We start from the raw sequence: 65319 nt of genomic DNA, 5'->3' as shown, positions 1-65319 counted from the left end.
GTAAAAGAAGTAACTGATACCTTTATGAAGGTCGAAGGAGAATCTGCTAAAGTGGGTCTGGCGGTAAACGTTGAGAAGACCAAGTTGATGGTGTCGACGCGCAATGCGTCCATTGAGCTCGGGCCGACTGTGGAAGTTGGTTCCTATAATATTGAGGTAGTAAAAGACTTCGTCTACCTCGGCACCTCCGTAAACACAACAAACGACATCAGTTGTGTGTTTGAGAGAAAAATTCTTCGAAAGATCTACGGACCAATCTGCGTTGACGGTGAATATCGACGTCGCATGAACCACGAGCTGTATCTGCTGTACAACGACATCAATATTGTTAAACGTATCGAGATGCAGCGATTGCGTTGGCTAGGCCATATCATAAGAATGAGCGATGATGACCCCGCTAAAAAGGTGTATAAACACGGACCGCTTGGCGGTGCACGCAGAATTGGCAGGCCAAGGAATAGATGGCGCAAACAAGTGGATGATGAGATGAAAAGGCGCGGTACTCCAGAAAGCGAAGCAACAAATAGAGAGAATTGGAGATCTTTTCTTAGTTCGGCCTATAAAACAAATGTTCTGTAATGGGCCACCTAAGTAAGTAAGTAAAAGAGTGCGTCAAATACACTGTGCAACACGAAAATTGTTAACCATATTCTGACACCGCAGTGTGATAGAACACCAAAAATGAGAAGACACGTGTCGGCCTCCAAAGGTTTGAGGCTTTGATGTAGAAAGGGTCATTTAGTCAGGACTGTATCTTCCAAACCGTTAGTAAATTTGAATTTATCTCGCATTAAAGAACAAAAATTGTGAACACATATAATCCATCAAACTTCATCTGCAAGGTCAAAATCGCCATGGTCAAATTTATTTTAAAATTGTTTCTCAAGTTTTGTTATACAGCTTTCAAACCGATCAAATTTGAGAACCGTTCATAGACATTTTGCATATTCCAGAAAGTTGTTTATTGAAGCCTTTGCTAAACTATTGTGGTTGATTGTTTTCTTGAATTTTGAACGGTTTAATAGCTATGGAGCAGAAGCCGAGAAAAGAGGATAAAAATCGCAATTGTTTTGCTATTTTGACCATTAAGACCTATTCCTTCAGGGTTCGTATATTCTAGAAAGATATTTATTGAGATCTGAGGTACATTTTTGAAGTTGGTTGTTTGCTTCAAATTTGATAGGTTTGATAGCTGTATAACAAAACTTGAGAAAAATTTTAAAAGAAATTTGACCATGGAGATTTTGACCTTGCAGGTGATGTTTGATGGGTTGTATGTGTTCACAATTTTTGTTCTTTAAGACAAGAGCTACAACTTTGCCTCTGAGATAAATTCGAATTTCCTAACGGTTTGGAAGATATAGTCCTGACTAAATGACCCTTTTAACGTCAAAGCACCAAACCTTTGGAGGCCTATAACCACGAAAGTGGATGAGATAGGGAAAAACGGTGAGACACGTGTCTTTTCATTTTTGGTGTTCTATCACACTGTGGAGTCAAATATGGTTAATAAAACATGACTCAAAAAATTACATACAGTGTTACATTCGCCAACCTCAAAAAGTGTCATCTGTGTTAGTAAGTTTTTTGTCGGACCAAATGAAATGTTGCTTTGTCTTTACGTCTCTCTACAGTGTATAATCTGCATTATACTTTAACTGCGACGATATTGAGCATAAAAGTGAGGTCACGCGGCAGTAAGTTTACTAATTTTTTCACATTCATAAATGTGTGATCTTTTATAAAACGGTCTTTGACAAATAACATTATTTAAAAAAAGTGCCCAATTTTGGCTTGGTGGTATTGTATGTACAGAAAGAACAACTGAATAAAAGGGGAGAAAACAAAAAGAAAAAAAATGTGTGAGAAAAAATATACATACATAATTTAATGCTTCAAGCATTTTAACGCTTAAATTACAACTGTGCAACGAAATTTCCATGTGTTACGACGACAGTTAGTTCAATAGTATTCACTTGGCAATGCCAAAGACTAGGTACACCATCAGCTACACTCCAGTTGTGTATTCATGATTATATTCGTGTATGTCATCACCACTACCGGGCAAACTTGCCCAACAATTTTTTTGTGTAGACAAACTTTGAAATAAAATTTCTACTGAAAGTTCTACTTTCTCACAATTTATTCTAACCCCATTTGTATTTGTGCGTAGAAGTGTGAAAGGCTTATCAGAATTTCAGTTTGTTACAATTTTTCACATGTTGGCAGGCACCTACGAGTACATACATACTCGTACACATATATAGGGTATGTGCTGTAGTTTTTAAGAAAACGGGGTAACAAGTATTGAAACAAAATTTTTGTGTGTAGAGGGGTAAAGTTGTTACGCCAGGTAGTTTGTGTAGCTTTTAGAGTTAGGGGCAAACTTTTGTAGGCTTAATGAAAGTTAGTCTTGCATGTTTTAATATTTATGACTTAAGATTTTAAAATTGTTAATTTGTCTATTTTAAGAAGAAATAAAGTGCTAAGTATTGCTACACATGTTGCATTGGGTGGTAGAGGTTATAAGTAAATCAGTTCGTCTAACCTCCTGGAATCCAAGAATTAAGGATTTTCGTAGACGATTGTTTTGGGGCTTCGATTCTAATTTTACTTTGAGTTAGGAGCTCAACTTTTTATGTCAAAATCGAAGCTCACATGACACACACATAATTCTGTAAGAAGTGGCTATGGTCATCGCATAGGACAGACTATTTGATATCGTTCGCCTTTATACCTACATACATAAATACCCAAGCCTTGGGAGAAAATAATATATTGCCACTTGTTTGTTTTTAGCTCTGCTAAATCAAAAAAGGAACTAGAAAAATATCAGTCGTTTAATACGGACACAAACCCCTATCTTTTAGAAGAACTGGAAATTTTGTTCAGTTTATTTACTCATAGGAAATGTAGTTTTCTAAAATGGTGCCTTTTCGTGGCTTGTAATAAAAACTCTATCAGGAATAGTGCCAACAAACTTCAAATCGTATCATGTAAATCCCACAAGCATAAAAATTGCTAATCTTTAACGTTTTATTAAAAAAAGCACCTGTCACCCTGGTCTGCCATAACAGACTCTTGAACAAAAATTCGTTTCCCCCTCGAAAATCCGAAGGTGTTGTCTTCTTTTACATTACCTTCAACACTTACCTTTGCCACACTTTTTATCAGGTTGCTTAATACCTACACTTCTTAAGGGTACTTCAAAGCTCACAGCAATAGCAATATAAGGACGATGATGATGATGATGGCCTGACTGGATGGGTAAAGGCTCTAATGAATGTAAAACTTTAACGCGAAACTGAAACAAGGAAGAACGTGGAAAACTTATGAATTTCTCAACAAGCACGTCCCATACTAAAGTTTAAGTGGCTGCTTAAACTTTGCATGTCAAAGTCATAAAGATTATCAAAGTTGTTTATTGTACAACAGCAAGGATAACAACAACGCCAACGCCAAACCCGAAACAAGGACACCTGACCATCATAGAAAAAGAAAACAGACAACTACACCGAAACAATAGAATACTTTAATGAGGATAGAAGGAAGGAAAAATGAAACATAATTTCTAAATAAACTCCATTGTGCTGTAGAAAATAATAAAGACAAAAGATTCTTCTTTATAGATTTTTTTAATTATTACCCCTATTATTAAAGGATATCACTTGAGTGTAATAAGTATGTCACAACTGCTCTTGCCTACGAACATGTAGAACAACATAAAATATCCAAAGAAGATCTTTGTTTATTAAAGAAATTTCACAATGTAAAAATTAAGGGGAAGTAATTTTCAAAGAAAATAATTATGTTAATGTTTTTAAATTGCATTCGCTTTCAAACCTCTGAGGTTTACCAAATAAAAAAAAATAATATTATAGAAAAGAGAAGCAAGAATTAGGATAGGGTTTTAATAATATTAATTTTCTTTCATTTTAAAGTTTAAACAATTTAAATGCTGCATTTATCTGTCTTTCGGGAAATGGCAGCTGAATGTGGAATATGTAGAAAATATGTTTATGTAGCTACAAATTAACTAAATAATAATGTTCAGATCAAGTGATCAGGAGAAGGAGAATCACCCCAAGTGCCCGGCTCCCTTAATCCAAGACGTAAGGCGCCAATATAATAACCCATATCGCTTTCATCAAAGAAAAAGGAATAAGTTGAACATGGGTAATTCCAGACCTTCCGATTTGATAACCTCCGACCACCGTACTTTTCGGAACCAAAGAAAAGCTGATTGGAAGAATTTGCCAATCCCATCACATAACACCCGTGTTCAGGCCAGAGGCTACCACCTTAATGAAGCCATGATTGTATTTTTATATCGTTTTCCTGTGTTGGGAACAGCATATTCCGGAATGCCTGCTCCAGATTTTTTGGTCCATGCCGGGACTGAGGAATACCCATGCTCAGCTTGTCACATCCGCATCATCACACTAAACCTTCAGGGGTTGTTCTGGAGCCGTCCATTCAATGATTACGACATTGAATATCTTGCTGCATGCTGCGTAAAAATCGGAATACGCTACTCCCCCGCAGTCCCCCAAACAGTAACCGAACACGCAACACTTAACATCAGCCATTGTTGTTCCAATCCCTGGAAATGCATCTATTTTGCAATTTAATTGCAAAGGACTCCGAGGTAAGATGTATTTCCTCGGATGTATGAGTCGGAAAAATATCATGATCGCGGCGGTGCAGGAAACCAAGCTAACGCTTACAGCGTTATGATGGTCACAACGTACTGAGGAAGGATCGCACCAGAAGTGGAGTTGGGGATTATCTTTCTAATTGCACCAGTATGTTTAATACAGAAATATATCGCTTAAGCCTGGCTCTAATGTATGGAATGTATGGGGTAGTAGTCAAGTGTGGAACTGCCGAGGTAGTCAAGTGTGAAAGTACCAGGTTATAGGTTCAACATTAGCCTAATATTGGAAGGTCATAACCGTGTGGTATTGGGGGACTTAATACACATAATGAGTTGTGGCATTCGGTCTTCGGAGAAGACTATAGGGGTATAGTTCGGGCTGAACAAATTGATAGCTCTTTGTTTTACAAGGTCAATGGGGACGCCCCTGCCACAATTAGCGGAGAGTGTTACACCATCGTGTCACCTGGTCTAACAAATGACGTTATCTGGCAATAGTCGTTTTCTTGGTTAGACCATCTCCCTATAACTATCTCCATTAGCAGACCGCTCGATTTCAACACCTTTGAATGCCGCACTTTCTTCAGTCATGAGAAAGGTAATTGGCCCTGATTCAGAAAATTTACTAATTACCGCTTCAGAGATCTGCTCGACCCTTCTGATGCACAGGTAGCAAAAATTACGTTTCGCGAAATCGTCAATGCTGCAACCGCTCGCCATATACCTGCTGGTCGTATACCCCAAGTGAGGTCTAATTTTCCAACAGGGGCTACGGGATTAGCAAATGAGACCCCAGAGCCAGGGAGGTGACACTGGAAGTTAAAAGGTTGGTCGGTGAATATAAGCGGAACAAGTGGTTAAATCATCTGGAGAGTTGTATTGGTGCCGGAATAAGTGAATTATGTAACCGAAGTGTGGAAAAATGGGAGGATGGTTCTAATAATGAAGCCAGGCAAAGTCAAATTCAACAGCATGTTCACGTGATTCACGCAAGCGGAAGCTATCTGCGACAAGCTGAGATGTAGGTACATGGTCCTTCGCTATTTCAGGACATCAAGCAGACCACCCTCCGGACAAGTTTGAAACGTTGGATAATCAATTATATGTGTGGACGCTTGTCGTGTGTAGAATTCAGGAACAAGAAGTGCAAGCCACGTAGTGTGAAACAGGGAGTTCGCCAAGATGGGGTGATATTTCCGGAACTATTTAAAATCGACCTCTCCTGCATTCCACACCCTCTTACTTATGCGGATGATTGTACGATTTTGGAGTCAGGTACCTTCACTGATGTCATTTGTCAAAGGCTGAACTCCGTCAGAATGCCGCGCTGAGAACGGCATCTGATGTCTTCAATGGACCTTCTCCATGAGGAAACAAAGATTCTTCCAGAACAGCAACATAATGCCATGCTTTCTTTGCCGAACTTGCTCGGGTGGTTGGATCTTCATTATCTAAAAAGAGAGGTCAAACGTTACAAGAGAGAACCCCTAGATCAAGAAGCCTATCAAGCAGGTTTAAATATCACTCACACAGATGCAGTCACAGATGCCATAGACAAATATCGTGTGAATGCGGTCCTCGAAGAACTTGTAACTTAGAAGCGTCAGCTGCCACGACAAACCATAGTAGGTTTGCCTCAACTACGCTCGAGATGATGCAGCCGTCTAAATTCCTATATGGCAAAATATCTGCATGCGACATATGCTCGCACGACACACTGCACCGTTTCAATTGGCCTGTGTGGCTACAACTCATCGAAGTAGACAAATTTCTAGACCCAGATTAGGCAGAAAACCGAACTTTCTAATAACCGCTTGCCTCAGATCCTCTGGTAACTAATATAATTTTTCGGGACATTATCACTTCAGCAGCAGTTCGCTACATACCATGCTTGTCGAATAACCTAAATTAGACCAAATCTCTTTCTCAAAAGACTATTAGGTGAGCAAATGCGGGGAAAGTGGCTAGACCACCTAAAGCAATGCAACATTTGTACAAGTTTTAGTAAATTTTGGGCCATGGTTAAATTACTGTCGAATTATAGAACGGCTGTTATTTTCAACTGTGTGACTGTGAGAGATCCGAAGAGGTGCGTGTGTCATTTTAGCAGGAAACTTATAGAACATCTCGAGAGTGATAGGGCGAAGAGAATTGTGATACGCCCTATAAAAGCCCTCTTAGCAGATAAGTTACCACCCCACTCTATAATGGGCGGTGTTGCAGATGACATCCGAAACGCAAATTCATACAAAGCGTTGGGCCCACACTGAACGTCAATGGCAATGCTTAAGCAACTGAATAAACCCGGATTTGAGTATTTGACAAGTGTACCGAATTTGTCGTTAGCTACACGTATTGTACTTGAAGTCTGGAAAGTTTTTATGGTGGTCCCGCTAGTGAAGCCATGCCGATTTCCCTCCTGTTGCCGGTAATAAAGATCCTAGAAGCACTACTCCTACCCATGATGAAAAACAGCTACCCAGTTGTCCATCATCAGCATGAATTCCGGAAAATACACAGTACCAAAACAGCATTACATGCCATATGTGCGGACTAAAGTCGCCTAGGATCCGTAGAGTGGAACACGGAGTTCTCCCAGAAGGGGTGATATCTCAGCAACTGATAAATCTCAGCCTTTCTGATATTCCACACCCTCCAGATGTCATAGGGATCGTAATATCGCCATTGCGACCTCTTACTACACCAATATATTGTGTACCGCGTTTCAGTCCTCCGTGGAGGCCAGAGAGGTATTAATAAGGTTTTCAAGTGACTGGCCGGTGGCACTTGAGGTCCTGGCGGAGAAACCTAGTTGACTTCTTTCAAAGCAATAGGTCTGTGGTAGGCTATGCGGAGCCACTGTGTTATGCAAATGTTAGCGCTATACAATGGACGGATATTTATTAAAAACTGCCAGAATGCCGCTGTTACCTCACGATACCAATGGACCGACCACATTCATGAGGAGACGAATATTTTATTGGCGCATCAGCACAACAAGTTGTCGTCGATGTACTCGTAGTACATGCGTTGGTGTTATCGTCGTGAGCATCCTTGCACAATCTAGTGAACAGGCTTTCTCCACTCTTGCAGTCAGTAAAGATCTTCCTATCTTTCTATAGAGGTCCAAAGGTACAAACGAGAACTTCTAGTTCAAGGAGCCTATCAGGCATGCTTGAGTAGTGTTTACACTGATGCAGTTGAGGCAGCAGCATAAACATACAGTATGAATGAGGCGTTCAGAGACCACCCCCAATCCATTGGTGCACAAATATGCCAGCTACCAAGCGAATTCGGTTTTAGCCCTATTAACATGTTATTGAGCCCGGATAGAAAGCACGATACCCAACACATACACAATGTGTGTCTCCTAATTCTTTATGGATGCATCCAGTCCAGGATATAAGTTCCTTCCACAATCATACAAATTACACATCTTTTAGTTTCTCAAAGATTTTCTTCAATTGTGTGAATCATAAGAAGTTATCAACAGAACATTGGTGGAGTTTTTTTTGGGATAACTGTTGTAATTTTGTTTATTCAAAATAGTCTGGCTTAATGCCATTTTTGTTGTTTTAATTTTTTAAAACAACTAATTTATTAGTGGAGAAAGTTTGGCATTGTTCGCCAAGGGGTAAGGCAAGGAAGACTAGTTTCGATTCTCGCCACGGAATCTGATAACTTCCCTTGTATCTTGTTTTTGGATATTCTTAACCGAAGTTATCTTTCAATAACTTCTTCAAAAAACAAAAAAGTGTTATACCCAAACATCAATCGTCGACTAGTAATACAAAATCTCAATGAAAAGTTTTTCCAATGCAACGAAGGCAGAATAATAATTTTTTTTGGTCTGCTTATTATAGCAAAAGCCACGGCTGTATGTCGTGCCAGTGTTTCCAAATCAGGGATAATCTTCCTTGCAAAGGCAGAATTCTGAGCGAGCCTACTGATTTTTATACCCTTCACAATAGTATGGAGGGTATATTAAGTTTGTTTTTCTGTTTGTATATGCATTTAGGTTTGTCACTTGCGGCACATAAAGTATATATACATACATATATTCTCAAGTAGGATAAAATTTTGAGTCGATATAACCATGTCCGTCTGTATGTTGTAATGACTCTAGCGTCCGCAATAAGTGAGCTAGAACACTATATTTTTGCAGCCGATTGTCTTTTTTCCATAGTCAGGTCAATTTTGAAGATGGGCTATATCGGGTCACGTCTTCGTATAGCTCCCATATAACGGTACCTACCGATTGTCAATACTTGGAGGATTTAAGCTATATTTTTGGATCAAACTACCTCTAATTTAACATGTGAGGTTCCCAGTGGTCACAAAACATCTGCACCAAAAATCATCAAAATAGGTTCATGTTTTGGTATAGCCCCCATATAACGGTACTCCCCGATTTTCGGTATTATGAGTATTTAGCTAACATTTTTTACAGAACTAGCTCATTTTTGACATTTGAGGTTCTCAGTGGTCCCAAAACTTATCCACCAAAAATTGTCCACATAGTTCAAGTTTTTGGTATAGTGGTACCTCGCAAATTTCGGTATCTTCTGGATTTCAGTTACAACAGATTGAAGAACTTTTTAGATATTTTTTTACCTAATTTAGGCATTTGGGATAACCGTGGTCGAACAATTTTTGCATCTAACAGGAAACTACTTTCCATTTTAGTTCACATTTTTTTTCTGGTGGAGGGTATAACAAGTTCGGCCTGACCGAACTTAATGCTTTGAACTTGTTTTTTGCATTTACCTCTCTCTCACGTACACTGTGCTTGAACAAAAACGAACAAAAACATCATTTGGTTGTTGCTTTGTTCACTCATGCTTTCGTGTTGATTGTATATCTAAATCAGAACATTGCACAGTGTATGGGAAGGTGCGACAAAAATATTTATAAACGTCGGATCAATCTGATTTTTTCAGTATATGCTAAAAATAATTAAAAAATACTTTAGCCAAAAATCATCAATATGGGTCCAGTTTTTCCTATAGCCCCCATGTAGCAGTACCACCCGATTTCAATATTTTGAAGCCGAAAATGTTTACGTCAATGTAAATAAAAGAAAAGAAGAGAAAAATAAAAGGCAGTATTTTCGTTTATGATTTGTTTGACTATAAGTCAAATGGTTTATTGAATAAATAAAAGTGGAGGATGGTAACGATATTACCTTGAATAATTGCAACGATCTTGCAGATGCTTACAATAAAGCTTCGATAGCGTTCAACGATCCGATGGAAATTTCGGCCCTAATTGGCTGTACTTTGGTAGTTGGAGTTCCCAGTGGTCAAAAACCTTCTGCGCCAAAAATTGTGGTATTAGGTTAAGGTTTCGGTATAGCCCTCATACTAAGGTACCTCCCTATTTCAGTTATTTTGAGGTTTTTATCTACATTTTCGGCTCGGATTCGATGTAATTTGCTATTTGGAGTTCTTAGTGGTCAAAAAAGTCCTCCGACTGGTGTCGTGGAAAGGAAAAGGAAACAAATTATTTCATTTGAGGTGAGTATTTCATGGTAAGGGATATAATAAAGTTCGGTGCGACCGAACTTTACATTTTTACTTGTTTTTCACTACGATAAAATATAATGGAATGCCATAATTATATTAACGTTTTTAATATTTTAACGAATAAATATAGGAGATATCAAGGAGTTATATACCTATTTAGGGTTGTTATGTAGTTACTATGGTATTTTTTAAGTTTCAGGAGGTAACACTCCTTCGAAAGCCTTTCCGCCTATAAGTATTCCTAATGATTTAGATATATCATAATAAAACATAAATCTTAAGAAGTCTCTGAAAGATATGATACTTAACAGCCTTGGTCCATTCCTTCCCAACTATAAGTACTTCTGTAAATAATGATGACTTTTACTGACTGCTAAGTCTTCAAAATTTCATTGAAATTGAACATACGTAACAAAAACATTAAATCGACCGAAAATATATATGGGTAGCTATATTCCTATATGAACCGCTCTCGATATAATTTGTCATATTTATTTTTAGACCAAATCCCGTCTTACATTCACATTTTGTGCATAAAATACGGAAAATCAGCCGAAAATATATATGGGAGCTATATTCTAATCTGAACCGATTTCGGTATAATTTGTCCCATTTATTTCTAGAACGAATTGCGTCACACTTTCCAAATTTCAGTGAAATTGGACATATGCAGAGTGTCCAAATCTGAACCGGTCTCGATAGAATTTGTCACATTTATATTTAGAACAAATTCCGTCAGACATCCAAAATTTCAGCGACATTGGACACATATAGCGTGTTTAGAGCATCAAATACAGAAAATCGGCCTAAAATATAGATAGGAGCAATATCCAAATCTGAACCGATTTACCAAATCCCGTTACGCATTCCAAATTTCACAGAAATTGGACATAAATAGCGAGTTTGGTTCATAAAATACAGGAAATCGGCCGAAAATATATACAGGAGCTATATCCAAATCTGAACCGATTTCGATATAATTTGGCACATTTATTTCTAGACCAAGTTCTGTAACACATTCCAAATTTCAGCGAAATTGGACATATATAGCGTGCTTGGTGCATAAACTACAGAAAATCGGCCGAAAATATATATGGGAGCTATATTCAAATCTGAACCGATCTCTATATAAGTTAGCACATTTATTTCTCAAACAAATTCCGTCAGACCCTCAAAATTTCAGCGAAATTGAACATATACAGCGTGTTTGGTGCATAAAAAGTGGAAAATCGGCCGAAAATATATATTGGAGCTATATCCAAATTTGAACCGATTTCGATAAAATTCTGCACATTTATGTCTAGACCAAATTCCGTTACACATTTCAAATTTCAGCGAAATTGGACATATATAGCGTGCTTGGTGCATAAAATACAGGAAATCGGCGAAAATATATATGGGAGCTATATTCAAATCTGAACCGATATCTATATAATTTAGCACGTTTATTTCTAGAACAAATTCCGTCAGACCCTCCAAATTTCAGCGAAATTGGACATATATAGCGTGTTTGGTACATAAAATAAGGAACTCGGCCGAAAATATATGTGTATGGGAGCTATATCCAAATCTGAATCAATCTCAATATAATCTGGCACATTTATTTCTAGAACAAATTCCGTGAGAAATTCAAAATTTCAGCGTAATTGGACATATATAGCGTGTTTGGTGCATAAAATAAGGAAGTCGGCCGAAAATATATGTGTATGGGAGCTATATCCAAATCTGAACCGATTTTGATATAAATTAGCACGTTTATTTCCAGACAAAGTTCCGTCATACATTCCAAATTTCATCGAAATTGGACATAAATAGCATGTTTGGTACATAAAATAAGGAAATCGGCCGAAAATATATGTATGTGGGAGCTATATCCAAATCTGAACCGATTTAAATATAATTTGGTAAATTTATTTCTACATCAAATTCCGTCACACATACAAAATTTGGAGATTGTATCTGTAATACTTCTAAAGATATTTGCATACAAAATCTAAATTTTTTGGAGGTACCTCCGGTTTTGATGCTATATCTCCAGATCAACGCGAAATTTCAAAAAATGATATAGCCTATTTTCATTCCAGGCCATGTAGCAATGTACCCTAAACATTTCAGTAAGATCTGTTCAGCGGTTTTAGAGTCTATAAGGCACAAACAAACAAACAGACAGACAAACAAATTTCAATTTTATATATATAGATGTAGCATCATACGTATATCAAAAATATACAAATTTAAAAAAATACACTCATAAGTAGATCCCAAAACAAGTAAAAAAGTATCAGTCGGCTTTGCCGACAGAGATATACCCTCAGCCTGTGTGGATTGAAATACTTTTTTCAAAATTTTGGACGTATGAACCGACAAAAGTACCCAGCAAAATGTTCGATGCCAAAGATGACATTCAATCATGGGTGCAAGTGATCTAGCATGTCATCTTTTTAGCATCTTCATCGATGAATTTTATATGAGCGTGGACCCCAAAAAATTACGTTCTTTTCTGGATCCTAAGCATGTCATTTTAACCAATGCGTTGACATGTCATTTCCACCAATGCTTTGGCATGTCATTTCCACCAATGATTTGACATGTCATTTTCACCAATGCTTTGACACGTCATTTTCACCCATGCTTTGACATGTCATTTTAACCAATGCTTTGGCATGTCATTTTCACCAACCCCTTGGCATGAAATTTTCATATTGTTTGGAAAATGGAAATGCTGTATTGAAATATGGTTTTCATGAAAAACCAAACTATTTATTAATTCAAACGAATTCAAGAAATAACTTCAATTAATTTATCAGTTTAGTTTTTCAAAAGTTTACATCCAAAATTGCAATGTAATCACCACCGCTGCAACGCAAAAGATTACTTCCTCCGTTCTCCGCAACTGATATTCTTTTATCTTACAAAAGGTTTTTTCAATTATCTTCCCATCACCAGTTCAGATTTCGACATGGACTCCAAATGCACTCCTTTAAGTATTTTTATTTCGTAAATTACTTTTATTTTATAATTTTGTTATTTTATAACAACATTTTGGTAATTTATACTCTTTTGTTTAGTGACAGAAATATGTAGGGATTTACAACCCGGCTTGCTTTAGGGATCTCTAAGAACAAAATGTAACGAACGGGGAGGAGAGACTTTTTATGGAAAATACCATTTATGCTTAATTAATTTATTTTTAATTGTTTCTTTCCAAAAGTAGTTTCTTCTTTATTTTCAGAGTCATGTTCCTTTTCGTTTCGGACTTTTTTTTCAAATTCCAAGAAGCGAGATTTGATTGATTTCATTCTATGTCAGATTTAGAACAGACAAGGGAACTTTTAAAATAGCAATGTGTGCAGTCCGATTCTATTTTTAGCTCGATGGTTGGGACTTCATATAATACCAATTGTTTAGAAGTTTTAGTTGTTTGATATGCAGGACATGTAAGACAACATCACGACGACAGTTCTAACAACTTTGGTCTGTTCCAGAAACTGCAAGAATCTACTTATTTTTACTACGATAACAATTTTTCCTTTATGTTATCGGAAAAAATACTAAAAATTAGTAGATTTTTACAGCACTGGAACATACCAAAATGAAAATAAACAGGTGTGTAAATAAAAACACAAATATCATCTCTATTGGATCGATGGAATGGGTACAAATGCTGATGAAAAGATCGGATCTTTCACGACTTCCTTTGCATTGGTTCAAATCCTAATGAAAAGATCGGATCTTCCACGACATCCTTTGAACCAATGCAAAAGATGACATGAAATCACGTCATCGCAAAGAACCCCTTCCGTCAAATTTTGCTGGGTATGGATAGAACAAAGAATAAAAATTTGCGGGGATATCGATATATGGAGCTTTTTCATCCCATAAACGAAACACGAAAAACATAATATCGCTTTAAACAGGGCCACTAGAAAAACCTTCGGTAAAAATATCCAAAGGATACTCAAACAGACCCTTAACCAAACAAAAATGTTGAACATTTGTGTGGGTGGTACCACAAGGATTGCAAAGATAGGGCCCAATTTTGAACATAAACTAAATTTCGACAATATTTAGAAATCCAAAGTTTGGACCAAATCGGTTGCTACGTCTATGAGAAATCGCGCGTATCATTTTAGCGAGTATTTTCGAACTTTTGTGGGGGAGGTACCGGAAGGAGTGGACATATAAGCAACACCTTCGAATTTCATCTAATATTCGAAGAAATATTACAATATCCAAACTGTAAACGAACGCAGTATATTGCTAACTCAGAAAACGCATTTTTTAAGTTATGCCACTCTTTGAGTAAATGAGCGATATGGTGCCATAGGGTTTTTTACAACTTTCGGGCTGTTTTCTCAAGAAGTATGGACTTGCCCCTGAAGAAACTTTTACTGTCGTAATTGAGTCAGCGAATGCAAGTTGCTTCAACAAAAATCAAAGTGATTCCAGAGCAGGTCTTAAAGTGAATTTATCCAAAATTTTGTGTGGGAGGTACCCGAAGGTGTGGACAATTCTAGTCCATATTCGAACCTGATCTATATTTGGTAGATATATTAGGATGTGTGAAGTATGGACCAAATCGGTCTCTCCCATCAAGAGTTATCCTGCGCACATATGGCTTATCTTCGAACTTGAACTAAGTTTGCACAAAATATTACAAAGGCCACATTTTAGACCGTATCGGCAGATCCGTTCGAGAGTTATCTTGCGCTCCAACCACTACACACGGTGTCATATGGTTTTTTTTACCTTTAAGGCTATTTTCTCACGAAGTATGGACTTGCCCCTGATTGAACTTATACCGTCGTTTGGGGGGCAGTGAATACAAGTTGCTACAACAAATCAAATCAAATCAAAGCGATTCGAGAGCAGGTCCTAAACTGAACTTTTCCGAAATTTTGTGTGGGAAGTACTCGATGGTGTAAACCGATTGAGTCCAAATTGGAACATCATCTAAGTCTGGCAGACTTGACGATGTGCAAAGTATGGACCAAATCAGTTAATTCCTTCAAGAGTTATCGTGCGCACAAATTTTCCGAACTTTTGTGGGGTAGGTACAGGAAGGAGTGGACCGATATAACTCATCTTCGAACTTAAACTTGGTTGATCCGTTCGAGAGTTATCGTGCGCTCCAACCAGACAGACAGACGGACGGACATGGCTAAATCAACTCCAAATTGTCTAAAACACATTTCGTCCAAACATACTTGGGGCCTAAAACCATTATTTCGATGAGGCACATTTTGCCCGTATGAAAGTGTGAATACCCTCGTTAATATAAATGTTGAGGGTATAACAAAAATGTCTATATCTTTAAAGAAAAAAACCAAAACAAACAATTAAAACACAAAACAAAGAAGAAACTGAGCATACAGTAATACGGCATATTCACTGAAACGGCCAGAGGCCTCGTCAGTATTTTTAATGTCACACACGGAAATGCAAATATATGCAGCTGGAATCAAATTTTTTGTAAACTTGACACTATTTCGAACATTCTTCAAAAAATTTGTAGAGTGGCGAAGGATGGCGAAGTTAGTAAAACTCAACTTCAATTTTTAGGACTTTAGGAAAAAAATCCACAAAAAATATTATAAAAAATGTGATTTCCAGCAAACTTTATGCGAATAATGTGAACAATTTTTTATGTAAAAGTAATTAGAAAACCTTGTACTAAAACTTCCATTTCGAAAAAAAAAAATAATTTTATCCTTTAAATTTTGAGTAACTTGCCTTGTAGGAAGTCACAACATTGCTGATGTTTTTAAAGTTTTTAAGAGATCATACGTAAATGTCAACTTCTGTGCTGGAATATTAAAATATAATATGTTAAGAGACAATTTGCTGAATTGTCGCAGAGATTCGCTGATATTGATTTGTCGATTTTTGTCGCAGGTTGGGACCAGTGTGCATTGGTGGCGTTTTTCACCCTAATGTCGGCATTGAGGATTTTAGCTATATTTTTAGACTGAACTACTTGTAATTTGAGGTTCCCAGTGTTCACAAAATATTTTCAACACAAATCGTCAACATAGGTCCATGTTTTGGTACACCTCCATATAACGTACCTCCCGATTTTCATAGGATTTTAGCTTCACTTTCTTTAATCGAACTACCTGTAATATGACGTTTCAAGTTACCAGAGGTCACAAAATATCTTCACAAAAAATTGTCGAAATAGTCTGGCTTAATCCCATTGTTGTTGTATCAATATTTTAAATGAGTAAATTTAAAATGATATAGATTCACTTAATTTTAAATAACCAGTAAGGAACGACCAAAGTCGGCCTGGCCCGACTATATGATATGTTTGTCCAATTTCGTATTTGGTTTGTGAAATACATGAAATCGCTCGAAAATATCTAAATCTGAACCGATTTTAATATAATATGGCAAACTTATTTTTAGTCCGAATGCGGTGACATTTTCCAAATTGCCACAAAGTTGTACATAATTTTCGTATTTGGTGCACCAAATACCTGTAATCGGCCGAAATTATGTATGGGAGCTATAGCCAAAGTTTACCGTCTCTAATAATTCATGCATTACTTACTATTACAGATTACAAGGTTCTTCAACATTTTTCCTGTAGACATGCGTTGGTATCATAGAATTGTTGGTGGAAGTCTTTAGTGCCCAAGTATAGGTTGTACAGGGCTTTCACCCTTTTTTCTAACGTCGAACCACTATAGGTCGTCATGACAGTTAAAAGTGAATTTTTTTCTTTGAAGTTTAGTAGCAGCGGATACATATTCCCACGATTACCCCAATCAATCCCCATTAGAGATGTATTCCATGTATATCTCTATGTAAGAAATCCATGCATTACTGTGGAGACAAGATAAAGTGGAGATGAAATTTCACGCTTGAAAAAGTATCAGACAAACGACAGTTACAAGCGCCAATTGTGTGCACATGCAAATGTTTATTTCATGTTATTTCAATCAGCTTGAAATGTTTCGCCTTACTTTGAAGTACTTTTTTTCAAACTCATTCAAAGCCAAATGAATAGCACAAATGACAGAATTGCAAAACAAAGAAAAGGACGCAAAAGCAAAAAAAAAAACAAACTTAATAAAGAAGACAGTAAAAGATAACAAGGACAATGATGTTTGTTAACTGTCACTGGAGAATGGAGATGGAGAATCAATGCAATTTGTCGTAGACTTCCTTTTAAAGTTCATGGTAATGTCACATTTACAGCCATTTCATTTTTATATCCGTTTTTATTTTCTTTCTGTTCATGTACAAAAGAAAAAGAGGCACAACAGTGTCTTCTTGTTTACCTTTTGGAAGTTGTTAGCATGGTTTTCTTCTACTAAGATAAGATATTTATGCTAATTTATGGTTTTCATGTTCATTCTTGTCAACTAGGTTATTAAGTGTAATTGAGAAAGTCTCATTGCTATCGCAAACGCTATCACAATCTACATCAGTCAGTCTTAATATGTTTGAGGTTTTCTCTTTGACTCTATTCGTATTGTGTTTGTTTTTAAGACAAGTAAGGTTCGATTTACTATTTACTTTGAGAATATAAATAACTATGTAATTCGTTTAAACAAATATTGATGTTTATTACGAAGCGCTACAGCCGATTCGGACGCTATGTATTCTAAGAGAACGCTTACTTACCGGGCCCCTATACAGGACATTTGTCCTATAGGCCGAACTAAGAAAAGATTTCCATTCCTCTCTACTTGTTGCTTTATTTCTCCAATTTGGAATACCGTGCTTTTCGTTATCAACTTATACTTGTTTACTCCATTGAAGACTGGGCCTTCCAGTTCTGCATGTACCGCCATGCGGTCCGTATTTATACATATTTATAGAGGGTTCATCATCGCTCATTTTTATGACATGGCCTACCCAACGCAATTGTTGTATCTCGATACGTTTAACTATACTGATGTCGTTATATAGCAGATACAGCTCGTGGCTCATACGACGTTAATATTCAACGCTGCTTGCGCAAGTACCCTCGCTTCGGAACCATACATAAGTACGTGTAGTATCAGTGATTTGTAAAGTGTTATTTTTGTTTTACGAGATGTGGCTTTGTTCTAAAATTACTTACTTATGAGGTTAGCCACTTATTGGACTGTTGTACGAAAAATGCAATTTTTCATGCATTTTTTACAAGGAATCTACCAAATTTTTTCAGAAGATTTTGTTTTCATCTGATAGATAAAAAATTGAGCTACTTTCGGAATTTTTTGATGAAAAATATTGCACCGTAAGCCATTTGCCTACGAAACATTGTGTTAAAAAAGGTGCCATGACATAGGAGCTATGTCCAACCCCCCCTAGCGGACATAACTCCCATTGGGAGTATATATTTTTAAGAAAATAAAAACTTTTTTTAAAACTGAAAGCGACGCAGGCGAAAATGTTTTTGGAAAAAATCGCGCGATTTTTTACAAAAATATTTTCACTATTTAAGAAAATGAAAAGTTTTTGTAAAAATATAAAAAAAACCGCCGCAGCCGAAAATATTTCTGAAATAAATCTGGCGATTTTTTACAAAAATATTTTAAATTTTTAAGAAAATAAACAAATTTAAAAGTGTGCATACGATTTTTTACAAAAATATTTTTACTATTTTAAGTAAAAAAATATTTTCACAATTTAAGAAAATAAATTTTTTTGTAAAAATATGCAAATACTATAAAAATCGCTCAATTAAAAAAGAGCGATTTTTTCTTATTACTACAAATTAAGCCAAATGAATAGTACAAATGACAGAATTGCAAGACAAAGAAAAGGACGCAAAAGCAAAAAACAAACTTAATAAAGAAGACAGTAAAAGATAACAAGGACAATGATGTTTGTTAACTGTCAGCTGGAGAATCAATGCAATTTGTCGTAGACTTCCTTAAATAAATAAATCTGGCGATTTTTTACAAAAATATTTTAAATTTTTAAGAAAATAAAAAAATTTAAAAGTATGCATACGATTTTTTACAAAAATATTTTTACAATTTTAAGTAAAAAAATATTTTCACAATTTAAGAAAATAAATTTTTTTGTAAAAATATGCAAATACTATAAAAATCGCTCAATTAAAAAAGAGCGATTTTTTCTTATTACTACAAATTAAGAAAAAACTATATTTAGTCTATATTAAAAACAAGTAAAAAAGTAGCAGTCGGCTTTACCGATCAGCCTGTGTGAATTAAAATACCTTTTTCTCGAAAAAACTTATGTATTTAGGGGGGCTTCAAATTTTTGGGCGTGTGAACTTGCCTACAAAAATATGGATTAGGATAAAAGTTGAAAGCTTCGAGAGTTGCCATGCGCTTCAGCCACTACGAGTACATATGGGGCCGTAGCGATTTCGGGCTGTTTTCTCAAGAAGTATGGACTTGCCCCTGATAATGATTTCACCGCCGTAATGGAGACAGCGAATGCAAGTTGCTTCAACAAAAATCAAAGTGATTCGAGAGCAGGTATTAAAGTGAATTTATCCGAAATTTTGTGTGGGAGGCATCCAAAGGAGTGGGCACATACAGTCCATATTCGGACATGATCTATATCTGGTAGATATATTACGATGTGTAAAGTATGGACCAAATCGGTCACTCCCTTCGAGGGTTATAGTGCGCAAAATTTTCCGAACATTTTTGAACTTTTGTGGGATAGGTACCTGAATGAGTGGACCGATATGGCTTATCTTTGAACTTAAACTATATTTGCACAAAATATAACGAAGGTCAAATTATGGACCGAATCGGCAGATCCTTTCGAGAGTTATCTTGAGCTTCAAAAACTACACACGGCGTCAGGCTATTTTCTCAGGAAGTATGGATTTGCCCCTGATAAAACATGTACCGTCGTATGGGGGAAGTGAATACAAGTTGCTACAACAAAAAACGAAGCGATTCAAGAACAGGTCCTAAACTGAACTTCTCCGAAATTTTACGTGGGAGCTTCACGAAGGAGTGAACCAATTGAGTCCTTATTGGAACCTCATCTAAGTCTAGTATACATTTCACGATGTGCAAAGTATGGACCAAATCAATTACTCCTTTCAAGAGTAATCGGGCGGACAAATTTTCCGAACATTTTCAAACTTTTGTGGGGGAGGTACCGAAAGGAGTGGACCGATATAACCATCTGTTCACACAATGTGAACACATATAGGGTTTAGTGCCCCAGTGTGAATGTGCGTTAAGAAGTCATAAGTGAACGCCGTTGAAATTGTGGGTGGTGGCGGTGTGGTGTTAAGTTTGCCATTTGTTCTTTCCACCCACACACTCACACATTGCAACGGTTTTGCATGTAAAAACATAGTAAATATATAAACATTTCCAACAGCAAACCGGCAAACAGGTATGCTGTTGAAATAAACTTCAAGAAGTTTTCAATCATTGTTACAAATTTGAAAGCGCCGGAACATTTTCTCCCCCCAGTGAATATTAAAACAGGAAAAAATAAATAAGTTGACATATTAAAAACTTAAAACTAAATACTTACCTAAGTGTTAAAATACTTACCTGCTAAAGTTAAATTACTTACCTGCTAAAGTTAAATTACTTACCTGCTAAAGTTAAATCATCTACGTGCTAAAACAAATACTTACCTTGTACATAGTTTACCCAGTGAACATACTTACATCATTTTATCTCCAAACCTCAAAAAAAGAACTTAAAGTGAATTACCGATATTTCTATTGTTAAATCTTGTTTAAATAATCTAAAAACTAAACCTAAAATCTGCATTGTATAAACCTAATGAATTTAACTACTTAAAACTAGAAAATTGTGCTAAGTTAAAAATACCAAAAATTTGCATAAAACTGAATTAAACTAAAATTGTTCTACCTAAAAATCTATACTTAAAAGCTAACCTAGAATTAAAACCTACAAGAAGAGAAAACCTGAATAAAACCATACAAACACAGAAATAAATAAAAGTGTTTTAACTAATAACTAAAGGAGAAAGGGAAAAAGGTTAAGTATAAAGATAAAAAAACATAACCCCGCAAACATTTGGTCCTCCGGAACCGGATTAAAAAAAGTGATGTTTTTTAAGTAATTAAAAACAAAAAACAATACAGAACAAACACACAGTGATTTTAAAACACAAAGTTAAGTGGACAAAACAGTGGGTAAAATACAAATACACAAATAAAGTTTTTACAAATTCAAACAAACAAAAAGTGAGGTTACTCAAAATACAAAGACAACGTGAGTGCAGACAAGATCGTTTTGAACAACATATTACAAAAAATACAAAGTGACAAACAAGACACAGTGGGTACAATACAAAAATACAAAGTGAACAAAAAAGTTTTTACAAATTTAAAAACACAAATATTCACAAAAACAAAACATAATATATTCAAAGACAACGTGAGTGCAGACAAGTACAAGATCGTTTTGAACAAAGTGAACATTTTACAAAACACAAAAAGTTTTAAACAAAAAGAACAATTAATTTTTTACAAATACAACAACAAATCGGTTCGGCACGCGTAAACTAAACATATTACAAAACAACAAGGCGTCACATCACAACAACAACAAGGAGCAGCAGGAAAACAACAAGGACAGACCCCAAAACCCCCACACGTAACTAAACCCAGCCTACAAAGTGAGTACTTGTTGGATTTTTTCATTACGACCAAAGGAGAATGTTGGGAGCAGGCAAATCCTCAATATTTGCTTTGACCCATATCCTCACTGTGACCCAAAAACAATTTTGACCCTTGTAACACTGCCTATTGCCACAAGACTCAAAAATTGTTGAAACTGACTCGATAAAACCGTTGGTTAAACCGTTATTTTGGACGGACATTTTTAACGGGTTATATATACCTTGCTAGAAAAAACACATTTTCGTGGAAAAAATATTGGAAACCAAACTGAACGTGCAGTTCAAAGCCAAGTACATAAGCGCCATATTGACACATATATATATACAAACACATACGATAGTTAATGGAAAGTTTGCATACCCAGCATACATAAACGCCATATTGATTTTGGGAAAGAAAAAACAATTTTTTTAATTCTCTGCGTACATACAAATTGGGAAATACATAAAAGCGGTTATATACATTATGTAGTAAATGACTGGCGGACAGACATATTATTTAATCGTAGATAACGTTGAAAAAACTAACCTAGAATATTTTTTTTTGGCAAAAATATTTTACGTCTGTGAACAGACACATCAATCCTTAACGTAGAAAGTTTTTTTTGAAAATTTTTGGAAAAAATAATACGTCTGTGGACAGACACATCGATTATCTTACTATACATAACCTAATAATTATTTTTGTGGAAATTTCTGGAAAAAACATTGCCGTCTGGTGGACAGACACAGCGATGTAACACTCATACATCACTTATAAGCATATTTTTGGATTTTTGATGAAAACACGTAGTCTGTTGGAATGATACAGACCTGAAAACATTTTTGGAAATTTTTTGAGAAAAGCTTAAACGTCTGGTGCACAGACCTAAAAACAAACAAAACATACTCAACCTAAAAGCAATATAAATTTCATGCGAAATATAACAAGCGGCCGTTGGACAGACGGCTAGTAACCCAGCACACAATTACAACGAAATATTTTGAAAATAAATTTTTTGCCAAAGTAGTTAGTCTAACCCTTTATTACATTATTATTTTGCTTCATAAACTTCTATAAATTTTCAGCAACTTTCTGTGACCCAAAATATTTCTGTGATTTATTGCAGAAATATTTTGCTGGTAAATTTTTTCTTGAATAACCACTTTGTGGTAACCCAAATTTTTTAATACTTATTGCTTTTTATCATTCTGGAGACCCTATTGAATTTCTCCTATGTGATTACGACCCTACATATACACATTTTGAGCGTTCTTTTTAAATATTTGTCGATTTAGATAAATATTTGACACACATCAAATTTAAAAGGAAAATTGATTATAAAAATCCTCCTCCTATAGGACTTCAAGAGATTTTATACATTGTCGGCGGTTAAAGGAGGTGAAAACATATTTTCTCTTCGTTTTGATACGTGCAACCCAGCACACATTTTTGATTACGTCTCCGGTTAAATTTTTTTGTGATATTTTTTGCTCGTTTGCTTCATTAACATTTTCTAAATTTGAAATAATTTTGGGAATTATACAACTTTTTGAAATTGTTGATCACTTATGTTGTTTAGACCCAATATTTTTTAAATTTTTTAAATATTTTTTAAATTTTTTCATTTTCGAAAAACTTTTTGGAAACAATAGCTGATTTATTTGACCCAAAATTGTATCTACTGCGATTTTTTATTGCCTTTTGTGGATTTCCTTTGTTGGAGTTTGGTTCAGACATTCAGATTCCTTTGGAAATAAGTCTTATTTTGAAGAAGATTTTTTATCAAAAGGCCATAAAATCCTCCTTGCCAAGGATATGTAAGAGATTTTATGCACATTTGGATTATTCATTCGTAAAACTCATTGATATTCGACCTTTGGAAGTTTGACATCCCAGCAAACAATTTTGCGACGTTCGTTTGGTGGATAGAAAAATTATTATACAATTTTTTTTTATTCGTGTTTTCGGATAAATTCATTGATTCTTCTTGATGCGGCGATTCGTTGGATGATTATTTCAAGGTTTTGTTTGTTTTTTCTTCATTAGTTTTTTCACGTAATATATGCTTTCATCTTTCTCTCAAAAATAAATTTTCTCAATTGACTTTTCGCTTTACCAAATTATTCGCATACGTTTTTGAGAAAGCATTTTAACGAAAATTAAAGATTTTCTCCACGTATTGGATCGAAAACCTGTGAAAAGGTCTACCAGGGTTGAAAATTTTGAAGATATTTTAATATTTTCAAAGCTTTTGTTCGTTTTTTGGAAAATTTGACCCAATTATTCGTTGTCAACTATTAAAAAGGAAACACTTTCTTACTTTTGATCATCAAAAGAAAGAGAAAAGTTGAACTCCTAGACAAAGAGTCCTTCTCGTTGGGCTTCTTTCGGATTTTGGAAAATAAACAAAATTTGTGGAAAGTTAAACGCACAAAAGGAAGATGGATAAGACATTATGCGATAGATACGCGAACAGCGTCAACGACCTGTTGGATTATATCTCAATTTTTTCAATCACCAACCCAGAAGACACGGCGGACACTTTGGAGACAACGCGTATGGAGTTAGATTCACATTGGAGTTTAGTCAAGAGAGCGTATGTGGAATGTAGAGAACATAAGGCAGAGGAAGGAGGAAAAGATATTGACAAAAATAAATTAAGGAAGAACTATATGGAGGCAATGGACTCTTACAAAAAGGCATTAAGTGCCATCAATATTCAATTGCAAAATGTTCGTGATAAAAGGATGATGGAACAAACTAAAAGAGAATCATCAATGACCCAAGAAGGAAAAGAAAAGGAATTTACTTCCGTATCTCGATTACCACCATGCGACACAAATATATTTAAAGGAGGATATCAAGAATGGCCAACATTTCGAGACTTATTTACGGCGATTTACATAACAGGATCAAAATTAAGCAATGTCGAAAAATTATTCCATTTAAAACAAAAAACCACTGGGGAAGCAAAGGAAATTATCAGCCACGTTCCATTAACGAATGATGGATTCGAATTAGCTTGGAAAAATCTTACGGATAGATATGAAAATAAGATAATGCAAGTAAATGAGGAGATAAAAATTCTTTTTAATCTGCCAGGAGTTTCGGCCGACTCAAGTCATTCACTACAAAAGTTACAAAGAACCGTCAATAGTTGCATTCAGACCTTGGAATTATTGGAAGTAGATGTCAAAGGATGGGACCCTCTTCTAATATACATTTGCTCTTCAAAGTTACCGAGGAATTTTTTGGAAGAATTCGAGAACTCACTCAACAATTGTAAACTACTACCAACATGGGAACAATTCAACACATTTTTAACAAACAAATTCAAAACCATGGAATCAGTGGGAAATATCAAGCCTTCAACTTCAAAATTTGCTCAGCTGAAACAAACCACTTACAACAAACCTAGATTTTTGAACACATTTCAAACAAATGTCACAAAACCTACAAATAAATTTGGAGATAGACCCAAAACGAACCAACCTCAACAAAACAAAGCATCAAATCTTCAAAATTGTCAACTATGCAAATCGAACCACTTTGTCAGAGATTGCTCAGAGTTTTTAAAGAAGAGTATCAACGATCGGATTCACTTAGTAAAAACTTCGCATTTATGTTACAACTGTTTGTCATCAAATCATGGAGTGAAAGATTGCAAAAGTCGCTTTGGGTGTCGAAATTGTTCAATGAGACACCACACCTTGCTGCATAAGGGAACGGAAACCCAGTCAACAAATACATACCTAGCTCGAGTGGAGACACAACCTAGAAACAGTGCCGCCACTCATACACAACAAATACAGTCCACAACAAACTTAGCACCAGAAACTGTTACAACTTTGACCCTCCAAGATAAACACATAAATGAGAAACAATTTGGAGGTACATTACTGTTCACTGCCATGGTACAAATTGAAAACAGAGGACAAATTTATGATGCCAGAGCTCTGATAGATTCTGGATCACAATCAACATTCATTTCTGAGAAACTGAAAAATCTTTTGAAATTACCAACAAGAAGCAACCTGGTTCATGTCACTGGCTTAAGTCAATTTGTCTCGGAGACATCTACAAAATCTTGTTTATTTACAATGCGATCCAAATTTGACCCAGATTTTAAACTGGATGTGTGGGCACCAGTTTTAAAGACCCTACCTTCGAATTTACCGCCACAAAACTTAGACAAATCTCAACTACAAGATATTACATCGTTGGAATTAGCCGATCCGAAATTTTATATCAGTCAGCCTATCGATTTACTCATAGGTATGGACATAGGACCCTTGATATTTGCACTTGGAACTCCGATGAAAACATTTGGATCAATTTTAACCCAAAAAACTAAATTTGGATGGATTGTGGGAGGACCCATTCCTGGGAATACAATTCAACGAAAACAAATTGCTTTGCTCAACACAACATCGATAGAAAAGATACTTACACGTTTTTGGGAGGTGGAAGAGACCCCTAAAAAAGTTTTACGGTCAGAAGAAGACCAATTCTGCGAAAGAAATTACATTGATACAACTGTACGTAACAAGGAAGGAAGATATGTTGTGACTCTCCCATTCAAAAAGTGCGAGGAATTGGGGAATTCTAGAAATATTGCCTTAGCCCAATTCTTTCGAATGGAGAAAAAACTAATGAGAACACCCGAAATAAAAGAGGAATATGATAAATCAATTATCGAGTATTTGGAACTCGGTCATATGAGAAAGATTAATCCTGAGGAAATTAATGACACACCCAACTATTATTTACCACATCACGCAGTGATTAAACCTGATAGGCTCACAACGAAATTAAGAGTTGTGTTTAACGCCTCATGCCCATCCTCAAACAAAACTAGTCTCAATGACACATTGTTTCCTGGACCCATTCTACAACAGGATTTGGTGATACAAATTTTAAAATGGAGATTTTTTAAGTATGCCTTCAATGCTGACATCACAAAGATGTATAGGCAGATACTTTTGGACTCGAGACAAACCAAATTTCAACGAATTCTCTTCAGAAAATCACCACAAGACCCAATTGAGGATTATGAATTGTTAACCGTGACATTTGGAGTAAATTGTGCGCCTTTCCTAGCTTTGAGGACTCTTATTAAATTGGCAGAGGATGTAAAAGATACCTATCCAAAAGCAGCCAATATTATTTTGCAAAATCTATATGTTGATGATGTTCTTGCTGGCGGACACACGGTTGAAGAAACAATTCAGGCCCGGAAGGAACTGGTAGCAGCCCTAGATTCTGCGGGTTTCAAACTTATGAAGTGGGCTTCAAATCATCACACCATTATAAAAGATATCCCTGAAGAGAATTTATTACCGCTTAACTGGTTGGACATCGCTGAAGATGCGTCCACCAAGACATTGGGAATTAGATGGAACATATCAGGCGACTTTTTCTCGTTTATGCCCCCAGAGATGGAAAATAGAAATGTTTACACAAAACGAGAAGTGCTGTCTACTATAGCCAAGCTGTTTGACCCATGCGGATGGCTAGCACCGATCATAATTGTAGCCAAACTTGTAATGCAACAGATATGGTTGGATAAAATCGATTGGGATGACACTTTAAAGCCCCTTACACTCATAAATTGGAAAAACTTCGTGAGAAATAGCAAGGATATTGAGCTACTGAAAGTTCCAAGATGGATAACATTTACATTGAATAGTTCTGTGGAAATACATGGATTCTGCGACGCGTCGGAAAGCGCCTACGGGGCTACGTTGTACATTAGAGTAGAAACCCCAGGTCACAATGTTCAGACTTTTCTGTTAGCCGCAAAGACTCGAGTGGCACCAATCAAAAAGTTGTCAATACCACGTCTCGAATTATGTGGTGCGGTTTTACTTTCCAAATTAGCGGCCAGCACCATGAAAAATCTTCAGATATCGGATTATACGACCCAATTCTGGACAGACTCCACCATTGTTTTAGCCTGGTTGAAAAAGCCTCCTTGTCACTGGAGCACATTTGTGGGAAACCGAATTTCGGAAATCTCTGAAAATGTCGGCCAAGAGAACTGGCGACATATAGACTCAGAAAACAATCCCGCTGATATAGCCAGCCGAGGATGCTCGCCCACAGAACTTAAAGCTCATAGACTCTGGTGGAATGGACCTCATTGGCTCACAATGCCAAAAGACCGGTGGCCATCGAATCAAATTCATAATGAAACAGACCTAGAAGCCAAGGCGGTCAAAGCCCTAACGCTTTTCGAGCAAAAAGATGACCCCTTGAAAAATTTCTCGTCGTTAGCAAAAGTTTATCGGGCATATGCATATGCCTTAAGACTCTGGAAAAATACTGGAATTAATCGGCAACACCTTAGAGCCTCAACATTGGAGCTGACGGCCGCCGAGATTCAAGATGGAAAACGATCCAGTATCATACAGACTCAAAAGTTCTTTTACTTAGACGAATACGAGGCCTTGGAGAAAAAGGCAAGAATTTCTGCAACTAGCTCTCTTCTAACTCTGAATCCATTTTTAGACCCTAAAGGAATCCTAAGAGCCAATGGTAGATTGGTACAGTCGACAGCCCTTACGTATAGTGAGCGGCATCCCATAATTCTTCCACATGGAGCGACCCTTAGTCAACTACTGGTTGATTTTACACATAAAATAACCTTACACGGCGGTAATTTATTGATGTTAAGAGTGCTCAGGTCAGAATTCTGGATATTCGGCCTTAAGTCACTTGTAAAGAAAACCATACGAAACTGCAAAGTGTGCATCATTCATAAGAAAAAGACCCAAAATCAATTAATGGCATCTCTGCCGCCCGAGCGAACTTTCCTCTCAAGACCCTTTACAAATACAGGTGTTGATTTTGCGGGACCCTTCAATATTAAAAGTTATTCTGGCAGGGCCTGCTTTCTTACCAAGGGCTACGTGTGTGTATTTATATGCTTTGCGACAAAGGCCATACACTTGGAGCCGACAAGCGACTTGTCGACATACGCGTTTTTGGCCGCCTTTTCGAGGTTCGTTAGCCGGCGTGGCTGCCCAGCTTGTATCTATTCCGACAACGGTACAAACTTTGTAGGGGCAGTTGATCTTTTAAAAAGAGACAGGATTGCCTTTGTAAAAAACCTGCAAAATAGTATCCTTCAGAACAACTTTCACCAAGATCTTAATTGGAAGTTTATTCCACCCGGAGCTCCGCACATGGGCGGTTTGTGGGAGGCCGGAGTTAAATCTTTCAAGACCCATTTGAAGAAAAGTATTCCCAAAATGAACTTTACCTTCGAAGAATTCACAACGATTTTAACTCGAATCGAAGGTTGCCTTAATTCGCGACCCCTCAGTCCTGCAAGCGACGACCCAAATGATTTCTCTCCTTTAACCCCTGGCCATTTCTTAATCGGCACAGCTATTCTTACACCAGCTGAGCCCGATATTTCTGACACTGATATCAGTCTTGTTAATCGTTGGAAACGACTCAAAGTCATTTCCCAATATTTTTGTAATCGTTGGAAACTAGAATATCTACACGAACTTCATCGCAGAACGAAATGGAAGTATACTCGGGAGAACATTAAAGAGGGAGACTTAGTAGTTATAAAAGACTCGCTCCAAATGAATGGAAATTAGGACGCGTTGATAAAACTTATCCCGGTAGTGACCAGAACACTAGAGTAGTCGACGTTCGGACGGCTAGTGGCTCAATAAGCAGACCCATTACAAAACTTGTCAAATTGTTTTCCGACTGACTAGTCGGGTTATTTTCCTTAATGAAAGAATGTAGTACTCCCATCTCTTTTTTTGCAGATATGGCCGCCTATTTACCCAACCAGGACTGGAGACTGGAAGAAGGAGCAGAGCGTGGGGCCGCCGCCGCCAACCCCAACCGTCAGCCAAGGGCAGAGCCAAGTGTTAGGCGACAGCACAACCGCAGCCGATCTAATCAACGGCAGGGTCGAAGAGAAGAGAGGAGAGACAGACCGGCGCATTGGCAATACGCATGTGGGTTGTGCCAAGAAGACCATGCGTTGAGCTCCTGCCAGAGGTTCCTCAACCTTTCGCCCTACCAGCGTTATGAGACTCTAGAGCGCCGAAGCTACTGCCGGAACTGCTTGGCGAGCAGTCACCTAGCCCCGGACTGTCCCTCCCTCACAACATGTCGGCGCTGCGACTACAGGCACCATACACTCATCCATGGCGCCCCACAGCTCGACAATTCGCTGCAGCCACCGTCACCGCCCCCAGTTTTGCGATGGAATTTAGTGATGATCCCCACGGCGACCATACGGATCATGGGAGAAGAAGCCAGGTTGTGGGCGTCTGTAAGAGCTTTAGTCCATCAAGGGTCGGCGATGTCGAGAATTTCCTACGCATCTTTCCAGCGTATAGGGCTTCGCTCGTTCCTCTTCTTGGGTCGGCGGTTTACTACGCTTAAAATCCAGGCTCGAAACGAGAGCTCGACCTGGGCGCTAAGGGTGCATGCGCTCGTGACCGATGAGCTGCCGTACAGACCCTATTGTGACCCGATTCTTGAGGACCCCACAAGAGATTTTAGCGGTGGGAGCTTGGCTGATGTGGACCCCAGAAGTAACACTCCCATAGAAGTTGAGTTGGGTGCCGATGCGTACTCGGCCATAGTCCAGGAGGGCAGGACATTTTCTGGCATCGGTGACGTATACGGGTACCAGACCAGGCTGGGTTATGTGCTGTCCGGTCCAATTAGAAATCTCCCGCAAGATGATCCTTATTAATAATACTAACACTAACCACTGCGGGGGCAGAACATGTTCACACAATGTGAACACATATAGGGTTTAGTGCCCCAGTGTGAATGTGCGTTAAGAAGTCATAAGTGAACGCCGTTGAAATTGTGGGTGGTGGCGGTGTGGTGTTAAGTTTGCCATTTGTTCTTTCCACCCACACACTCACACATTGCAACGGTTTTGCATGTAAAAACATAGTAAATATGTAAACATTTCCAACAGCAAACCGGCAAACAGGTTTGCTGTTGAAATAAACTTCAAGAAGTTTTCAATCGTTGTTACAAATTTGAAAGCGCCGGAACATTTTCTCCCCCCAGTGAATATTAAAACAGGAAAAAATAAATAAGTTGACATATTAAAAACTTAAAACTAAATACTTACCTAAGTGTTAAAATACTTACCTGCTAAAGTTAAATTACTTACCTGCTAAAGTTAAATTACTTACCTGCTAAAGTTAAATCATCTACGTGCTAAAACAAATACTTACCTTGTACATAGTTTACCCAGTGAACATACAGTGAGTGTCAAAAATATTCGGTTTTCAATTTCACCAATAATAACACCTCAGTATTTTAGAACCCCATAACCAATATTCAAAAAACCAAATACTTAAACAAATGTTGGTCCTGTGGCTATTAAAAAATGTATGTAACATGGATCCATGGCAACCCTATAAGCGAGAATAACAAAGAAGAAGTTGTTAACCCTGTTTTCTATGCGTCAAAAATATTCGGTTTTTGTAACTTTTGTTAAATATTTTGGCAAAAAACCAGTCAATATCGAACTTTTTCTGCAATATTAGTATAAATTTCAATAATTGCGAACAGAATCTTTGTTCCTGTGTGCAAAAATATTATATTTTATAACAAATTATTACAATTTAGGGCTAAGGAAAATCGCTATCCTAGAAAAGAGTAAAAATGTTTATATTTCATTATAAAAACGGCAGAAATAAAGGTAATTTTTGCTTATTTTTGAAAGTTTTAGTCGAATACATTTGAAATAATGTGCAAAAGTCACGAAAATATAGAAATAATCGATTTTGTGAAACACATAAGCCAGCCAAACCAAGGCCTTTGAGGGAAGGTAGAGGAATATCCTGAAAAATTATGGCTAAACCGCCCTTAATTTTCTTGAAATTGGTCACCGAGCCCTAAATGACTTTCAGAAGATAAAAAATATGCACTTACTTTCCAAAAAAATCGTAAGGATAAAGCCTTTCATGGCCTTGTAACACATCATAAGTCATTGATAAAAATACATGTCTCCTATAAGCTCCTTCGTACTTTTTTGTTGGAGTACACAGAAAGGCCGGAAACATGGTGTTATACTGATTTTCCTGCTTAGACATTCAAAACTTACTCCATTTCACCAGGTTTCTGATGTACATCAAGTGTTGAAGGTACATCAAGGCGAAATTTGAACTAGATTTTTGGTTATGTAAATAAGCCGATGGTGTGTGATCTGTTACAAGGCCATGAAAGGCTTTACCCTTTCGATTTTTTTGGAATGTAAGTGCATATTTTCTATCTTTTGAAAGTCATTTAGGACTCGGTGACCAATTTCGGGAAAATTAAGGGCGGTTTAGCCGTAAATTTTCAGGAGATTCCTCTACCTTCCCTCCCAGTCCTTGGTTTGGCTGGGTAATGTGTTTCACGAAATCAAATATTTCTATATTTTCGTGACTTTTGCACATTATTTCAAATGTATTCGACTAAATATTCAAAAATAAGCAAAAATTTCCTTTATTCCTGCCGTTTTTATAAAGAAATATGAACAGTTTTCTCTTTTCTAGGAAAGCGTTTTTCCTTAGCCCTAAATTTTAATAATTTGCTATGAAATATGATATTTTGCACACAGGAACAAATATTCTGTTCGCAATTATTGAAATTTATACTAATTTTGCAGAAAAAGTTCGATATTGACCGGTTTTTTGCCAAAATATTTAGCAAAATTTACAAAAAACCGAATATTTTTGACGCATAGAAAACAGGGTTAACAACTTCTTCTTTGTTATTCTCGCTTATAGGGTTGCCATGGATCCATGTTACATATATTTTTTAATTGCCACAGGACCAACATTTTTTTAAGTATTTGGTTTTTTGAATATTGGTTATGAGGTTCGAAAATACTGAGGTGTTATTATTGGTGAAATTGAAAACCGAATATTTTTGACACTCACTGTACTTACATCATTTTATCTCCAAACCTCAAAAAAAGAACTTAAAGTGAATTACCGATATTTCTATTGTTAAATCTTGTTTAAATAATCTAAAAACTAAACCTAAAATCTGCATTGTATAAACCTAATGAATTTAACTACTTAAAACTAGAAAATTGTGCTAAGTTAAAAATACCAAAAATTTGCATAAAACTGAATTAAACTAAAATTGTTCTACCTAAAAATCTATACTTAAAAGCTAACCTAGAATTAAAACCTACAAGAAGAGAAAACCTGAATAAAACCATACAAACACAGAAATAAATAAAAGTGTTTTAACTAATAACTAAAGGAGAAAGGGAAAAAGGTTAAGTATAAAGATAAAAAAAACATAACCCCGCAAACACCATCTTCGAACTTAAACTAAGTTTGGACAAAATATTACGAAAGCCAAATTTTTGACCGAATCGGTTGATCCTTTCGAGAGTTATCGTGGTCTCCAGCCAGCAAGACAGACAGACAGACAGAAGGACGGAGATGCTAAATCAACTCCAGGTTGTCTGAAACGGATTTCGTCCAAACATACTTGGGGTCTAAAATCATTATTTCGAGGAGTCACACATTGTATATACCCTCTTTAGCATAAATGCTGAGGGTATAAAAATATTTTTTTTAACTAAAACAAGTGAGCAAAGGCTATAGTCGGGACGGGGCCGACTATGTGATACACTACACCACAACCCCTGTGTATAAGCTTCTGATTGGTAAACATTTCCCTTTGGGAATATTATCCGACTATTACCAAACTTAATATGGTTCTTCCTCTCTTGACGATTCGATTAAAACTGCATGATTACAAAAATGGAAACATGGGATGCCTTGTGATATCTCCCTTGTTTGGCTACCTTCGGCAACCTACTTTGCATCAATGTAATGGTGGTATGTTCTTCTTCCATTTATAGGCTTTGTCGTTGGAATACCCCTATAGGCTTCTGCCTCGGTGGGACCCGCATCAACTCCCAAAATTTCGATTTGAAATAAAACCTTGACTTTTTTTGCCCAAAATAAATTTTTTGACCATTCCGACCCCTGCATATTATCTGGCCATCACCAAAATCAGTGGACTCCTTCCGCTCCAGGACCTCCATTAACCCACAATATTTCGTCGTGACCCGATCGGTAGCGTAATTTTCAAAAAAATGGAAAAATCGGATGTATTACCGGTTATTGCGATATCTCCGTTACGTTGCACTATTGTAAATATGAGATTTTTTTTCATAGCCAGGCTTGATTTTGGAATGTCCCCAACCAAAGCTTTGGTGTTCGTCATTACAATTAAAATTGCAAAAATTAAATGTTTGGTTTGATTAGAGATTATTTCAATATCTCCGCTGTTTGTTTCAAACATTCAAATCACAATGAATGGTTAAATCATCTGAAGAGCTGCAACATTGGAGCCGGTATAGGTGAATTGTGGGCAACGGTTAAGTCACTCTCGAACCCTGGAAGAAGGGAAGATAGGACCTCAGTCACGTTTGGCGACGTTACGTTGACTGACCCGAAGAGGTGCGCAAGTAATTTCAATCGACAGTTTGTCGAGCATCCCGAGAGTGACAGGGCGAAGAGAAGAGTATTACGTCGCATCAGATCTCTTCCTGCCGAGTGTGAACCACCACAATTTACAATGGATGATGTTGCCAATGCCATCAGGAACGCTAAATCATTCAAAGCGTTGGGCCCTGATGGAATCTCCATGGTAATGTTGAAGCAGCTGGATGAGCCGAGAGTTGAGTATCTCACCAAAGTCTTCAACTTGTCGCTAGCCACCCTCGTTGTTCCCGAAGTCTGGAAAATGGGCAGGGTGGTCCCACTACGGAAGCCAGGCAAGGATGCCAGTAAAAGTGAATCGTACAGACCGATTTCGCTTTTGTCGCCCGTAGCAAAGACACTTGAGGCCTTGCTCCTCCCCAGTATCAGAAATAGCTATCAAGTTGCCGATCATCAACATGGATTCCGTAAGCAGCACAGCACGACAACAGCGCTGCACGCCATTACCACATATATCTGTAAAGGACTCAACCAGAGACGGCCGTGCGATAGAACAGTGATGGTGGCGCTTGACTTATCAAAAGCCTTTGATACAGTCAGGCACTCCACGCAGTTTGAGGACATTGAGCAGACAACCCTCCGGCCAAGCTTGAAACGTTGGATAGTCAAATATATGTGTGGACGCCAGTCGTACGTGGAATTCAGGAATAAGAAGTCCAAACCCCGTAGAGTGAAACAGGGAGTTCCCTAAGGGGGGTTCCGGAACTGTTTAACCTCTACCTCTCCTGTATTCCACCACGGCATTGAGATCGTGACGTATGCGGATGATTGCACGATCCTGGCGTCGGTTACCTATCCTGATGACATCTGTGAGAGACTGAACAACTATTTAACCGATCTTACCACATTTTTCCATTCGAGGAATATGCAGATTTCTCCCACAAAATCTACAGCCACTCTGTTCACCACATGGACAGCGCAGTTTGGACGTGAGTTGAATGTCGTGGTCGACGGTAGCAGAATTCCGACCACAAACTGCCCTAAAATTTTATGGGTCACATTCGACACTACATTCAAGTCGTGGGCACACGCCACAGCTATCTGCGACAAGTTGAAAAGTAGGAACAAGGTCCTCAAGTCCCTAGCCGGCAGCACTTGGGGTGCAGATAAAGAAACCTTGTTGGCCACGTATAACTGTGGTAAGCTATGCGGCTCCAGTCTGGTCCCCGAGATTGTGTGATTCGAACTGGAAAAAGATTCAAACTTGCCAGAATGCCGCCCTGAGAACAGCGACAGGGTGCCTCCTCAAATCTTCAGTGGACCATCTACATGAGGAGGCAAAAATTCTTCCTGTAAAGCAACACAATGAGATGCTTACGTTGCAGTACCTGCTTGGATGTTATCGTGTGAGCCATCCCAATCACCATCTTGTGGGTAGGCCCGGCCCATTCAGGGAGATCAGAAAGGATATCCATGCTCTAGAGGTAGAGGTCCAACGATACAGGAGAGAACCCCTAGATCAACAAGCATATCAAGCAGGATTGAATAGCATTCACACGGACGCAGTTGCCAAGGCCTTAAGCAATTATAGTGTGAATAAAGTACTCGGAGTACATCCTCCATCTATCGCAGCTGAGGAGCGTCAGCTGCCACGACAAACCAGAGTAGTTTTGGCTCAACTACGCTTGGGATATTGCAGTCGCCTAAATTCGTATTGGGCGGAAATCGATCGCGCCGTGCAAGACACATGCCCAGTATGCGGCATGGGCCCGCACGACACACAACACCTTTTTAACTGCCCCGCCAAACCTACCCATCTAACTCCAGTGGATCTGTGGCTACATCCCATCGAAGCAGCCACTTTTCTGGAACTGGAGATAGACCCAGAGCCAGATTGAACAGAGGAACGAACAAATAAACATAACAAAAACACTGTTACAACAACAACAACAATTAATCTCTTTCTTGAATTCTCTTTCTAAAGGTCATATCTCAGCTATCTCGATATTTTTGCAACATATTTACATGAACCTGTACTTTAAAATTAACCAATAAAATTTTCGATTTTGTAAAATTTGTAATTGACCATAACCCCTTAAGCGAAAGTAGCATCGGTTGGCCAATACTTTTCTTCTTCTTATTTCAAAGCCGACGTTGTTTGCTGTGTTTATGGCGTTGCCGTGATAGGCAGTCGTTACCAACATCAAAATTACAGGAGCCAACTTCCACAGTTTGTCCGAGTTCTGTGGAGGCAGTGCGCGTCGATATCATCAACTTTGTCTTTTCGCCATTTACTGTCAGACCCCCTTTAGCAAATTCTCCTTGGACCTTCTTGAAGGTATCAGTTACTTCTTATATTGACCGGTCCATGATGTTAATATCGTCAGCGTAAGCAAGTAACATGTCCCTATTGGTGTAAATTGTGCAATTTCTTTTAAAGTCTGCATTTGGTATAACCTTTTCCAGCAGAATGTTAAATAGGTCATACGAATAGCTGTATCCTTGTCTGAAAACTCTTTTGGTACTAAACTCTTCGGAGAGGTTCTTTCCTATTTTAATTGAGGACCGGGTGTCAGCTAATGTCATCTTAGACAGCCGAATGAGCTCTGCGCGGATACCAAATTCACACATGGTTTGGAATACATTTGAACGTTGGGGGCTGTCGAAGGCTGCTTTATAATCGACAAAAAGGCGGTAGTTGTCGATCAACATCTCTTTTGTCTTTTCCAGGATTTGTCGCAGAGTAAATAACTGTTCATTGGTGAATTTGCCAGATTTAAAGCTGTACTGATATGCCCCAATTATTTCATTGGCCATAGGCTTTAGTCGTTCGCACAATATCCCTGACACGATCTTGTAAGTAATAGGGAGCAGTCGTATGCCTCTGCAGTTTGAGCATACAGCTTTATCTCCTTTCTTGTGGACGGGACACAGGATGTTCAGGTTCCAATCGTCGGGTACGCGTTCTTTCTGCCAGATGGTTTTAACTAGCTGATGCATACAACAAATGAGCGTATCCCTTCCAGTTCTGAACAGTTCGGCTGGTAGGCCATCGTCTCCTGCTGCCTTATTATTCTTCAACCGGTTTATTGCTGTCTTTACCTCATCTTTGCCAGGCGGTATACATTCAATACCATCTTCTGCGATTGGAAATCCTTTATTTTTTCCATCTTCGCTGTTATTGGATGTCAACAGTTTGGAAAATGTTCTTTCCATATACTGAGCACACTATCTATGTCAGTTACAGGGGTTCTGAGTCGACGTATTTTTGGCTTGACTCCGACTCCAGGCGAGTTTTTTTCACGACTCCGACTCCGGGTCGACTCCGAGAGTGAATTCCTATACCACTAAAAATAAATAAAATGTGCACAAATTTTTAACTTGTTCCTATATTTTGGCCTATTTAGGCTAATATATTAGTTTTTCTTTACATATTCATTAGAAAGGGCATTCGTTCGAATACATTCGAATATATCAATACTGTTTCTCCGAATCCTACATTGAAAAATAGCAAAGTTAGAAAGTTTTTGCCGGTTTTCCTTTTTTTGCACGAGTATATTCTGGACGGAATTCTTCCGCGTAAGAAAATCTTTAAGCCTTCAAAATATGTGAAAATACTGGGGCAATACAAATTGTAAGGACTACATGCAATAAAAACTATAAGCAATTCACGACCAAGTTTCAACATTTTAGTGTGCTTAGCCTTAAAAGGAGACCCCCCGTTGTACAGCTCAATAAAAGCCATTTTTCATGTTTTTTTTTCGATAAAACTACGTAACTTTTTGGTAGATTTTTTTCTTCATCTGAAGTTTTGAGGTCGTCTACGAAACCTTGTTATACCCTACACCACTATATGGGGAGGGTATTATAAGTTGGTTTTGGCCAAAAAGTTTGTAACGCATCGAAATAATGGTCGTAGACCCATACTTATATATACCAAAATGAATGTCTCGACGAGCTGAGTCCATCTGACTATGTGTGTCCGTCCGTCAGTCCGTCCGTCCGTCTGCCCGTCTGTCCGTCTGTCAATCTAAACCTTGTAATCACGCTACAGGTCGCAATTTTGATCGGATCGTCACGAAATTTTGGATGTTGATGGGGGTCCCGGAGGGGAAGAAGCCTATTGATTTTGGTGATGGTCGGATAATATTTAGGGGTCGGAATGGGCAAAAAACTTATGTGGATAAAAATACAACGTTTTTTTCCAAAGCGAATATCTCAGCTTCTATACGGGGTATACCAAAAGCAAAACCTGACAATAAAAGTAAAAAAATAACGCCTTTCTAATGATGTAAAGTAGGTTCTCGTAGGTGATCAAACAACGAAGATATCACAATAGTCGCAAATAAAACCCAAATTTTCATTTTTGCAATTTTAATTATAATGACGAATATCACAGCTTTGTTTGGGGACTTTCCAAAAGCAAATAATGATTTTTAAGAATATGTTCTTGTTCCAAGTTTAATGTTATATTTCTATAACGTGGAAAAAATTTTGCCCGGAGTCGGAGTCGAGTTATTTTTTTCGACTCCGAATCCGACTCCAGCAAAATAGCTCGACTCCGACTCGTAGACTCCGACTCCGAATCCCTGGTCAGTTAACAAATTACCTTGCTGGCCTCTAAAAGCGGATGTGCCTGTACCAAAGCCATCAGTTTGATGTTTCACTCTTTGGCTCCTGTAGATCTCGTTTTTTCACAATTCTCTCTTCTTCCTGCTGAAAAGACGTTTCTCCTCTGTCCTTTCTTCGTGATACCTCTCTTACGCGCCATGTTGCTACTGATTGTTCAGTAGTCCTATATGCCGCATTTTACTCCTCGGTAGCAGCACTATCAGCCTCATTCCATTGTCAGATGTTTGACTCTGGATACTGAATTTCCCGACTGATGTGTCAAAGATATTCTCCTTCAAAATGTTGGCATTAAAATTCCCAAGAATAATTTTAATGTCATGAGCAGGGCCACGGTCATATGTTTCTCCCAAGCTCTCGTAAAATATATTGTTGATCTTTTCGCTCTTGTCTTCGGAATTTTGCTTTTATCAGTACTGTAACAAGTCTTTCCTTCACTGCCATGAAGTTGGGGGACCAGATGTTTTAACATCCGATCAACTTCAAATCCTCAACCACAGTCATGCTTTATGCCATGGCCATAATATAGTGCGTCGCCTTTAGGTGTTGATCCTCTGTGGCAGTAATATCGGCCTTTTATTTTTCAGCTACATCTGCCAGTGCTTAAACTGCACCCTCTATATAAAGAGTGCAAACATTTCAGTTGCAGATTTGATCCGTTTCGCCATGGGTAGCGGCTCATCAGACATATCGGCTGTGAAGTGTCTTCTCTGTCATCGAAATTTTTCTCTTTCAAATGTAATTTGTTTTTACAGTGGTGGATACTTGTCCACTCAATCTGCATGGCTTCCATGACAAACTCTTAGCGCAACCTTAGGAAGTTATGAGTTTTGGCTCTGAACGCTACCTCACCGTCCAAATATGTGGCGACAATTGTCCCTGTGACCAACATTGTCACTGCACCTGCAAAACCGGCTCAAAGGATGAATGCTGTAAAAATTGAAATGTCGTTGAATTGATTGAATGATGAATAGATGAATGGATTCAAAGGACTATGATTAGTGAAAGAGCTGTTTATTTAAAAAAATATTTCAAACTAATAAAAGTTGACTATTTATTTAGTAGTTTACATTCTATTTTATTATTATTCATATGTTTTTCCAAAGACGTGTGTTCAAACCCCAGCCTGGATCAAGCTGATTTTTGTTTATTTTTTGGAAATTTTGCATATTAGAACGAAGATCTTTTTAATATTAATTTTAATTAATTTCTCGTTGGAGTCGAGCTTAATAACCGATGATTTTGCAAGTAAAAAAGGTATGCCGAAGATTCGAACTTACACAACCACCATTATGTGACCGGCTTCGCCGTGGGTAGCGGCTCATCAGACATATCGGCTGTGGAGTGTCTTCTCTGTCATCAAACTTTTTCTCTTTCAAATTTAATTACTGTTTACATGGTTTCCATGACAAACTCTTAGCGCAGCCTTTGGAAATTATGGTGTTTGGCTCTGAACGTTGCCATGACGTGATAACACTTTTTTTCGTATGTTTTTCAAGGACGAGCTTAATGGACGATTGTAGATATTTGTATGTTGCTATTTGGAGGGATGGGCTACTAGCCCAACGTCCAACCCAACTTTTAACATTATTATGGGCGAACGTGCACCACATGTTAGCTCACTACCTTTAATGGGTGTTAAAGTCAGCTCCCCACGTGTCCCCACGGGGAGATCAATGTCCACTTGAGATGAAAGAGGGACCATGATAAGTCCTGAGATTTTCCAGGTTAGTGCCGTTGCTTGGTATCTTTCATCCCCTACTTCTAGGAGACCGCTGCTATACCGTTGGGCTTGAAGCATGTTGATAAGTGATAGCACTGTGTGTTATTTTTTGAGTCATGCTTTATTAACCATATTCTGACACCGCAGTGTGATAGAAGACCAAAAAAGAGAAGACACATGCCTCGCCGTTTTTTCCTATCTCATCAACTATCGCGGTTATAGACCTCCAAAGGTTTGCAGCTATGATGTCAAAAGGCATCAGTTTGTCAGGATCATATTATTTAAACCGTTAAGAAATTGGATTTACCTCCAGAGGCAAAGTTGTAGCCCTTGTCTTAGAGAACAATAATTGTCAGCACAAAACTTCATCAAACTTCATCTTCTTCATCATCTTTTGGTCTAGAGATGTCAAACCGATCAAATTTGAAGCAATCAACCAACTACAAAAATGAATCTCCGATCTCAAAAATATGATCCTGACAAAAAGATGTATTTGACATAAAAGCCTAAAATTTTTGGAGGCCTATAACCACGAAAGTTGTTTAGATATGAAAACACGCCGAGATACGTATCTTCTCTTTTTTGGTCTTCTATTACGCTGAGGTGTCAGAATATTGTTAATAATTTTAGTGTTGCATAATGTAGGTCAATTAAAAGTCCTTTCTCACATAAAACAGCCATAGCCGTGCGGTGATGCCCAATGATAAATATTACTAAAATGTTCCTCAGTTTTGATTGGTGGCCATAGCATTTTGCTACCCTCCAGTTCAAAACAACGATTTACTCTTGCACTTGTTGTAATGATGCGACTCCAGTAGTGGCTTTACTTTATGTTTTCCTTTTTCAGAAATTATAATTTAATTTTAAAGAAATTCTATTTTACTTTAAATAAACGCTCTGACTGGCACTTAATGAGTTATTCTTCACATTCACATTTTCATTTCTTTAAGCCATTAATTCGTATAATTCACCATCATAATGACAATTGATTCTCCAAATTGCATTTCCCAAAATAACAAAGGTGGAGGCTAACATGTGGGTGTGTGTGTGTGTCAAATCTACACATCCTGTTTAACAGCACTACAGGACTTTCTGCATTAACACCAATTGTGTTGTGCGTTGTGTGTTACCAATTGTAAGATTCAACTTTCCAAGCAGCATTCATTACCAATTGCTATCCTATCTCACACAAACACATGCTGTACATTTGCATACTTATGGTGCATTATCGGGTCAATACCTCCGAGAGAAGATTTCATCAGTCATGATTGAGGTAAATTATCTGTGCTCTGAGAAAATGGTAAGATGGGATAATATTCAAGAAATAGCAGCTGCATGTGATTAATTACAATGTTAAATGTGTGTATTACCTGGATGTATATATCAGGAATATTGTCAATTATTTCATATTCCATTTCAGAAAAAAAGGATAAATTTTTTTCGCGCTACATCAACGACTTTTGATATGTAGGTTAAGAAAAAAATTCCCAGTATTCGCGAGCCAATTTTTGGTTGTTGCGGACAAAAGTTATGGCGCTTTTATTTCGCTTTTTAAGAAAGAAAATATTATAAAAACGCTAATTATTTTAATGAGCACAATTGTTACAAAAAGTTCCCTCGAAGTGACTTCAGCGAGTAGATTGCATAATACCTGCAAAATGTTGCACAGAATTCGCGGAATGTAAATAAAATTGATAAATTATTGAATATAAGTCAACTTTTTTTTAAACTAAGGCCCACTTAGTGGTCGTAAAATTACATAAAAATTTGTTGTGGATCAAAACTTCACGGGGAATCAAATGAGACTACAATCATACAGGTTGGTGTTATAGTTTCGATGTTACAGCCAAAATAACCACATATTTTGGTCAAAAAAATAATTTTTTGTTTGAAAAAATATTTTTTCACATGCATTGTGTAGTAGAAAATATTGTAAAAATCTGTAGGAATACTTCCTTCATTTTGCTTAAATCTCCCAATAAAATAGACGGATTTTGCTTTATTGACATTCATATTAAAGCTTTCCCATTAGGGAAGGTAATTGAGTTGATGAGGATATATCTCAAAGCTTCTGAAATGGAAATAGAGGTCAAATAACCCATTTTAATTTATATGCATTTTAAAATACGTGTAAATCGCGTAATTATCAAAATCATTTTGTCCGCATGTGATTTTCATGTACAGCAAGGCCATATCTATTAAGTTGTATATATTTTTCGAAATATAATTTGGACTCTAAGATGTACCATCGGCTGCATCTTAGCATTAAAAAAACCTATAAAATATCGCTAATTTGCGCAAAATGCATAAAATTTTTGTCCGCATCCGATTTCAGTGTTCACCATGAAAATCTATATCGATATATATCTGTTTGAAGGCGATCAATCAAGAACCGTGGATGTAGCATCACACATTATTTTTTGGGATAAAATTAATGTAGCTTCCTTATCAGTGAAGTTTTCAAATCTCTGTTTCCGCTAAAACGAAGATGCTGCGATAGTTTTTTCATTGCAGTGGAAACGATCCGCAGAAAACGCGATAAAATACGCGATATTTTCAAAATCAATTTTAGGTGATTTTTCTACTTTGGAATTTCTCGTAACTCGCGTTTTAGTTGATCGATTTTCACGAGGAATGATTTATTGGATCCGGAACGTAAAAAAACTAAAATGTGCAATGGAGTACGAGGTATTCTAGAGACAATTGCAAATATTAGACCCGAAAAATATGATTTTTAGAAAAATGTTCGCACAAAATTTCCGCATTTGGATGCAGATTTCTATGAAGCTGTGCAGACTACATTCACAATATACGTATCAAATAACTCAGAATCGCAAGTGCTATAATCCTATAAATGATTTTTTGAAAAACCTGTTTGCGGAATGAAATTGGAAGAAAATTTCAAAAAACACTGTAAATCTGGCTTCAAAATGTCAGCATCATTTAATGGTAGAAGCAGTTCAAATTTTGAAAAGTAATACAGAAGTGAGATGATCCTTATTTAGTTTGCTTCTACTTTTACTTTGACAGGAAAATCGAGAGAAGTGTGGTTTACTCACAAATCGAGAGAAAACAAAAAAGACATGGTGGCTTCAACCCATTTTTACCCATTTTTTAACATAAATATAGCCACAGCTTCCACGCATATTATCTTTTAAGGCCAATATTTTTTGCCACGTCCAAAAACATTTCATTTTATCCAAAAATATTTAATTTGTATAATATACAATCACAAGTCGCGTGTTCTAAAAGGGTAAACCTTGGCTTCAGCTATGTTAAATTTTCAAAAATATTGGTGATATATGTTTCATAGTTTAGGAAAATATAAGTTAATAATTGTGTTGCTATTTTTCAGTAAAGGTATTATAAAATTCTCGGGGTAATTGCTAGAGTGTCTCCCTTGTTTTTTGTATGTTTCATGCCCTTCTTCTTCAGTAAAACTTACAAACCGCTCATGTTATAACTTACTTTTTTGAATTTTACCTTGTTACATTAATGACTTGGACACAGCGTGACAGAATTTAATTGGTCGACTTAAAATAACAGTATAACTTTAATACCAAATTGTCTCACAAGAGCAAAGATATTGATTTCACTCCATGTGTGGTTGTGTGGAGATAAAACCACTATGATCTTAGTCTAGTGAATTTCATTCCTTTTTTTCTACTTTAAAGGTGGGTCCTAAAAAAAGCCCAATAATCATCGAAAACATTTGTTATCGAGTTTTCTATGGCAATTGTCTTGTCTGGACATTTGTGTTGATTGGTTTCTTTGAACGAAATCAATTTTTATCTGCTGTTTTTTCACATGTTTTTCATGTCGTTGTACTTTAACGTATCATTACTTTTTCCCCCATTTTCGATTCCATCAAAGGGTGTTTGCAGGGACAGCTTAATGTGCCATGTTGCAAAAAATACCATGAAATGTGTTAAGCAATTTCGTTTTTTTGTTTCTTTTTTTCTGACATATCAATAAGAATATGTCGTATTTGTCAATTGAATTCCGAGAGATGAAAAAGAAAAGAACAAGAGACAAGATAAGAGCACAAGGTCAGCATGAAACAGCAACACATATACTAAGCGTTGAAAATATCCAGACACAATTGACATTATTGCTGAAGTTTTGTTTTTGCTTGACAGTTATGTTCTAATGGCTTGGTTGGGCATTCCTAAAACTTCAACAAAATTAAGATGATTCCACATGATGTTGAATTCAGCTGAACATTCTTAAAACCATTTTTCGTTTTTTATACCCTCCACCATAGTACGGAGGGTATATTAAGCATGGTGCTCTTGAAGCAACTTTAAATGGAAAGTGCTTACACTTGGGAAGTTTTTGCGGATTCTTAAACTTGAATGTTCATAGAAATGTTATGGAAGATACCAAGGAACGGTCCTGACCGGCTTTAACATGGTAAAGCCCAGGATGTTTCTTGGTCCCTCTTTCATCTCAAGTGGACACGGATCTCCCCGTGGTGTCACCTGGGGAACTGCCTTTTACACCCGTTAAAGGTAGTGAGCTAGCGTGTGCTGCGCGTTCACCCATAAGAACGTTAAAAACTTGGGTTTGGGCTTCGGGTTAGTAACCCTCCACTAGAAAAAACAGCCTACTATGAAACAAGTAAGAACAGGCTATAGTCGGACGGGGCCGACCATGTGATACCCTATACCACTATCCCTGTGCACTAGCTTTCCGGGCTAGCTGTTATAAGATGTGCATTAGAAATTTTACCAATTTTCACACAAAAGTTTTGATCAATTTAACCCGCTAAATATTATCCGCTCATACCGTTGACTTGCACGCTACTTCTTCATCTCGAACCAAAACTACGTTTAAAATTTCGCGCCGATCGGACTATTATTGCGACCTACAGAGCGGCTACAAAATCGAGCAAAAATTTTGTTTTTGGTCCATTTCATCCCTTTAACATTTCACGATCATCGCCAAAAACTAATCAGTTCTATTCTGGTCCAAACCCGACCTCCATACTAAATTTCGTGACAATCGGTCCATAATTGCGGCCTCTAGCTTGATTACAATTTTTAATGGACGGACAGACGGACGGACGGACGGACGGACACACATCGCTAAATCGCTTTATCTCGTCGAGATATGAAGTTTGGTATACCACATGAGGGGTCTACGACGAATATTTCGCGGCGTTACATGAATTTTTGGGAAAACAAACTTATTATACCCTTTTCCACATTGTGGTATAGGGTATAAAAACTAAAGAAAAAAAAAAACAAACCCCTCTAAAGTTGACGAACCCCGCAAACGTTTTAAGGACCATGATCCGCGAATCTGCACCTGGAATGTTCGCACTATTTATAGAGAAGGTGCAGTTTACGCATTGGCAGATGTACTTGAAAAGTATAAGGCCTACATTGCTGCCATACAGGAAATACGATGGAACGGGGAATGCCTCACAACAACACCTAAAGGTGACGCACTGTATTATAGCTGCCATGACACAAAGCATGACTTTGGTTGCGGATTTGTAGTTGTTCGGAGGTTATAACATCTGGTCTCCAGCTTCACCCCAGTGAATGAAAGACTCGCTGCAATTCGATTAAAAGCAAAATTCTTCAATAACAGCTTTATTTGCGCTCATGCTCCCACTAAAGACAAGGACGAACAGACCAAAGATATATTTTACGAGCGCTTAGAAGAAACTTATGACCGTTGCCCTGCCCATAACATTAAAATTATACTAGGCGATTTTAATGCCAAAATTGGAAAGGAGAATATCTTTGGCTCAACAGTCGGGAAATTCAGTCTCCACAGTGAAACATCTGACAATGGTATGAGGCTGATAGACTTTGCAGCTGCAAAAAACATGATAGTTAGCAGTACCAGTTTTAATCATCTCGATATTCTGGGCACCTGGCTGTCTCCAGATCAAAGAACAAGTAATCAAATTGATCATGTTGTGATATGTGGAAGACATTCATCCAGCGAGTTGGATGTACGATCGTTCCGAGGCGCAAACATTGATTCGGACCACTACGTTGTTGCAGCAAAGGTACGTACCAGATTAAATGTAGCAAACAAAGTGCAAACAAACACAACACGGACGTTGGACATCGGTAAGCTGCAATCAAAACAGATAGCCACAGCATATTCCACTCAACTGGCCCAACTGCTTAATCAAAGAACTCCTCGTCCCGATAACATATCAGGACAATGGTAAAACATTGCCCACTCCGTGCAAACAGCCGCAAAATCAGTACTTGGATACCAGAGGCCTACCAGCCGAGCTGTTTAAAACCGGAGGCGACACGCTGATAAGGTGTATGCATCAGCTAGTTAGCTCAATCTGGCAGAACTTAGAAGATACCAAAGCCAATTCGGCTTTAGAGCTGGAAAGTCGACCATTGACCAGATATTTACCCTGCGGCAAATCCTGGAGAAGACCCAAGAGATGCAGATCGACACCTACCACCTTTTTGTCGATTATAAAGCAGCCTTCGACAGCCCGCTACGTTTTATATAGTTATTGTGATTGAAGTGTAAAAAACGCATAAAACAGGTAAATGTTTTTCCTCGAGCTCTAGGCTACTTAGAAGATACCAAACAGTATAATTTATTTCTTATTTTATAATATTTAATTTATTATTTGCAAGTAAGATTTCGAAAATTGGAAAAACCAATGAATTCGGTTGAAAATAGATGAGATATTTAATTTTCATACACACCACCATAGTATGGAGGGTATATAAAGTTGGGTTTTCCGTTTGTGACCCATTGAAAAAATTATTTGCAACCCTTTATTCTGATCAAAAATATGTATACTTTATATTTTTGATCAGAATAAAATCCTGAGTCGATATAGTCATGTCAGTCAGTCTGTAGAAATTAAAATCGGTCCAAATTATTATATCGGTCCAAACTTAGTTTAACTTCGAAAAGGGCCATATCGGTCCACCTTTTAATTATTTGTGATGTCAAAATGTGTTAAATAGATATTTTTGTTTAATCATTGAAAACGGTTTTATTTAAGAAAGCGTAGATGAAATTCTTTAAAGTAGGTTTGGACGATCAGTGTCTCGAAGAAATATTATGATGTGCGAAGTATGGACCAGAGTTGCCGTGCGAGGATTTTACGTAAAGTTTCGAATGTTTATGGGGGAGGTACATGAAGAAGTGGACCGATATGGCTCATCTTCGAACTTAAACTAAGTTTGGATAAAATATTACGAAGGCCAAAACCAGAACTTTTTGAAATAACTATTAAAACAATTCCATATTGCAGTGATTAACACTAGGTAATACTACCTTCTAAAATAATACAACATGACATTTTTTAGAATTTGTTTCAAACGGTTTCAGTTAAATCTTTACAGTCTGTTTGATTTTTTTTGGGAATGTGGGTTATTCTGTTTTGGCGCTGAGCGCCTCAATTGGGGTCTAAAATAATTATGTCGATAAGACACATTTTGATCGTATGAAAGTTTATATAACCTCATTAGCCAAAAGACTGAGGGCATAAAAATGCTATACAAAAACGTGGACCTATATTCGCAATTTTGAGGAGGATATATGTAATCTTTTCGGTGGATACATTTTTTGAGAACCTTGAACTTAGAAAGCAAAATTTCAGCTAGCTTAATAACTTCCAAATACCTAAACCCTAAATTCAAAATTAAAGCAAATATATTTGTAGATAAAATCTCGAAAATAACTGAAATCGGGCGCTACCGTTAAATGGGGCGCTATACCTATGTCCATAATTTTTGGTGCAGATTTGATCACCCTTAATGCCAAATAATAGCTAATTCCGTCTTTCCAAAGCTTCGTATCTCAATTTTTGTAGATGATCAATTTTACCATAGTAAAATGGAAATTGGTGTTCGGAATTGGCGCGAACACTATATGTGTAGAAGTAAAAAAAATGACTTATGTATATGCTGTTTTATTGATTTATTTTATCATTTCACGGTGCTCTTGAATCAAATTTAAATGGAAGGTGCTTACACCTGGAAAATTTTTGCGGATTCTGAAACTGCAATATTCATAGATGAGAAAAATCAAAAAACTAAAAAAATCGCCGAAGCGCTTAAATAAATCGCGATTCAAATTGACATTTTTATTGAAAGGGGACTAAAGGAAATGTAGCTATGAAAATTTTTTACAAAATTGATGTTTATGATATCCTCGTAGTTTTTACCGTTATTGAGATATAGAAGTTCAAATTAAGACAATGGAATGACTGTATCGCCTCCTTATAAAACAATGTCATAACTGCAATTTCCCAACTTAAACATACATATCTCAAAAACGGTACAACATAGGAAAAATTACGAAAGCCAATATTGTATGTATTTTTTACAGCAAAAACATATTTTTTAGTCCCATTTCGAAAGGATTTGATAAAACCTAGAAAAATATCAATCAACCAATCTCGTACAGAATTCTCAGTGCTACAACATTTTTTTTCGTCCCATTTCGATAGGACTTGCGGTTTCCAAGCAAAATCGTGAAAACCTAAAAAACTCCTAAGAATGTGAACTTTGATCGCGAGTTATTAAAAAATCCATACAGCGATTTTTTCTTGAACCTAGTAGTTTCACAATACGCAAAAACCTCCCAGGTGTAAGCATCTTCCATTTAAATTTGATTCAAGAGCCCCTTGTATTTTTGAACAAAAAAATTATTAAAGCGTGGTATTGAGTCTTCTTTTGGCCTACAAAACTTTTCCCCGGAAATGTGTCAGCACGGGTCCACGTTTTTTTTACCCACCATAGAACGGTACGGCCCGATTTTCGAGGGTTTTCAGGGATTTACATTCATTATCCTATAGAAATGGTTGTAATTTAATGCATATTTAGTCATCTTTGGGGCTACCACACTTCCCTTCAGAAATTTGTCAGCACTGGTCCATGTTTTATATAGGATTTTAGCCCTACTCTTCTACAGAAATGGCTGAAATTTAGTATTTAGTCTTCTATTTGGCTATAATAAATTTTCCTCCTAATTTGTCAGTACATTTCCAACTTGTGATATAGCCACTGACATTTATTATAAGTACCAGTGTTCGAAATTTCGATCAGTCAACTTTGCACATATGTATGTAAAGTCGTGCTTGAGCATCTAAATCATCTTCTTTATATTTTGTGAAACGGTTCCATATATTGGCAATAATTCACCATGATTACTTTTTAAATTGCATTTTTTTAATTTTTTAAATTAATTTAAAAAGTATCCAAAAATATAGGTTTCAAAAATGTACCCCTATCATCTAGGAGGTAGGGGTAGAAGAAGATTTTTTTATTTGCTGACAGATGAATGCATACTAAAACTTGTTTACAATTTGTTTACTGTTCAAAAAATCGAACACCAAGTACGAAATGGGTTAAACAGGTAAACAGAGACATGCATATATTAACATTATCTAGCTATGCTATATGTTTCTGTTAAGAAATTACTATGCTCGAACCACAAGAGAATGTGCATCCAATGTCATTAGGTGTATATTTCGCTCGTTTCGGAATATATTCTTTAAAATGGTGTGAACGATAACTCTCGATGGGAGCAATAGATTTGGTCCAAAATTTGCACATCGTATTATTCCATCCAGTCATGTATCAAATCGGATAAAGTCCATATCAATCCCGTTCTTCGGGTACCTCCCATTCATAATTTTTGTTTTTATTTAAATTTTCTCTATAAATACTCAAAATACTTCTCCGCCAATAGTTGTTGACATCGGTCCACGTTTTGGTATAGCCCCTAAACAACAATACCGCCCAATTTCAAGTATTGTACAACATTTTAGCTGACCAGGTAAGGTTAGATAGTAGGTTATTGGTTTACGAAGTGGTAGAACAAATTCGGAAAGGAAACTATCTATACCATATTAGTTCAGAATACTTCATGGTTGACGTTTTTTACTTGTTTTCATTAGGTAAGTATCTAAATAAAGGTTTTAAAATGTTGTATGTAAAAGTATACACATCACCGAAAAAAAAGATGTTGCCCCCCCCCTAGATTGGATCCTGGATACGCCCTTGACTGATACTATCTGGGTACTTGCGCAAGGAGATAAAGCAGTGCTTGGCGTGTTTGAGAGAAAAATTCTTCGAAAGATCTGCGGACCAATCTGCGTTGACGGTGAATATCGACGTCGTATGAACCACGAGCTGTATCTGCTATACGACATCAATATAGTTAAACGTATCGAGATGCATCTCCACCAAAAACGGTCAACGTAGGTTCATAGTTTGGTATAGCCCCCATATAATGGTACCTCCCGCTATTCGATATGTTGAGGATGTTAGTTACATTTTTTAACCGAACTAACTGCAGTTTAACATATAAGGTTCCCAACGGTCGAAAAAAATCTTCACAAATAATTGTAATTGTAGGTCTCTGTTTTGGTATAGCCCCCATATAACGGTACCTCCCGATTTTTGGTGTTTTGCAGTAATTTCACATTTGAAGTTCCCAATAGTAACAAAACATCTCCACAAAAACGTCAAGATAGGTCCATGTTTTGGTATGCCCCCCATATTACGGTACCTCCTCGGTTAACCCCCCCCCCCACCCCATTTTCGTTATTTTGAAGATTTTAAATACAAGTTTTAACCGAACTAGCCGTAATTTGCCATTTGAGGTTCCTTGCGTCACAGTACCTCTCCGCTGAAATTGTTCAATATAGTCCATGTTTTCTTATAGCCCCCATATGACGGTACCAACCTATATTAGATATTACCGAACTATTTGTAATTTTCCATTCGAGGTTCCCAGCGTTTACAAAACTTCTCCACACTTCTCCAAAAAAAAAACCTCAAAAAGTCCAAACTTTGATATAGCCCATTTAAAGGAACCGCTCGATTAAATACATTTTTTGATATATTTTCTGATGGTATTTGAGTATGCGTGGTCACAAAATATCTCAAGCTAAAATTGTGGACATGAAACGAAACTAAATAATATTTTATGGTGGAGGGTAGAAAAATTACGGCCCGGACGAACTAAACGCTTTCTTATACCCTCAGCATTTATGCTAACGAGGGTATGTATATAAACTTTCATACGGGCAAAATGTGCCTCATCGAAATAAGGGTTTTAGACCCCAAGTGTGTTTGGACGAAATGTGTTTCAGACAATTTGGAGTCGATTTAGCAATGTCCGTCTGTCTGTCTGGTTGGTGCGCACGATAACTCTCGAACGGATGAACCGATTTAGTCCAAAAACTGGCTTTCGTAATATTTTGTCCAAAATTAGTTTAAGTTCGAAGATGGGTTATATCGGTCCACACCTACCGGTATGTTCGGAAAAATTGTGCGCACGATAAATCATCCTAATATATCTACCAGATATAGATCAGGTTTGAATATGGACAATATTTGCCCATTCCTTCAGGTACCTCCCACACAACATTTCGGATAAGTTCCCTTTAAGACCTGCTCTTGACTAACTTTGATTTCTGTTGAAGCAACTTGCAATCGCTGTCTCAATTACAACGGTAAAAGTTTTTTCAGTATCAAGTCCATACTTCTTGGGAAAACAGCCCGAAAGTTGTAATAAACCCCTATGGCACCATATGTAGTAGTTGGAGAGCACAATAACTCCTGAACTGATAGACCGATTTGGTCCATAATTTTGCCTTCGTCATATTTTGTCCAAACTTAGTTTAACTTCTAAAATAGCCCATATCGGTCCCGCTCCTTAGGATACCTTCCCCACAAAAGTTCAACATTTGTGTCCAAGTGCAGTTTTGGGTCTGTTCGGAGATCCTTTGGAAATTTATTCCGATGATGTACAGCCATATTTTGTTTTCCATGTCCATGCTTCCTTTTTTCAAGTCCATGCTTCCTGGCATACTGGTCCAGCAGGTGTACGATAACCCACTGAAATGACTCGTGGGCGCTCCGCAAAACTTTTGAACTTTAATCCTAATCCACATTTTCGTTGGCAAGTTCAAATGTCCAAAGAGTGCCACCAAATTCTGAAAAGACCCTAAATACATTCGATCTGTCCGTAGATGAAAGCTACAATTCACATAGGCTGAGGGTATATCTCTGTCGGCAAAGCCCGACTGATACTTTTTTACATGTTTTGAAGCAAAAAAAAAAAAAAAAAAAATTTAGTGGCAAGTCCATACTTCTTGAGAAAACAACCTGAAAGGTATAAAAAAGCCCTACGACACCATATGTAGTAGCTGGAGAGCACGACTAACTAACAGATTTGGTCAAAGATTTGACCTTCCTTATATTTTGTCATACTTTCAGTTGGAAGATAGGCAATACCGGTCCACAACTTCCGGTAGTTCCCCCGAATATTAAAAAAAATGTCACTTAAATGGTATGCACGATACCTCTTGAACAAATTTGGTCCAAATTTGGATCTCCTTATATTTTGTCCAAATTTAGTTTAACTTCTAAAATGGAGGTACCTTAGGGTACCTCCTCCACAAAAGTTCAACATTTGTGTCTAAGTGCAGTTTAAAGTCTGTTCGAAGATCCGTTGGAAATGTATGCCGATGCTGTTCCTTGTTGTCCTGCTTACAACGGTATTATGTTTTCCGTGGACAAGTCCATGCTTCCTGGCATACTGGTCCATAAGTTATAAGATGACCCACTGAAATGACTAGTGGGTGCGGTATCTATCGAAAAGATATGACTCCCAAAATGAGATCCACTTGCATAACGGACTATGTCGGTCATGTTCAAATGTCTAAAAAAGGCCACAAAATTATGAAAAGACCATAAATACATTCGATCTGACCGTAGATGAAAGTTTCAATGGACATAGGTTGAGGGTATATCTCTGTCGGCAAAGCCGACTGATACTTTTTACTTGTTACTTGTTTCTTTTCTTTTTACTTGTTTTGAGTTTAATAAGATTATGGTGTTGGTCTAAGAAATGTCTTATTTATTACCCTCGTTTAAATTCAAAGATATTAACAACATTTTAAATTTCTAAATTGTTTTTGTTTTGCTGCAAAAACACTTGACCTTCGTTGACTTTGTTTTGCTGAGACCAAAACAAGAAAATGCGATGGATCCCTCGAAAATCAGGATTTATGTTGTCGTAAATTCAGTTTCTTTAGATTTGCTCCTCTTCTTTTTTGCTTCTTGTAATTAGCAGTAACAGTAATACTTAAAGAATTGATTGCCGCTCCCACTTTCATGTGTTTTTCACACCGACTCTAGGCTGTGTCTATGTGTTACTACATCAGTAACACTGACATTGGCCTAATGGTGGGCTGGTCTCTTAAAGTATCTTCAAATGACCTTAAGCAGTAACGAGGCAGCCAACACTGAAAGACAGACAGCTCCAACACATAGAAAGCACTGACACAGCTAGCCAACCTATTCAGTTGGCATAATCAAGACGCCTTGACTGCTTAAGGACTTTTTTATTCTTGATTTTTTCTATGTCTTCATTGCCTCAGTTCACTTTGATATCCCTTCGTTTTTCTCTGTTAATTTGTAGCCATCACATTCGATTTGTCGCTACCACCGCCTGCCTGATGATAAAGATGATGGTATTGTTATTTTCATGTAGCTTGTTGTAACATTTGCCTTTCCTATGTGTTTCTATTTGTTCTTGTGTTGAATCACACACACACATTAAGACACAAGTTAGACCTTGTTACAATAGTATAATAAAGATTAAAACTACAAATGCTACAGAAGAAGGGTAGAATGGAAGTGAAAAAATATCCCAAGACGTAATACGCGTAGATGTGTTTGTATGTAATACCCAGTCTCATTGTTTGGTAAGAAAATACGTTTATTGAACATTTGTAATAGGAAAACTGCTTAGTTAGCGTTATCGCCTGTCCGTTTTGCTATTTTTATCACAACAAAGCATAGATATTTTGCCAGGGACACTTGTTATTGTAATTCGTAAAAAAAATTGGGGTACCAAAAGTAGGTTAGAAATGTTATGAAAAGTGACGTTTTAAGTGATTTTAAAATATGTAATTGTCCTTATTCCAGATACTACCCTACCGGGTAGTGGGAAGCTCAGGAAATGGTAGTGTGACGGCAACAAGTTTATGGGGAGGGTATTCTAATTTGGTTTCGGTTCAAATGTTTGTAACAAATCTATTCTGCCTACGGTTATTGCGGATATTTACAACATTCCAGGGTAAAAACTTGTACAATGTTGTCGTTCAGATGGGTATGGTGGAACATCAATATTTATTAAAGATAATGTTAAATTCACAATTTTGGAATGCAAAATTGAAAACTTTATTGACTCGATTATCTTGAAACTACATGATGTTCATTTAGACATTAGACCATCAACCGTCATATCATTTTATAAGTCTCCAAAATGTAACTTGTTGAAATTTATGTAATTCTTGGAACATTTGCTTTATGTCTACGGCAGAACACCATGCATATTTACTGGATATTCGAATATTGATACATTAAGTACAGTGGGTATCCATGATGTTATCAATATGCTCTCGAATTATGATTTTAGAAACTGTCATGATTTCAGACCGGGGAGTCTTTCTAGTATTGAACATGTTTACTCTAATATTTTAAAACCGATGACGATTTTCTCTGCAGAATCATAACATTATTTACTGTCGAGTCGATGTTGTCAAGCGAGATTACTCATTCTGTGATTATACCAAGTTGCAAACGTGTGTTGGCTAACAATTCCAGAATTTGTCTCTTTGTGGAACTCCGACTGAAGATCTTGATAATTTTATTCATCATATTCAAACAGCTCTTGACTGTTCTACTATTTCAAAAGCACATAATGTGAATAAACGCATAGCTCTTACACCATGGATAAATGCAAATCTGTTAAAACTTATTGAATACAAGAGAAAGTTGCTAAAGCTGAGAAGAAAAATACGGAATAGTGCTGAAATAAATACTCACCTGGAAAGAATCAGTAAGTTTATTCGAACGCCACTAAATGCTCGATGGATAATTATTATGCCAATTATTTGGAAGATATTCAGTATGAAAAAAAAACTTTGCGTTTCCTTAATGAAACCCTTGGAAGAAATGTCAATAAACAAATATCTTTCAGGGATGATGATGGTAACATATTATTTAGTGATGAAGTTAAAGCTAAACTATGCAATAATCACTTTCTGACATCTGTCGAATGTCTTAAGAACATGATACTGACGTATCCAGATGATAATTGTAGTTTTTTAAGAACAATGAGCTACAATCAAAATTTTATGGAATTATTTTATGGAATTATATGTTATATGTTGAGAGATGGAAAATGAAATGGAATAAAAGCTATTATGACCGCGATAGATTATCCAATAAGATACTCAAAGTTTGCAGTAACTACTTGGTGCCTTACTTGGTAAATATATTTAATAGCATGATTTTGTCATCCACATATCTCGACACCTTGAAATTAAATAAAGTTATGCCCATACCTAAGGACAGAAATTCCACAATTGTTGAAGATTTTCGGCCAATATCGGTGTTATCGTCAGTAAATATTTTGTATGAACGGATTATTCACCGCCAAACATCTTCCTTCTTGAAAATGAATCGAATTCTTACTAATTGGCAACATGGTTTTCGTAAAGGATGCGGAACAGAAGAAGCGGTTATAAATGTACAAAATTTTTTATGTATAAAGTTAGATTAAGGTCACAGTTTAGTTACACGACTGTTTTTTGACCTCTCTAAAGCTTTCGATAGGATTGATCATACAATTTTAATAGAAAAATTGCAATATTATTGAATTCGTTCTGGCGAATTGCAGCTTCTTATATTATATCTGGCGAATCGAAAACAATTTGTGCAGATTGATAACAGTAAAAGTAGAGTGGCTTTGATTAAACATGGCGTGCCTCAGGGCAGTGTATTAGACCTGTTACTGTTTTTAATATATATTAATTACGTATGGAATTTAGAGTTGAAATGGCAATTGTTCATGTATGCAGATGACATATGCATTTTTATCCGTATAAGTCAACCAATGCACAGTGGTCGCCCCCATTGGCCAAAATTAAACAAATGAAAGCAAAAATTTTGGTACCAAATGTGTTCAAATCTACTCCTAACATGTTAAATTTCTCTAAAATAAATTAGTTATGGATTACTTCCTACTGTACTCTTTAAGAATAGCATCAAAATTTAACAGGTTGAATTTAGTGCAAAAGTTAGATGAAAGTAAAATATTAGTATAAAACTAAATGAACTATATATTGACCAAACTTAATTCGAATATTGAAAAACAATGTATTAATTTAATTTTTATGCAGTTTGGTGTTTGTTAATTTTTTGGATTCAATATTGAATACGTGTGTTGGCTCAAGGACTTTTGGAATGTAATTTCTTCAGTATAATTATATTTCATGTCATAGACTAATGAAGGTGTAGACGAAGAATTGTTCTCAGCATGTTACTTAGTATGCTCTGTAATAGTTAGATGGCGTTAGTGGTATTTTTTTTAACATTGAGCTACTACACGACATATTTGAGTGAAACCCATAGCATATCGAGAACATATTGAGTGGAAGGGCAACATCTATAAAAAATAAACACATTAAAATTCTCTATCTATAGATTATTTTGTCTATGGAGCTACTACACGACATATTTGAGTGACAACTTCAGGATATCGAGAACATATTGAATGGATGGGCGCCATCTACAAAAAACAAGCACACTAAAATTTCTCTGTCTATTCTTTTATTAGTCTATGTTTCATGTAAAGTTTTAGTTATGTTCCCCCTCTTTCCAACCAACGATTTTTTTTTTTAAAGGTCAGTTGTAGTCTATAGGATTCTATTTTCAACATACCATCTGCATCTTTCCGCATCTTTGGAACTTGTTCCCGAAATACTAGGGATACCTTTCAGGGTATTTTTGTCATTTTTTTCAAATGTGCAGGTGATATATTTCAGATTTTTAAATATATAGAAGACACATTGTGGGGTTCAGTTATATGAAAGATACGTCAAAATGTTGGCCTCAATATAAAATTTGGAACATTCACCCAAAAAATACCGAATATTAGGCGGTACCGATTTATGGGGACAACATCAAAGGGTGGACCTACATTAATCGATAATTTGCTGGGGGTTGCCTATGTCCAGGAAAGATTAAGTGGCATTTCGGCCATTTCGAATTAATAATTTATATAAAACCTTCAAAATTCCGAAAATCGGCCTATAGCATTATATGGGAACCCCATCAAAACGTCGACCCAATTCAAAATTTTTTTGCAAGAAGGTTTTTTTTAACACTAGTGAATATAATATAATTGTTCCACAAACATCCCATAAGGGACAAGGAAGACTTCTCTCATATCAATGAGTGCACACGGATTCATATTAGCTCAATGATATGGGACCTACAGTTTATCGCCGAGTCCGAACAGCGTGTCTAAGACACCACTTTTGTAGAGAAGTTTTACATGGAAATGTCGCCAACATTACTGGGGGGTATTTTGCCAACGTTTTGATGTTGCCTGGCCGGGGAATCGAACCCACGACCTTATGTGTGCAAGGCGGGTGTGTATACCATTGCACCACGGTGGCACCCAACACTAGGGAATACCGATAGCCAAATTTTAGCCAATTTCATTGAAAGATGTGGTCAAGGTCCAGAAAATGGCAGAAATCAAGGGGTACCGTTTTATGGGGGCTATACATAAAGATGGACCTATGTTGATTTTTTTGCTTCTTTTTATTTGTGTGGTTTAACTAACCTTTATTGACAATTTCGTATTGATATCTGCACAGGAAGTATTTTTGGCCGCTCTTCCCATACAAGTTTGACCACAGTGCAATGTAGTCAAATCCTACATGGAACGAGATTCTGCATTGATTTTTGAGTATATGCGGTTAAATAAGTTATATATTAATCGAAAAACTAAGTTAATTCGCTTCAAGCCCCATCCTGGTGTAAATTTGGATTTTAACATTACAGTGGATGGATAAGTGATACATGAAGTAAATGTTGTGAAATATTTGGGTATAAACTTACAATCAAATCTATGTTACAATCAGCACATAGCATATTTAAAGTCTAAAATATCGACTGCAATTGCACTACTGTACAAGTTCAAGCATAATTTCAGTCAGAAAACCAAATATTTGATTTATGAAACGTTGATACAAAGCCCCATTAACTATATGGCTATAAACTATACATAGAAGCATATTAGTGAATTGAAGTCGTTGCAGAGATTACAAAATAATACATTAACAAGTAACAAAGTGTCAGTCGGCTTTGCCGACAGATATATGTATACCCTCAGCCAATGTGAAGTAAAACTTTCACCAACGGACAGATCGAATGTATTTAAGGACTCTTCAGAATTTTGTGGCCCTTTTTGGACATTTGAACTTGCCGACAAAAATGTGGATTAGGAATTAACTGCACTAAGACACAAATGTTGAACTTTTGTGGGGGAGGTACCCTTAGGAAGGACCGATATGGGCCATTTTAGAAGTTAAACTAAATTTTGACAAAATTTTAGTGCGACCCAAACTTTGAACCAAATTAGTTGCCCCATTCAAGTGATGTCGTCCTAGCATTTTAGTGACATTTTTTACCATTGGGGAGAAGTACAGGAAGTGTGGACCGCTATTGCCCCATGAACTTAAGTTTGGATATAATATGACGAAGACCAAATGTTGGAACAAATCGGTTGAACAGTTCGAGAGTTATCGTGCTCTCCGTACGCCACATATGGTGACATAGGGATTTTCTACACCTAAAAAATATGAACTTGCACCTGAAAAAACTTTTACCGTCGTAATGGAGGTAGCGAATGCAAATCGCTTCAACAAAAATCAAAGTGATTCGAGAGCAGGTCTTAAAGTGAACTTATCCGAAATCTTGTGTGAGAGGTACCAGAAGGAGTAGACAAATATAGTCCATATTCGAACCTGATCTTTATCTGGTAGACATATTAGGATGAGCAAAGTATGGATTACATCGGTGACTCCCTTCAAGGGTTACCGTGCGCACAATTTTCCCGAACATTTTTGAAGTTTTGTTTGGGAAGTACCTGAAGGAGTGGACCGATATGGCTTATCTTCGAAATTAAGCTATTTTTGGAAACTATATTACGAAGGCCACATTTTGGATCGAATCGGCAGATCCGTTCGAGAGTTATCTTGCGCTCTAACCACTACACACGGTGTTATAGGGGCTTTTTTCAACTTTCACGCTATTTTTTCAGGAAGTATGGACTTGCCCCTGATGAAACCTGTGCTGTCGTATGGGGGGCAATGAATACAAGTTGTTGCAACAAAAACCAAAGCGATTCGGGAGCAGGTCCTAATCTAAACTTATTCGAAATTTTGTGTGATAGGTACCCGAAGGAGTGGACAGATTGAGTCCTTATTGGAACCTCATCTAAGCCTAGTAGAAATTTCAAGATGTGCAAAGTATGGATCAAATCAGTTACTTCCTTCAAGAGTTATCGTGCGCACAAATTTTCCGAACATTTTCGAACTTTCGTGGGGGTGATACCGGAAGGAGTGGACCGATATAGCCCATCTTCGAACTTAAACTAATTTTGGGCAAAATATTACGAAAACCAAATGGACCGAATCGGTTAAATCATTTGAGAGTTATCGTGCGCTCCAGCCAGCCAGACAGACAGACGGACAGACATTGCTAAATCAACTCCAAATTGTCTGAAACGGATTTCGTCCAAACATACTTGGGATCTAAAACCATTATTTCGATAAAGCACATTTTGCCCGTATGAAAGTGTATATGGTAAATTTCAAATTTCCTTTACAATTCCATCGAAAAGAAATTAAAAATTTTTTTTACAAGCACATTAACGATTTTTGGTACATGGGTTAAGAAAAAAATCGTGGTTTCAAATCTGTTCGCGTTCACAAAATTGGATGCTGCGCCCAAAAGTTATGGGGGGTTTTATTCCCTTATAAAGACAATTTTTTAAAAATTCCCTTTGTGTTGTAATACCAAAATGTATATATAAATCGGTAACAACATTTAATATCTATCCGTAGACGCCTAAATATTTGGTAAATTTATTTTAATTTTCGCGGAAAATCAACAAATAGTAAAGGAATCTTGGAGTAAATTTTATTTATTCTAACTCAGAGTCCATAAAAATCTCTAAAAAATAAATTAAAAATACGTACAGAATCTAGACAATGTCCAGAAAAATCTGAGACCAAAATTTTATAGATTAGGATTTTAAATTGCATATTGCAGCTACAACAAAAGACAAAAGTTTATTGTTGGAACATTATTTCATGAATATATTTTTTGGTTTAATACGAAAAATTTGAGAACATTTTTTGGGAGTTATTCTACTATTTCGCTAAATTTCCAAACAAAACCTGAATTATTTTGCTAAAACCTCTTCAAGAAAAATAGTTTATCATCGTGAAAGTATATTTGCTTAGTGTGATAAGCAATAGCATTAGGAAATAAAGAGTGATATTGATATTACAATCAAAGAAAAAACATAAATTTAAAAACCGTATAACGCGCGAAATAGTTTAAATCAGTTGAGGCGCATGTGCTTTTCGCATAGAGCGAGTGCATCTCTGTCAATATGTTTGCATTTTTCCATGTTTCATTCAGCGACCAAAGTGTGCTATCATTTGCATCTTACTACACCAAAATGCTTCATGTGGGTAAAAATTACGCGATGTTCATATGATTATAAGGCGCATCCGATTTCAGTGACCCCCTGTTAAAAATACGTCAATAAGACAAATTTTATAGAGATTCGTCAAGAACCGCGGATGTGCTACCTGATTCTATTTTTGGTTAAATACAAATACTACTCCCGAATCTCTGTAATTTATGGCACACCTTTTTGACAAATATTATAATCGCGTATAAAGGATTCCATTTATGTAAAAAAAACTTAAGGGAAATCGCGGTTTAGTATGCGGATTAGTCAAAATAAAATTTAGCTTATTTTCCTATTTTCAGGGTATCTATACAGTGGTTTTAGTGGATGGATTCGATCGCGGAAGGGCTCATTAAATCCGGCGCGAAAAAAAAAATTAAAATCACGCGGGGTTCAAGGCTACCTGAGTCACAGTTGTAAATTTTGAAGCCAAAAAATAGGTTTTTAAAGAAAATTTACGCTCCAAAAATTCGACTTTGTACTCCTATTACTAGGGAGCTGTACGGAGCACACTCATGAGATATACTTCAAACGACGTTGAATCGCGAGTTCTACAATCCAATAAATAGTTTAGATCATTATCTGGTTGCGCCCTCCAATTATAAGAAAAATTCAAAAAACCCCGATTTCAAAACTTCAAAATGTCAGCATCGATTTAAGGGGGATGCACTGTATATATCGAGAAGTCATACATAAGAACCATGTTGCCCAAGGGGTATTCTTAAATTTTTTCCTTGAGCTCAGGTCCGAATTTTCTCTGGTTTGACCAGAAATCAAGAAAAACACAAAAAAACTTGCAAACTTCAACACATTTTTACCCATTTTTTATATTACCACCAACACAGCTTCCACGTAATTTATTTATTATGGTCTATATTATGAGACCCCGGCTAAAACACTTCAATTAACATAAATATATTCATATTATATAAAATATATTGACAGTTCGCGACTTATTAAATAGTGAACCTCAACTTCAACGATTGTAAAACATTTTTGAATATTACCATATACCTTCGTTAGCATAAATGCTGAGGGTATAAAAACAGTAGCAAACTTGCCTATTTCATATCCCACTGTCTCCTTATACAACAATGTTTTTCCGTCGATTTTGCCAATTCATGGAACCTACAAGATGCAGTTACTGTTGTATGTATACACCACATTGGACACCATACAATAGAAATCATTCAAAACCAAGTTTCTGTCAATACCCGCAATAATCAACTTTGAAGAGTAGCAATATTCTGGTAGTCATGAGTTCAACAAATTGCCGATTGATATTACATCCAGTCGAATTTCAATGTTTAAAAATCAGTCAAAAATTTAATTAATACTCAAATTGAAACACATTTGTAAACGATATTGCTTAAGTATCTATTAATTTGTTTATTGAAATAAATTATTTGCCAGCAAGCCTCTACAATGCCTAATGGCGCTGAGGCATTTTTATCTTGAACTGTATTGTTACACATATATAAAAATAAACAAGTGAGAAAAGGCTATAGTCGGTACGGGGCCGACTATGTGATACCCTACACCACTACCCCTGTGCATAATCTTTTCACTCGAAAACATTTCTTTTACGGAGATACGAAAGTTTTCACCTATCTGGCTTTTATACCAAATGACTTAAGGCGAACTGAACCAAAATAATTAATATTTAGTTTTACATTTGACTACTCTCGACATCACCAACATCAATAGTCTTCTATCTCTGTGAGAAAATTTTGTGATGATCCGATCAAAATTCCGACTTGTAGTGTGTTTGCAGAAAAAGTGGAAAAAAGGATGCATTACCGACTATTGCGATATCTCTATTATTTGACCACCTACGCCAACCTAATTTGCATAATTTTAAAGATGGGATTTTCTACTTTCTTAGTCAGGCTTAGCATTTAGAAGGTCCCCAACCAAAGGTGTGATATCCGTCATTATTGTTAAAATCGCAAAAATGAAAAGTTGGGTTCTATTAGCGACTATTGCGATATCATCGTTGTGTGACCACCTGCGACAACCTATGTTACATCGTTTCAAAGGTAATATTTTCTACTTTCATTGCCAAGTTTTGCTTTTTATATACCCCTTATAGACGCTAAGATATTTGCTTTGGAATAAAATGTAGACTTTTTCTCCAAATAACTTTTTTGCTCATTCCGACCCCTAATTATTATCCGACCATCACCAAAATCAATAGGGTTCTTCTCCTCCAAGACCCCCATCAACACCGAAAATTTCGTGACGATCCGATCAAAATTGCGACCTGTAGCGTGATTTCCAAAAAAAGGAAAAATGGGATGTATTACCGACTATTGCGATATCTCCGTTAGTTCGTCACCTACGCCGACTTGGTTGCATCATTGTAAAGATGGGATCTTCTACTTTCATAGTCAGGCTTTACTTTTGGAAAGTTCCCAACCAAAGCTGTGGTATTCGTCATTATAATTAAAATAGCAAGAATGAAAATTTGGGTTTTATTTGCGACTATTGTAATATCTTCGTTGTTTGATCACGAGAACTTACTTTACATCATTAGAAAGGTGATATTTTCTACTTTCATGGTCAGGTCTTGCTTTTGGTATATCCCATATAGGAGCTGAGATATTCGCTTTTGAAAAAAAAACGTTGTCTTTTTATCCACATAAGTTTTTTGCCGATTCCGACCCCTGAATATTATCCGACCGTCACCAAAATCAATAGGCTTCTTCCCCTCCGGGACCCTCATCAACACCCAAAATTTCGTGACGATCCGATCAAAATTGCGACCTGTAGCGTGATTACAAGGTTTAGATGGACAGACGGACGGACGGACGGACACACATAGCCAGATCGACTCAGCACGTCGAGACATTCATTTTGGTATATATAAGTATGGGTCTACGATCATTATTTCGATGCGTTACAAACTTTTTGGGCAAAACCAACTTATAATACCCTCCTCACATAGTGTTGTAGGGTATAAAAAGTGTCTGTCGGCTTTGCCGACAAATATATACATACCCTCAGCCAGTGTGAAGTGAACTTGCCGACAAAAATGTGGATTAGGATTTAACTGCACTAAGAAACAAATGTTGAACTTTTGTGGGGGAGATACCCTTAGGGAGGACCATTTTAGAAGTTAAACTAAATTTTGAAAAAATATTAGGGGATCCAAAGTTTGGACCAAATTTGTTGCCCCATTCAAGTGATATCGTCCTAGAATTTTAGTGACATTTTTAAATATTGGGGAGAAGTACCGGAAGTTGTGGACCGGTATTGCCCCATGACACTAAGTGTGGATATAATATGACCAAGACCAAATGTTGGACCAAATCGGTTGAAGAGTTCGAGAGTTTTTACAACTTTCGGGCTGTTTTCCCAAGAAATATGGACTTGCCCCTGAAAAAAACTTTTATTGTCGTAATGGAGTTAGCGAATGCAAATCGCTTCAACAAAAATCAAAGTGATTCGAAAGCAGGTCTTAAAGTGAACTTATCCGAAATTTTTTGTGAGAGGTACCAGAAGGAGTAGACACATATAGTCCATATTCGAACCTGATCTATGTCGAATTGCAGCTTCTTAAATCACATCTGCGAATCGAAAACAATTTGTGCAGATTGATAACAGTAAAAGTAGAGTAGCCGTGAGTGGCGAACATGGCATGCCTCAGGGCAGTGTATTGGGCCCTTTGCTGTTTATACCCTACACCACCTTGTGGTAAGGCGTATTATGTCTTTGTGCATTAGTTTGTAACATGCGAACGGGAACGAGATAGACCCATAGTTCCTATTAGGGATATACATATAATCACTTTCTGAGTCGATTGACGCATGTCCGTCTGTCTGTCTGTCTGTGTATTTATTGTCCGAATCGCATGAAAATTGGGGAAGATAGTTTTGTTTATTGAAATAAATTTTTTGCCAGCAAGCCTCTACAATGCCTAATGGAGCTGATGCATTTATAGCTTGAACTGTATTGTTACACATATATAAAAATAAACAAATAAAAAAACGAAATAATGGTGGTAGTCTCATACATACATATATGTATATACCAAAATCAATGTCTATGCTAGCTGAGTTGATCTGGCTACGTGTGTCCGTCCGTCTCTCCGTCTAAAATTTTTAATCACGCTATAGGTCGCAATTGTTATCGGATCGTTACCAAATTGTCATTAGTAATTG

At 36.9% G+C, this 65319-nt stretch overlaps 1 protein-coding gene across 1 annotated transcript; it reads left to right on the top strand.

The window, feature by feature from the left end:
- The first annotated feature begins 25455 nt into the window (after window positions 1–25455).
- LOC141391863 (uncharacterized) lies at window positions 25456–29775 on the top strand. Its single transcript, XM_073964553.1, has 2 exons — window positions 25456–28221; window positions 29551–29775. The coding sequence occupies exons 1-2, from the start codon at window positions 25456–25458 to the stop codon at window positions 29773–29775; spliced, it is 2991 nt and encodes a 996-aa protein (XP_073820654.1).
- The last annotated feature ends 35544 nt before the right edge of the window (window positions 29776–65319 follow it).

The sequence above is a fragment of the Musca autumnalis genome, unplaced genomic scaffold (assembly GCF_047663935.1).
Source record: "Musca autumnalis isolate F117 unplaced genomic scaffold, ASM4766393v1 scaffold_173, whole genome shotgun sequence".
In the NCBI taxonomy this organism is placed as follows: Eukaryota; Metazoa; Arthropoda; class Insecta; order Diptera; family Muscidae; genus Musca; species Musca autumnalis.
This window is presented reverse-complemented; position numbering and strand designations above follow the sequence as displayed.

What these genes read in the sequence shown, in the direction of transcription:
- LOC141391863 (XM_073964553.1), top strand. Translation starts at nt 25,456, where the DNA reads ATGAGACACCACACCTTGCTGCATAAGGGAACGGAAACCCAGTCAACA. An exon ending in ACGAGGCCTTGGAGAAAAAG is followed by an intron (nt 28,222 to 29,550) that starts GCAAGAATTTCT and finishes CTTTTTTTGCAG; the next exon opens with ATATGGCCGCCTATTTACCC.